General features: G+C 38.2%; 1 long non-coding RNA gene across 1 annotated transcript; it reads right to left on the reverse strand.

Annotated features, from left to right (window-relative positions):
• Positions 1 to 5,295: 5,295 nt before the first annotated feature.
• LOC129658029 (uncharacterized) lies at positions 5,296 to 45,831 on the reverse strand. Its single transcript, XR_008717233.1, has 3 exons — positions 45,555 to 45,831; positions 9,274 to 9,532; positions 5,296 to 6,033 (listed from the first exon to the last, which is right to left on the reverse strand). It is a non-coding gene; the product is annotated as an uncharacterized LOC129658029 (long non-coding RNA).
• Positions 45,832 to 72,089: the final 26,258 nt, after the last annotated feature.

A 72,089-nucleotide genomic window follows, 5' to 3' on the forward strand; every position in this document is an offset into this window, starting at 1 on the left:
AGCCACCACAATGAGAAGCCTTGGGCACCACACCTAAAGAAGTCCAGCACACAGTAAGGAATCCTCAACGTAGCTCCCCTTCCCTCCCCCCCAAAAAAATGGATATGAAGTATGATTTGGAAGAATAACTGAGAAGATGTGTGAAAGGACTGAATGTGGAAGATGAGGGGACAGAGATTACGAATGACTTCTAATCTGGGGGATGGATGAGGGTGGTATTCACTGATATGGAAAATATTGAACTAAAAAAGTATTGAATATTGAACTAAGTTTCAGTTTTGCTTTTGTTTTCTGATCTGTGCTTGAGAACAGGAGAGATTGCAGAATTCTGTTTAGGTTATGTTAAATCTGAGGTATTTGTGGATTGAAGGGGAGATGTCAAAAGGCGACCAACAAATATTGAAATTTGGAACTCAATGGTCATGGCTAGAAATACAAATTTAGTTGCCATGAGCATATACATGGATTTAAAGCCCAGTGACTGAATGGAAACACCTAGTGAGAGACTGCAGAAGAAAAATAAGGACCCACGACCTAGCTCTGGGTAAGTGACATTGAGGAGGAGCCAGCAAAGAGACCCAAAAGAATGAGAATACATCTTATTCAGTAATTTCTCAACATTTTGAATACGCAAGTAGTGAAACAGAAGCCTGTTCTTCAACCATTTATCTCAGCACTAGTGAGAACTTAAAGCAGCAAGATGTAAAAAGATATTTGTAATTCATAGAAAATATTTGAAAATATTTTCAAAGTTTGGAGAAATTTCTCATAATAATGATACTTTGGAATTGGATGCATATGTATTACTTAACCATGACAGGCCATTCTCATATATGAAGGTTTGTAGGCAGAGGTTGGGCTTCCCTGGTGGACCAGCAGTAAAGAATCCACCCACAATGCAGGAGACACAGGAGACGCCAGTTCTAGCCCTGTCCCTGGGTGGAGAAGATTCCCCTGGAGGAGGGCATGGAAACCCACTCGACTATTCTTTCCAGGAAAATCCCGTGGACAGAGGAGCCTGGTGGGTTTCAGTCCATGGGGTCACAAAAGAGTCTGACACAACTGAAGTGACTAAACAGCAGCAGTAGCAGGCAGATCTTATGAGCATAGATTTCAGACCTTCACTTTTTAGCTTTGGGATTTTGAGCAGGTTACTTCTCAGAGCCCCAGTGTATTCATCTGTGAAATGGAGATCATAGTAATAGAACCTATCTCACAGAACTAATCTAAGGGTTAAATTATTTAGCAGATGTAAACACATTGGAAAAACTCTGATGCTAGAAGGGATTGGGGGCAGGAGATGAAGGGGACGACAGAGGATGATATGGCTGGATGGCGTCACTGACTCGATGGACATGAGTCTGAGTGAACTCCAGGAGTTGGTGATGGACGGGGAGGCCTGGTGTGCTGTGATTCATGGGGTCACAAAGAGTCAGACACGACTGAGCAACTGAACTGAACTGAAATGAAACACTTGGAACAATGCCTAGAACAAAATAGCACTGAAATAAATATCAGCTATGAGCACCACATGTAGTTATCTTCAGGGAGCCATATTCTTGAGCCATCTACAGTATATCCAAATTAATGTAAAAATGAGTAACAGTTTTCTAGATTCAAACATAAATTGAGAGTTATATTTACTATGTCTTGGAGAGAACTAGTTGTGAACCAGGTAGAAAATATGTGTTTTACAATTCTGATACTTATCATAATAATTATCATAATATACCATATATGTATATATACATGTGCATGCTGCTGCTGCTGCTGCTAAGTCACTTCAGTCGTATCCGACTCTGTGCGACCCTACAGACAGCAGCCCACCAGGCTCCCTCATCCCTGGGATTTCCAGGCAAGAACACTGGAGTGGGTTGCCATTTCCTTCTCCAATGCATGAAAGTGAAAGGTGAAAGTGAAGTCATGTGCATGAGTGTGTGCTAAATCACTTTAGTAATGTCTGACTCTGTGCGACTGTATACATACATATGGTATATATGTGTATATATATATACACATATACACACACATATATACATATATACCATAATATACTATGAAAGTGAAAATTGCTCAGTGGTGTCTGACTCTTTGCGACCCCATGAACTATACAGTCCATGGAGTTCTCTGGGCCAGAATACTGGAGTGGGTAGTCGTTCCCTTCTCCAGGGGATCTTCCCAACCCAAGGATCGAACCCATATATAACAATAATTGTGGCTTTGCAAAAGTATTTTAAAATTATGGGGCCCCAGCTATCCAATTTAAAGGATGAAGAAGTGGAAGAACTAAAAGTTCCTATTGGTTTTCTCCAAATGTTATAAATTATAAGATTTCTTTATTTCTCATTTCACATGATTTTCTTTCTTTTGAGTATACAAGTGGATGGAAACCACTGTAAATGGGTTAAAATCTTCACTTAAAGTCTGTGCATAATTAGTTTTTATGGAGCTTGAGATCACAGGAAATAATAGTTACTTTCTTGGTTATTTTTATAGATTACAGATACCAAAGTGTCAATATAACTGTGACTGTAAATCTATCCAAATGTCATGCTGAGAAGCTAATGAAAGCTATTTACGAAAATTCTTACTTGAGTCTGAGATAATTTATTTTGTCTATCATTCATTTGTAAGGTGTGTTTTAAGAAAACACATAGTGATTTCAATACATTTAGTTTAAAATTGATGACTTTCAAGCTATTTATTTGAAATTGAACATTCAAGGAATACTTTTTTTTTGAGATCTTACGTTTGAATGTAAGTATTTGATTGAAGACATATACAAAGTGCAATTTAATGTGCAAATATCATGAGAATATCATGAGAGCAGAAGACTGTAAACTACTAATTCTTCTTGTCCCCTTTCCAAACAGGTCAATAGTTCTGGGGAATTTAACAATGCTCCTTGGTTATGCTCAGACCTTCGGGCACTCAGTCATCCAGCCTTCTGAAGACCTTGCTTTTTAACTAACTACAGATAGCAAAAGTGTTTCCCTCCTTCTTATTAGCAATGGGATTTTTACCTAGAGATTTCAGAACAAAAGGTAAGAAAGACAGTTAATTATAGCCCAGGCCTCACATGCAGAGTTAATGAATTTTAATGCACATCAATTAATAACTAATTGGGTTTTGCCTGACTATAGATAGAGGTATTGGGTGATAAGAAGAAAAGAGGCCCCATTTTAATTGAAATACAACAGTCATTCTGCTATGGCTTTGTGTCCCTGGTTCTCCTTGTTTTTAAGTCAAAATCAGAAATAAAAAATATGAAGCTTCTAAGGAAGTACACACAACTTTTCACATGAGGCAAATACAAAATTCTTTATAACTCTGTATGGAACAACACTCTCAAAGCGTGTTTACATCCTGTGTAAGCAAGATGGATATTGTACTTTAATTTCTAAAATAAATAAAGGGGAAAAAAAGAAAATAAAAGAAAAAAAGGGAGAGAGAGGAGGTAGAAGAGCTCAGAATGTTTAAAATCTTGGTTTCATTTCATAGCTAGTGAAATTGAAACAGATACAAGACTTATGAAACTTAACTCCGAATTTCTCCTCACCACAACATAAAACACCATCCAACTTCAGTATGCCCTCAAATAAAAACAATCAAGCTAATGACAGGCATATACATACCCAAGAGTAAAAAAGTATTTATTTCAATATCTGAACTATTCTATAGAATATGTCCAGCTTTTAACAAAAACATACAAAGCATATGAAAATGCAAAAAAGTTTGAAAAGGCAACATAATCATCAAAACCAGAGTTAAATATGACATTAATGTTGGAAATATCAGACAAGGGATTTAAAATAACTATACTTGTTAATGGCTCTTAATGAAAAGGTATACCATTGGAAAAGACTGATGCTGGGAGGGATTGGGGGCAAGAGGAGAAGGGGATGACAGAGGATGAGATGGCTGGATGGCATCACTGACTCGATGGACGTGATTCTCAGTGAACTCCGGGAGTTGGTGATGGACAGGGAGGCCTGGCGTGCTGCGATTCATGGGGTTGCAAAGAGTCGGACACGACTGAGCAACTGATCTGATCTGATCTGATCTGATACCACATGTAAGATCAGATAGATATCTTCCTGAGGGAAAGAGAAACTGCAATCAAACTAAAAAGAAAGGGAACTAAAACTAAAATCAAACAGAAATGCTAGGAATATAAAATAAAAACAGAGATGAAGACTGCCTTCAGTGGATTCATCAGTACACTTTACACAGTCAAGGAAAAGATCAGTGAACTCACAGGTAAGTCAATAAAATTACTCAATCTGAAATACAAAGAGAAAAAGTGAAAGCAGAGGGAGTATCTATGAGCTGTGGGACAATATCAACAGTCTAACATCTATAGAATCCTAGAAGGAGCAGAGAGCAAACGGGGCCAAAGTATGACTTGAAAAAAATAATGGCTGAGAATTTTCCAAAGTTAGTGGCAAGACACTAAACTATAGATATAAGAAGCTCAGAAAAGCATTTAGTTTAGGAGGGGTAAGGGAACACCTATATATCATATCCGACTCTTCGTGACCCCACAGACTGTAGCCTACCAGGCTCCATCCGTCCATGGGATATTCCAGGCAAGAGTACTGAAGTGGGTTGCCATTGCCTTCTCCAGAGGATCTTCCCGACCCAGGGATCAAACCCAGGTCTACCCACATTGTAGGCAGATGCTTTACCGTCTGAGCCATCAGGGAAGCCTATATATCATATTTAAATTGTTAAAACCCAGAGACAAAAGGAAAATCTTGCAGAGAAAAAAAAGACATATTACCTATAGAGAATCAATGATAAAAACTACAGTAGACTTCTCATCAGAAATCATGTGGGAAAATAGACAATAGTGATACCTTTCAAGTATTGGAAGAAAGAGAAACAGAAAGACTACCAATTTAGAACTCCATACCTAGTAAAGTATAATCCAAAAATTAAAGAGAAATAAATTATTTTCTCAAACAAGCAAAAAACTAGTGATGTTTTTAAAATTAATGAGTATATGACTATCTCTAAAAGAAATACTCAAAGTTATTCAGGCAGCGAGGATGTAAGAAATTTAGATTTACACAAAATATGAAGAGCATTGGAAAAGGAATAAATTAAGGAAATTATGTTTTTCTTAACTTTTACTGCTCTAGAGATGACTGTTTGGAGCAAAAGATAATAGTATATTTTCTGTTCATAGCACACGTAAATGTTAAAATCTATGCCAGCGCAACAAAGGATGACAGGAAGGGACTGGGAATACACTGTTAGAAAGAACTTACAGCGTGTGCGGTTCTCAGTCGCTCAGTCATGTCTGACTCTCAGCGACCTTTTGGACTGTAGCCCTTCAGGTTCCTCTGTCCATGGGATTTTTCAGGCAAGACTAATGCAGTGGATAGCCATTTCCTGCTCCAGGGAATCTTCAGGACTCAAGGACTGAACCGCATCTCCTGAGTCTCTTGCATCGCAAGCAGATTCTTTATACCACTGAGCTATCAGGGAAGCCCTACTAAGTGTGAGGGGAGTGTAGTATCATTAATATTTGAACATAAACTCAGTCTTCATCAAGGTAAGCAATGAAACAAACTTTCCCATATGTAAAAGAAAATAATTCACACAAAAATGTTCTAAGATCATAACGGATTTAAACTAGTAACAGAAAGAAATCTAGAAAATGCTCCAATATTTGAAAAGTATGCAACATACTTCTGAAAAGACTGAAAACACAAAATGTTGGCAAGGGTGTGGAGCAAAGAAATCCCTTTTATATACTGATGGTGGGGGTGTAAACTGACCCAAACTTGGAGAACTGCTTGGCAGTTTCTTAAATATTTTTCACATGAACCAGCATTTCAACTCCAAGTATTTGCCTAAACGGAATCAAAACATAAGTCTAGTAAAACCTGTAAAAATATTTTTATTGCAGCTTCATTAATAATAATTCCAAACCAGCATGTGTGTTCAGTGCTCAGTCACGAACGACTCTTTGTGATCGCATGGATTATAGCCCGCCAGGTTTCCCGGTTCCAAACTGGAAACAATCTAAATATGTACCAAAAGGAAGGAAGATAGATAAATAGCTACATATTATACAAAGCAACACCAGTAGGTAATAAAAAAAGAGAATTACCTACTGTTCCATGCAACTACAGAGATAAATCTCTCAAAAAAAAAAAAAAATAGCATAAGGTGGCTCAGTGGTAAAGAATCTGCCTGCAATGCAGGAGATATACAGGTTCGATCCCTGGGTCAGGAAGATCCCCTGGAGAAGGAGGTAGCAACCCACTCCAGTGTTTTTGCCTGGGAAATCCCATGGACAGAGGAGCCTGGCAGGCTACAGTCCATGGGGTTGCAAAAGAGTCTGACACGACTTAGCAATGAAAACAAGTAAACACATATTGGGTGGTTCCATTTGAAGTTCAAGAACATATTATACTCTTAGCGACAGAAACAGAGGAGTGTTTGCCTGTGGGTGATAGAGACTGATGGAATGGAGGATGAGGCAACTTTCTGGGTTAGAGGAGTGTTCTTTGATTGGGGTGTCAGTTATATATTTGTGTGAATTTGTCAGACTCCCTAAAGTACACAATTACTGGCTGTGAATCTGTGTAAACTTTACCTGAAATAATTAAAGAAGTTTTAAAATTTCTTTAGCAGATAATATTACAGTATTAGCAAATAGACAATAAATTCTTAATAATATGTACAAAAACACCTTAAAAGAAACTAAAGTTCATCATCACTTTGTTTTTCCCTCAAATAAATTAAATTTCAAAGGCAATATAATTTAAAGTTTCTTAGTACTAAAATTAGTTTAAAGTCATTATAAAGACCTGGCAAAATTTTAGATTTTAGAATGCTTAAGCAATGGACAAAAATATAATTTATCATCTTGTATATTTTCAATTTGGAGAAGGAAATGGCAACACACTCCAGTGTTCTTGCCTGGAGAATCCCAAGGAGGGAGAAGCCTGGTGGGATGCCGTCTATGGGGTCGCACAGAGTCAGACACGACTGAAGCAACAATTATCCATCTTCATTTGATGTTATGATTACCATAATTAATCAAGATTTACTTAATTGTAAATAAAAAATACCCAAAATTACAGCTTACACAAACTTACTTTTTGATTTCTATCAATTTTCAAAGAATACTCTGGGAAGAAGGTATATCTTCAGAATCTACTAAAAATCGAATATTTATTTATGACTGCCAACATTTATTTTTATAGCAGATTTTTGTCCCTTCATAGAATTGTTTTTTAATGGGGCACTGAGTGATGGATACTATCATTTTAGAATTCTTTTTTTTTTTTCTTTACTTTTGGTTATTCATCTGATCACAAGAAATCTGTTAACTTTCTTTTTGTAATACTTGATGGGGCACTGCTTCATGTATTAAAAATGGATGACTTCCCAAAGTGCAGTATGTCGTTACTTCTTGGCTAGTTTCCCATGTGGGAAAATAAGTGTTCATAATTATCTGAAGAAGAGTGTTTGCATATTACTCCTTAAGCATATAATTATCTCATATTTTGGGAAGCATTTTATGTGTAGGCCTACAGCCTACTGTATGTTTTCTTTAAAAGGCAAAGTAGCTAAAAATGAATGTGTGGAAAATGTGACAGTCATACCATGCTAGCTGTATTTGTTACTATGCCACTATATGATTTAAAAGCCACTAATGCGAAAGGAAAGTGCATGGTACTTGCTGTGTGTTTCTAATTGGCACAATTTGCTAATACAGTCCTTGACGCCAGAATTCTGTTGTTCACATATCTGATTTAATATAATTAAATGGCAGGCACTTTTTCCTTGCAATTTTGGAACACCAGAACAAACAGAAAGAAAGGCTATGCCCATGAATACTAATTAATAGCAGTTCTTGCTAAATATAAATTGCCTTCCTCAAAGGCAACTATGATAAATATACTATTAAAAATGAATGCATGGAAAAGCCATTTTCTAGAATAGAATTGTATCAAGATTTTCTCTGATTCTTTCCTTCAGCCCCCAAGTGTACAGCAGCTCGAGCTTTGGAACTTTGATTAAACAACACCTTTTCTCATCCCTCACCTAATTCAGAAGAATCAATATCCATGCTGACTTTTAACGATTGGGAAGCTGCTCAAAAAAGCAGGTGACACCTGAGTTCTGAGCTGAGACACACCCACGCCTCTCCATATATAGTCCTGTCTTTCTCCCGTTTCCTTTCTCCCCACTCGATTGTCTGACCCCAAACCCTTAATGACAAGGATTTTTCTTGATGAGGAAGACTCCTCAGTGCAACCCTAAATTCACTCGTTCATCCATTCATTCATCCACCAAGGACTTATTGAGCATCTACTAGGTGTCAGAGACCATGTTAAATAATAGGAATAAAATATTAACCAAGATATCCTATACCTTCAAGAAGTTTATAGCTTTAGTGTGTGCCAAGTCGCTTCAGTTGTCTTTGACATTTTGCAACCCTGTGAATGGCAGCCCACAAGATTCCTCTGTCCATGGGATTCTCCAGACAAGAATACTGGAGTGAGTTGCCACTGCCCTCCTCTAGGGGATCTTCCCAAAACAGGAATCGAACCCACATCTCTTACATCCCGCCAGTGGCGGGTTCTTTACCACTAGCGCCACCTGGGAGGCCCTTATAGTTTAGTGAGAGAAAGTAGATCAATTATTACAATATAGAATGAGAAGTACCACACTGGGGTGCTATGAGAAAGCTTTGCTATAAAAGGAGAGCATTTCAGGTAGAAAACTAACTACAAGTGACAAAGCTGCTGCTCGCCCCACTCTACAACACTGTTTTGTAATATTATATTTGTAAATGGATGTGAAAAGTTAAGTCATGAGAAACAGTAACACTTCCTCCTCCTGAAACATCTAGGAAATTTCTATCTAAATACTGCTGAAAGTCCATCTTTAACCTGTGTCTTGAAAATTGGCTTCTTCCTCAAAGAATTATTTACCATATTATTTGCATAGTGATACTCTTTCTTGTCAGAAGATTTGGTATGTTTTCTTTGTCATACAATGAGAAATATGCTCTTATTTGACTTGGCAATCTGCAAGCCCAGAGCTATATTTAAAGCTAAATCGTTGGACCTTGTCATATGCTCCTGTTACAAGCTTTTTTTCATCAACCACGTTTTGTTGAAGAATATGTTTCTTGACCTCTCTAACTTTATTTCCAACCATTCTGCTATGCTCTGTGTCACCTCAGATCATCTTTTTACAAGTATGTATATATTGTAAACACTTATTTCCTTAGTAAATTCCTACCAGATATTGTCACTTGGGTCTTGATACAATGTTACTGAAAATTTGTTGTTGTTCAGTCCCTCATTCCTTTCCAACTCTTTGCAACCCCATGGACTGCAGCATGCCAGGCTTCCCAGTCCTTCACCATATCCTGGAGCTTGCTCAAACTCATGTCCATCGAGTTGGTGATGCCAATCGACCATCTCATCCTCTATTGTCCCCTTCTCCTCCTGCCTTCAATCTTTCCCAGCCTTCAGTCTTTCCCAGCCTTCAGTCTTTTCTAATGAAAAGAAAAAAAAAAAAAGAGAAAGACTGAGAATTAGATTACTTAATATACTTGAAATAAAATGCACATTCTCCTAATTATTCATTCCTAGTTTTCAAAAGTCACAAAGATAGTTTGTGAGCAACAATATGGCATTCATAAAACATATAAAGTCATTATTCTTTGCTTATCAAAAAGACAGCAATACTTTACACTGATAGTCTTTATTAAAAATCAGCATTACTGCATTCATGAGGAAGCTTGCATTAGGAAAGTTTTAAAAAAATACAGTTTGCTAAAAAGCACTCTATATTTCTACAACAAAATTTGTTTCCATACACATAGTTATAGTATTAATCCATGCCATGGGTGAGTGGTCTGTAAGTGTTAGGTTATATTTCATAATATATTTTCATTTCCAAAATAAAAGAAATATTCAGTATAAATTTTGAAATGTGTCCCCGGTCCTGATCATTTTTTCCCCCACTTTTTATTATTCAAGATAATATTTTAGTTTAAAACCTGGAGAAGTTAAAGGAGCATCCTTAAAATGAAGAATCAGTCTGTGCCACAGCTTTTTGAGAATAAACTGTTCTAGGAGATCCTAGTGGAACAAAACACTCACAGCAATTACAAGACAAACAGTACTTTCATCAGCGTGCTTGCTGCCACAAATAAATTGAAGGTCCAAATGGCATACACAATCCAAAATTAGAGTAAAGCTTTTTCAAAATCATAGTCTAAGATAAGGAAGAATGATGCTTATCTTCAAAGAATAAAACTGATTTAAAAAAATACAGCTAGAAGCACGTTAAATAAACAGCATAGGACTTAGAGCCTTTTTATATTTGATTTAGTCCTCATCACACATTCACCATTAATCATTCCCCCTCCTCCTTTTTCCTTCCTTTCCTTTTTTCCCTTCATTCTTGCCTTCTTTTCTTCTTCCTCCCCGTATTCTTATATATGTTGGATTTACAGATGCATAAATAATACAAGAATAATAATTCAATAGTCAATGTCATTGTGACTTCACATTTTGAACTGATTCGAGTGTGCCTGCTTTATATTTTTCCCTCATTAGATAAGGGTCAGACCCTTTCAGGTTTTATAAATTTCTAACCACGTCCATAGCTAAGACTTAACAGGCAAATGCAAATCAATTCTACTTAATACCGGAAATAAATACAGAGACTTAAGACTTGCCAAAAAAAAGTCAGAACAGTGTCCTGTCCCCCTTATTGATTTTATTCTCATTAATTTTAACAAGAAGACATTATTTGCAATGATTTGTTGTTTTATCAGACCCTCATTAGTAAGTAAGAAATATTTACCTTTATTCCACAGCATTTACCTTACTTATTTACATCTTTTCTGATTAATTTTCAAAGTTGCAGTTTGAAATAGATTTATTTTATTTGGTTATGTTGACATGTAATTTTCTTTATCCTGATATCATAAAAAAAACACTGGAAAATATGTTCAGTTGAAATAGTTGCCTATGGTCTTTCTGGAGGTTGAAGAGAAAATTTATATGCAGACTTTCCCATATAATCCCTAAAATACATTTATCAACAATTTTACTGATCGACAGCCAAAGGTTTATAAACCCACATGCTATTAATTTTTAAGCACCGGAGGAGACAACAGTGAAAATATGAAAAAGAAAGAACTTATTAGTTTTTAATAGACCACTGGACAGCACAGATTTTGCATCCAACTATATATCCCGGGTTTCTCACCATGCTCTTCCAAACTGCTGCTCAATAAATAATAAAAGATTAAAACCTTAAACCTGGAAAACTTAGAAAAAAATATTAGAAAATTTTATTTGAGATTATAAAAATCCTCAGATGATTTACTTGAAGAGACACCTTCATTGCCTCCATGCGCGAGGACTAATGATGGCCCGGGGACTCGGATTGGCGAGGAGCTGTGCTGGGAAACATAGTCAGAGGTAGGTGATAAAGCAGACCCTCCACATGCCTCTCTCACTGTCACCCACATATCTTTTTACCATTTGTTACAATAAAGTGATGGTCCATATACATATTTATATACTTGGACCGTTACAACCCTGATTTTCTCTTTTCCAGGACAAGTCTTTTTGTTCTAAGCAACCCAGTTTCTAGGCAGGGTGACTGCAATGAGTTTTGTGTCTTGAGCTTAAACAAAATAAAATAAGATTCTAATTAAAGGACCTGCTCTGAGGCTACTGACATCTTCAGCGACAAGATTTCACAATCACTTTGGCTCTGTCTAGACCCGCTCTGGCGCTCTATGCAAGGCTCTTTTAATTAGGATGTCATGTCTTTAGTAACCTGATACTTGTTTCTTCCCTCTCCTTCTAAAGGTAATGTATCTTTGATAGTTGCTCAGATACCTATTGGAATGAGATTGGATGTATCTTTTCTGTTGAATAAGACCTGAAGGTATATTTGCCCTAGTCGCAACCAGGAGATGAAGATGAGGACTGAGTTTCAATCGGGTCACTTTTATCCACTATAATAGCAAAAGAGTAAATATGCTAAAAAAATTATTGTCTGGAAAAATCTACAAAACCAGCGGGCTGTGCATATTCCTTATGAAGCCAGGTTGTTCACTAAATATTTCCTAAATTTAACTTTGATCTTACAAAAAAGTATAAGGGAATGAGATACACAAGGTAGAGAGATGGAAAACCTCTGTCTCTCTCCCAGGACTTAGCACACTTACTCACCCCTGGACTGCACAATGTCATGTTATTTCTAAATGCCTTGAATTGCTTGCAACTATTCTTGAAATACTGTGTCCCCACAGAGTTAAGACTTGTTTCCAGGACCCATCTCGCAGTGGGGTAGGGTATACGTTCTAGTTTAGACTCAGACATCTCTGCCTTCAGGAATCGCTCATCTTTAGCTGTGACTAGCTCTGTAATCCTAATCTCTCTAAGCCTCAGTTTCCTCCTTTACAAATAGGGTAGTCATAAGATTTAGCTCATAAACTGTGATAAAAGTAAAACATAAAGTCCTTGACAATAAAGCCTGGCATACAGTGAGCATGGAATAATTTCTCTAAGATTATTACTGGCTATTGATCTTATAAAGCTTATTTTCTACTCACCAATGATATTAATTACATATCCATTATGTCAAAGATACCAAAAAATGTAAGACAGCAGTAAAGAAAAACTAAAGTAAATATGTTTTTAGGATGTTCCTAAAGATAGCAAAAGATAGCAACAGTAGTAAACCAGGGAAAAGAAAATATTTTTTCCATCAACTACTAATGAGAAGAAAAGACAAAATGAGGGAAGGGAGAGAAGTGAGAGTTAGGGAGGGAAGAAATCAGCATTTATCAACAGGAATTATTTTCAAAATAATGTTTTTCTTAGGTAGAGGAAGTTTGTACATCTTTCACTTCAATATTTTGAGATGGATGATTGGGTTAGAAGATAAGTGTCATGTAAAAGTGCTTATTCTTTTTAACAACAAGGTCATTGACACATTCAGACTTTTAAGATGATATGTGGTTTATTGCTTATGGGGAAATTCATAAAAGTATTTTGACAAAAAATATGGAATAAAATTAAATTCTAATTTTTTTGTGCCATTTAAATTGTCTATGTGCTTTGTTCACCACTCAGTCTTTTCCCATCCATTTGTGGTTGTTCAGCTACTCAGTCATTCTGACTCTTTCCCACCACATGGACTGCAGCACCAGGCCTCTCTGTCCTTCACCACTTCCCAGAGCCTGCTCAAACTCGTGTCCATTGAGTCAGTGATGCCATCCAACCATCTCATCCTCTGTCATGCCCTTCTCCTCCTGCCTTCAATCTTTCCCAACATCAGGGATCTGGGATCTTCCTGACCCAGGGATCAAAGCTGGGTCTCTTATGTCTCCTGCATTGGCAGGCGAGTTCTTTACCACTAGTGCCACCTGGGAAGCCTTCTAACTGCCTGCTGCTGCTAAGTTGCTACAGTCGTGTCCGACTCTGTGCGACCCCATAGATGGCAGCCCAGTAGGCTCCTCTGTCCTTGGGATTCTCCAGGCAAGAACACTCGAGTGGGTTGCCATTTCCTTCTCTAATGCATGAAAGTGAAAAGTGAAAGTGAAGTCGCTCAGTCGTGCCCAACTCCTAGCGATAGTTCTTTACTATTTGCTTTCTTCTGACTTTACTATCATCTGCAATTTCATTTATCACTGCTGTGGCATTTTTCCTTTTGGTGACAGTATAAAGTTAATCCAGTATATAACACAATCTCTCTAGGTTTGGGGCTTCTCTGATAATTGTTGGATGTTTTTAAAAGATGAGTTACTTCATATTGAGTATTTATATATCTAAAGATAAGGATTAACCTCTTCAGAACACAATTATCCCTGAATTTTAATTCTAATATTAATTGTAGCCCATTCCAGAATCTTTTAAAACCAATCAGTAGAAGCCTTCTGCATCTTTAGTCTATAAAACAACATCAAACAGTTGTGTCTTTTACTTGTACAAATGCAGATACCTTAGAAGACATAAGCCTTTTACCTTAGTATATGTTTTTTTAAAAATCAGTATCTAGCTGATATTAGTAGCTCAAATCAACTGGGGATTTTAATTGGAAGGTCTTGAAATTTTGGAGGAGAAAGAATTTTAGGGAAGAACAAATTTTATAGAGTACTGAATTCTCTAGTTATGGTTTAAGAGGAGAAACTAAACAAAAATTGTGAGGAATAGAGGTGAGAACTTTGACTACTTAATTTTCAACAGAGGTTCTAAAGGTGTCTTAATGAATAATAAACGTTGTGTGTGTGTGTGTGTGTGTGTTGGTCCAACTAGTGTCCAACTCTTTGTGACCCATGGACTGTAGCCCACTAGGCTCCTCTGTCCATGAAATATTCCAGGAAAGAATACTGGAGTGAGTCACCATTTCCTTCTCCAGGGCCTCTTCCCAACCCAAGGACTGAACCCACACCTTTTGCATCTCCTGCATTGGCCAGTGGATTCTTTACCACTGTACCACCTGAGAAGCCCTGGCAGACATTACTGCATAGTAACATCCCATGTAGATTGTGATGTGCCTATTTATTTCCTTTATACAGTTTACAATTGATTTATTGCTTATTCATTAGTAAAAACTCTTTGTGGTCTAGGGATAATCCATTCTCATATGTGTTGGAGATGTTTTCAATTATATTATTTATCTTTTGATGCTATTTTCTTTAAAGACATTGAAAATATTCACTGTGATAGAACCTCTCAGCTTTTTTCAATATATCTGTGTTATCTTGGATAAAATGTTCTTGCCTGCTTCATATCTATGTATAGATATAAATAGATACATGTATAGATAGATAAATAGCCTGACAGACATAGATAGGTAAGGAGAGAGAGGCAGAGAATCCTAAAGAAGAGCGGGACTTCCCTGGAAGTCCAGTGGTTAAGACTCTGCTTCCAGAACAGAGGGCAAAACAAGGTACAATCCTTGGTCAGGAAACTAAGATCCCACATGCCACATGGTGTGGCCAAAAACAAGAAAATGAAGCAAAAATAGAGATCTAGAGTTATGAGTGGAGTAGGAGCAGTGACAGGGTTAGGAATGGATACAGATAAAGAGCTAAATAGAGGTATTCAGTCCTTAGGAAATTTACTCTTTGTGTAATTTTAGTAGGAGTTTACAGCCAAAATCATTCATTTATCCACTTATTCTTATGCCTCTATCATATGGTTTTGTTTGCAGCTTTATAATATTTTATTAACTAATAGGAGAAATTCTTCCTCATATTCTTCTTTTTCAAAATTTCTTGTCAATTTGTACACTCTTATATTTCCATATATTTTCGAAAATTATTTGATCAGCTACCTTGGAAGTTTTGACTACAATTTTTTTTAATGTGTATATAGGTTGGAATTGTTTTACATCCTTCTATATAATATTGTCTTTCCAACCAGAAACGTGGTATGCCTTCCTGAATTTTAAACGTTCTTAGTTTCAAATTCTACCTTTTATTATTTAATATTAGGCTCATTAGTTTTGTTCTGTAAACATTTTCTCAGTTAAATTTGGCCTAAAAATAGCTTCTTACAGGATTACTAAAAACTCTAAGAAGAAAACATTCGATGTCATTTTAGAAGATAAATTGAATGCCTAGCACTGCAGACCTGTACCTTCCACTCTATCTTAGGCCCCTTTCAAGCAAAAGAGGGAAGTGAAGAAATAGGTATAGGAAGAGCATAATTATAGGCATTTTATAAGCCACTTTCTACACTATCAACAGCATTCATTAGTACTCTATTAATACAGTGTTCAGAAATTGTACTACTTGCAATCTTTAAAATGTGTCACTATATATTTTCAGTCCTTCTTACAAAGAAACTCTAACCTCTGCAAAAAATGAAGCAGTGACTGGGATGCTGAAAAATATTCAGTTAGTCTTAGGCATGACTGAAATTGATACACCATATAACTTGAAGAAATGGGGAGTACAAGTTCTTAAAACAAAAAAACAAACAAATGGCCACCACAACAAAACCCTCTTCTTAGCCCTTTAATCCAATTGACTGTCTCATGTCTTTATTCCAGGGTTTAGAGTTTTCTCTTCACTCGTACTTACTGTTCTTTATATCCTTATCTTCCCTCTTAAGGTGAACTCGTGGTCTTCAGCTTCTCCTTTGGGTCTGGCCAGAATAACTTACACAATTCAAGCATCAAACCTATGCTAACCCGGGGAGCAGGACCCATCTTTAGACCAGACTTGTCCTGTCCTCCAGAGATCCATCAGCTGTCTCATCCTGTGAGTTCAGCTCTCACACCTGGAACTCCTCACTACGGTCCCATCGTCAGGAGAGACTGATGCTAAATAGACCTTTGTTACTGGGGAAATTGTCATTTTCACTATCAGTCAGTAGCTAATATCAGTAAAGAAGACATATCTTTCTTATTAAAAGCCCAGCACTGTACCAGATATTACACATATTTAAGAAAACATGTAAAGAAATGGTTTACTCAATTATTCCAATTGAAATTAAAAATATTAAAGAAGGTTAAATCTTGCTTAACATCATTAAACTAGTTAAGTACTAACATCAAGATTGTGAGTCTTTGTCACTGCATTTCAATTACATTATTAAGGATCTATTCATTAATTTAGGTAAGGATATTTAATAGGACTTAAGCATACTGAGAACTGAGAGGAGAGGATGTAATCAAATGCCTGCTTTTTTAAAAAAGAATTTTTAAAATATTTTTTAATGGAGACATTTTTTAAGTCTTTATTGATATTGTTACAGTATTGTTTTGGGTTTGGGTTTTTTGGCCATGAAGCCTGTGGGATCTAGCTCCCTGGCCAAGGATGGAACCCCAACTGTCTGCATTGGAAGGCAAAGTCTTAACCACTGGACTGCCAGGGGGTCCCAATGAAATGCCCACTTCCTGATCTCTAGTTTCGACTCTCCTGTTTCTTTATACTGTATCTCCTTCTCAAGATATACCACACATATTAACAAGGTCACTGTTAGAATTATTTGCAAGTTAATTGATAGATGGAGTAAAGATTTAAAGTAACAAAAATGGATTTGTTTAGAATTGGTGAAGAGCATCTATTTTGTGGACTAATGCTATTTTATAGAACTTTTATCTGGGACACTTTAATAATTGTCCGTATACACTGTAGGGTATATTCATTTGCTCTTTAAGCAGCTCACAATTTAGAAAGAGATTTTCACTATTGCCTTTTCGCTCTGTTCCTCATATATTTAATCTCTATACACGTAGATCTGATACTGCCTCCTTAAATATATGGCTGCACTTCACTTAGAAGTGTTTATCTGTTTATGGGGATGTTTATCTGTCAGTCAGTCAGCTAGTATTTATTGAGGGCCCACAGAGTATGTGCGTGTTTGTGAACACGAAGCTTGCAGATTATTTAATTTAAAAAAATGGCACTTGTAAATCCTGGCCGACTAACTCTATAATGAGGATAATATTGTTTCCCAAGACCTCTTCTGTGTAAATATTATTGTAACTGAGTCTTTTGGCCTCCAATACATTAATCACACTCATGTGGTATGACTCCTGTGAGAGTGACCTAATGCACGATTGCGTTTTTGTTAATACTCCTAATGTTTACTCTGTAACAGGATCACTCTCCTGCCTAGATTTGTGTTGTGAGCTCATTGAATTGCTTGCTGTAGACATACTCACGCTCTGGATATCAGAATGAGAATGAGATCTAGCCTAGAAACATCTATCTGTGATTCTTTATAGCCATGTCATTGGAATAATCATTTAGCCTCACCAGACTTCAGTCTCCTTCTGACGGAAATGTTAATAGTCATCATTATATTCATATTAACAATGAATGACAGATATTTGTTAAATATTTACCATGTTCCATTCTTTGCTAAGAGTTTTAGATTGATTATTTTTAAAGAATTCTTATAATAAACCTCATTTACAACATCACCATCATCTCCATACTTCATCCTACCCACACCTAACTTAAAACATTTTAGAGGCTTCTCATCCTCCGGGATAAAAGCTAAAATCCTTTACATAGCCTCCATATTTCTATACTTCTCACTGTTTTTCACTCCTGCTTCCCTTCACTCTTTTTCTATCAGCCACGCCCAGCTTGCTTGTTAGTTTACTTTATTTTTTCATCAATTTCTTGAATACAGAGTGTTTACCTTCCTCTCATTGAAGATACACTTAGAATATTTTCAACACATACAACTAAATCTCCATGTAGACAAAGCAGCTCATAACTGGGGGAAGAATCTTACCTATGTAGAAAAATAATGGACAAATCACTACTAAGAGGCAATTCATAAACTAGGAAACGCAAATAGAAGTAAGTATTATGCTCAATTTCACTAATTTTTAAGGAAATGTCCCTGGTGGCTCAGACAGTAAAGCATCTGTCTGCAATGCAGGAGACCCCAGTTCGATTTCTGGGTCAGCAAGATCTCCTAGAGAAGGGAAAGGCCACCCACTCCAGTATTCATGAGCTTCCCTGGTAGCTCAGATGGTAAAAAATCCACTTGCAGTGTGGGAGACCTGGGTTTGATCCCTGGGTTGGGAAGATCCCCTGGAGAAGGAAATGCAGCCCACTCCAGTATTCTTGCCTGGAAAATCCCATGGACGGCGGAGCCTAGTAGGCTACTGTCCATGGGGTCACAAAGAATCAGACACGACTGAGTGACTTCACTTCACAAACTAAAACAATGAGATGGTATAGTTGCCTTTTAGGGGTTCCTAGCATTGATGACAAGGAAAGAGAATTTTAATATTCTTCTCATCCACTTTTATACATATATACTAAGATTCCAGCTATGTGTCTCACAGCATTACTCATATATTATAAGGAAGATCTATACCACTCGCCTAAGCATAATATATGTATATATGAACACAGGAAAGAATCAGCAAATAACATAATATTGATATATTGCTTCAAAGTATAACTGACATGACAGAGAAACCTATAAAATCGGTACAACTCCAGTATTTCACATTTTTTATTATACTGGTGAAATGTGTAAAACCATATATGCAATAAAGGTAGAAACCAGTAAGAGTCACAACAATGTCTGGAACCAAACACTTGAGATATTCTGCCCTCTAAAGAGAAATATCATGTTGAATACCATGCGTTTTTCACTTAACAATAAGAGTCTATGATGCAGCTGGTACATTGATATGCCACCTGCAACTGCTTGTCAAAAGCTCTAGTATGTACAGCTTGTAAATAGCATCATTCAGAGTATAATGTACAAAACTTTTATATGGAAGCAGTGAGGGAAAACAACTCACAGCTATTATACTAAGTCAAGATTAACTCAGCCCCATCATTTTTACATTTTTCACTTTGAAATAATTATAGATTCACAAAGAGTTGCAAACATAGTGAAGAGGTTCCCATCCACCCAGTTCCTTTGAATGATTACATCTTATGTAACAATAGAAAAATATGAAAAACAGAAAATTCATTTTGACACAATGTGTCTGTACCACTTTATTACAAGTGCCATTTAAAACGTGTATTACATGTGCAGAGTCTTACAGCTACCACAAGGTTCCATCACCACAACCATCTTACAAGAGATTTCTTTAGTCACACCCTTCTCCCTCTTCCAGCTCATGTCTAACCTCTGCTGCTAAATCACTTGAGTCGTGTCCGACTCTGTGTGACCCCATAGACGGCAGCCCACCAGGCTCCCCCATCCCTGGGATTCTCCAGGCAAGAACACTGGAGTGGGTTGCCATTTCCTTCTCCAATGCATGAAAGTGAAAAGTGAAAGTGAAGTCGCTCAGTCGTGTCTGACTCTTAGCGACCCCATGGATTGCAGCCTACCAGGCTCCTCCATCCATGGGATTTTCCAGGCAGGTGCCATTGCCTTCTCCATGTCTAACCCCTAGCAACCTCTAATCTCTTCTCCATCTTTACAATTTTGTCATTGTGATTTACTCAATCACTTTTAACTTTAGTTCCTTGGGCATTTGTAAATGTGCATTTCTAAAGTAATGACATTTTCAAAAGTATTTCAGAACCAAGCATCACAGCTCTCAAATCGTGACAAGGTGACAATGTTAGGTGAATTTCCCTGCAGCTTATCTAGTTTTGGTAATTTTTAAAACAATAAACTCACTCAAAATGTCAGTTGAAAATGTTGATAGTGGTAACTACTGTACTAACTAGATATACATTCTCTTATTCAGTGACCAAATCTTTTTATCAACAGATATAACTTTCATGATGAATGGATTCTATTATATCTCACTTACTAATCTATTTCCTCCAAAGACTAACCATTTATACATGCAAATCAAACATGTGTTTAGCAACTACTATGCACCTGGTGCATAATAGCTCAGACAGTAAAGAATCCACTCGTATTGTAGGATCCCTGGGTTGGGAAGATCCCCTGGAGGAGGGCATGGCTACCCACTCCATTATTCTGGCCTGGAAAATCCCATGGACAGAGGAGCCTGGCGAGCTACAGACCACGAGGTCAACAGGACTGAGTCAGCAGGACTAAGCACAGCACAAGTACCTAATGCTGCTTTAATATTGTAGGAAGAAATGTATAGTCTTGAGGAATCTAAGATACAGATAAAGGTATTTTAAAATGTCCTATCGTTATATTGTATTTCTCTAGCCTCGTTCGTCTAGTCAAGGCTATGGTTTTTCCACTGGTCATGTATGGATGTGAGAGTTGGACTGTGAGTAAGGCTGAGCGCCGAAGAATTGATGCTTTTGAACTGTGGTGTTGGAGAAGACTCTTGAGAGTCCCTTGGACTGCAAGGAGATCCAACCAGTCCATTCTAAAGGAGATCAGCCCTGGGATTTCTTTGGAAGGAATGATGCTAAAGCTGAAACTCCAGTACTTTGGCCACCTCATGCGAAGAGTTGACTCATTGGAAAAGACCCTGATGCTGGGAGGGATTGGGGGCAGGAGGAGAAGGGGACGACAGAGGATGAGATGGCTGGATGGCATCACTGACTCGATGGACGTGAGTCTGAGTGAACTCCAGGAGTTGGTGATGGACAGGGAGGCCTGGCGTGCTGCGATTCATGGGGTCGCAAAGAGTCAGACACGACTGAGCTACTGATCTGATCTGATCTGATCTGATTTATAAGCACAAAGTGACCACTTCAAAATTATTGTTATATAACTGCTCATTTTAAATATTACAATGCCATGGTTCCTGAGTGGCTGATAAAATCAAAGGATGCCATGAATGCAAGCAGAAGTCTCTATTTGCTTCTGTTCATTAACTAAAGCTTAGACTATTTGTGTCCTGATTTGGACCAAAGTTCTATTCCAATTATTACTGGATTTGTAGTTCAATTAAACCTTGATAGGCTGATCCAGGGATGCATTCAATCATCCAGCACAGAAAGCTGAACTCATTTTTGCACATTCAGTACCAGATAATCCAGATTTTCTCCATGTTAATAGATATTTGGGCATGGAGAGAAAACTGCATCAATCTGTATTGGCTATATTAGTACAAAGTAACCAGTGCCAGGACTCATTTCCTATGTAGAACTGGTGTATAAGGAAGTAAGTAACTATGAAACGAATGGGCTACTCAGAACAAAGGCAATATGTTGCTTTTGTAAGTGAAAAATTATACATAATAATGACCGTGGCATATATGTGTTTGCTTTATTTGATGAGTACATTTATGAATTAATGTACATGGTAAGGAAGTTATTGGAAATATTCAGTAAATGAAATTGTATTATAAGATATTGAGGTATGTTTTGTTGATACTGTTGTTTCTTTTGTATTTATTTCTTTGTGTTTTTTTTTCTTCCAAAGATAATCTCTACAAAATAGTAGTTGAAAATATATAATTTATGTTGATAGACAAGTTTTTGATGTCCAGCTCTCATATTTATCACTTGTGTGGCCTTGAACAAGTATTCTCATTTGTAAAATTTAACACTGTTATCTCTGTTTTAGAGTGGTTGTAAGAGTTAATTAGATTTTATTATGAATACTTAGCACAATACCTGGCATGGTGTAAGAGTTCAATACATGTTGGTGGCTCTTATTTTACTTATTATTATAAAGAGCACAGACAAATATTTTGAGAAAAGTCTTAAAATTGATTAGAATGTAGCCTCCATTAACAGTCACAATTCTCTTTTTAGAACTTCTGTAATATTAATAATACCAATGAATATCTTAGTTTACCTGAGATCTTAGTAACTCAGTCATGTCCTGCTCTTTGTGACACATTGAACTGTAGCCTATCAGGCTTCTCTGTCCAGGAGATTCTCCAGGCAAGAGTACTGGAGTGGGTTGCCATGCCCTTCTCCATTTTCTCCCAATTCCCCAGTAGTTTATCTGTAATTAAAGATAATGGCCAAAGAAAGGCATCCCATTTCACTTTCTCAACGCCAACTAAAATAAATAAAGAGGATGGAAAACAGAGGGGGAAACAACTGCAGGAAAATTTAAAAAGCACAGAGAAACCATAGACTATGACTCAGTGCAGTTCAGTTCAGTTGTTCAGCCGTATTCTACTCTTTGCGACCCCATGGACTGCAGCACGCCAGGCCTCCCTGTTCATCACCAACTCCTGGAGTTTACTAATGTCCAGTGAGTCGGTGATGCCATCCAACCATCTCATCCTCTGTTGTCTCCCTCTCCTCCCGACTTCAATCTTTCCCAGCATCAGGGTCTTTTCAAATGAATCAGTTCTTTGCATCAGGTGGCCAAAGTATTGGAGTTTCAGCTTCAACATCAGTCCTTCCAGTGAATATTCAGGACTGATTTCCTTTAGGATGGACTGGTTGAATCTCCTTGCAGTCCAAGGGACTCTCAAGAGTCTTTTCCAACACCACAGTTCAAAAGTATCAATTCTTCGGTGCTCAGCTTTCTTTACAGTCCAACTCTCACATCCATACATGACTACTGGAAAAACCATAGCTTTGACTAGACGGACCTTTGTTGGCAAAGTAATGTCTCTGCTTTTGAATATGCTATCTTGGTTGGTCATAACTTTCCTTCCAAGGAGTAAGTGTCTTTTAATTTCATGGCTGCAATCACCATCTGCAATGATTTTGGAGCCCAAAAAAATAAAGTCTGACACTGTTTCTACTGTTTCCTCATCTATTTCCCATGAAGTGATGGGACCAGATACCATGATCTTCGTTTTCTGAATGTTGAGACTTAAGCCAACTTTTTCACTCTCCACTTTCACTTTCATCAAGAGGCTTTTTAGTTCCTCTTCACTTTCTGCCATAAGGATGGTGTCATCTGCATATCTGACGTTATTGATATTTCTCCCAGCAATCTTGATTCCAGGTTGTGCTTCTTCCAGCCCAGCATTTTTCATGATGCACTCTGCATGTAAGTTAAATAAGCAGGGTGACAATATATAGCCTTGACGTACTCCTTTTCCTATTTGGAACCAGTCTGTTCCATGTCCAGTTCTAACTGTTGCTTCCTGACCTGCATATAAGTTTCTCAAGAGGCAGATCAGGTGATCTGGTATTCCCATCTCTTGAAGAATTTTCCACAGTTTGTTGTGATCCACACAGTAGGTCTTAGACTATGACTGCTGCTGCTGCTGCTAAGTCACTTGAGTCGTGTCCGACTCTGTGTGACCCCATAGACGGCAGCCCACCAGGCTCCCCCATCCCTCAGATTCTCCAGGCAAGAACACTGGAGTGGGTTTCCATTTCCTTCTCCAATGCATGAAAGTGAAAAGTGAAGGTGAAGTTGCTCAGTCGTGTCTGACCGTCAGTGACCTCATGGACCGCAGCTTTCCAGACTCCTCCATTCATGGGATTTTCCAGGCAAGAGTACTGGAGTGGGGTGCCATTGCCTTCTCTGAGACTGTGACTAAGAGATAACAAATCCAATGGAATTAATAGCAAATTTAAAAGGTTTTGAAAGGACGTTGACAGCTACTGACCTTTCATATGCAGTCTCCCTAAAATTAGCCAGGCCTGAAGAGCTCAAACCATGACCATACTTGCAGTAAGAATTAAGAGACTGAACAAGTACAAGCTTCATCATAGCCCTTTTCATACTAGAGAAACAGAAAGAAAAGGCAGAATGAAGAATCAAGGAAACACCATGGTAGTCTCAGCAGAAGCAGATTGCAAGTATAGAAGGAGAGGCTGTGGGTGGCCGCCAACGGACTACTAGGCACTTAAATAAAGGCTATTATGTATTGAATTCATACCTTGAAGTTCTAATTCCCAATCTGACTACATTTGAAGATAGAACCTTTAGTGAGGTAATTAAAGTTAAATGAGATTATAAGGGTGGCATCCTAAGACTGTTGTCCTTATAAAAAGAGGGACACAAAGGATGTTCATGCACAAACAGTAGGTATATAGTGAGAAGATGGGTATCTGCAAATCCCAAGAGAAAGGTGTTGGTAGAAATCAAACCTGCTTACACTTTGATGGATTTCTATTCCCCAGAGTTGTGAGAAATGGATTTCTGTTAAGTCACCCAATCTATGATATTCTGTTACATTCTCAATAGCCAAATTTGGAACAATTGGAGTAAAAAAATAATGACAATGTTTAATTAAAATCTGTAGAATAAAATAAATATCCATAAGTCTTATTAATATAAATAAGTAATTGAGTAAATAAATGAAGTAGAAACTCTTTTTTACAAGGAGTTTCAATTAATAAATGTAGAAGTACTGAGGGGAATGTAGAATTCTCATTAGGTAAATACCACAGTTATAATTGAATCAAGCAAAATCCACCCATGGATAAAGAAGGCCGTGGATGAAAGTTTGAGAAGAAATGGAATATTTGCATAACCTCAAATATCTCTCCCAAGATATTTATCAGTTTCCAAGGGAACATAGTAAACCTAGAACATAGTAAACATTGGAAAAACCTAGCAAACACCACATAAGCCGTGTGACTGAAGTTTATAGCACTAGCTATAATGCATACATTATAAAAATAATTTTCCCCTTGGTATACTGCAGTGAAAAGAATACTTCACTTCTGCAGTTTTCTTGCCAAAATATAAAACCTCATTCTAATCATGAGAAAACATCAGAATTACAAAATAACTAGCCATGAGATGAAAAGTACCAAGTCACGATAGAAGTGGAAAGACTCAGGAACTGTCACAGCTTAGAGAAGATGAAGGATGCAGCAACTATATGTAACGTGGGATCCTAACTGGATTATGAAAGTGAAAAGGAGTATAACGGGGAAATTAATATTTGAATGAGTCTTTAGTTCAGCTGATAAGAGCTTGCTAATGTTAATTTCCTGGTTTGATCATTGAACTATGGTTTAACATCACGGGAATCTGAAATGCACTGACATCCTCAAGGATGGTGTTGGTTTGATCACTAAGTCATGTCCGAGTCTTTTGAGACACCATGGACTGTAGCCTGCCAGGCTCCTCTGTCCATGGGATTCTCCAGGCATGAATACTGGAGTGGATTGCCATTTCCTTCTCCAGGGAGTCTTCCTGACCCAGGGATCAAACCTAAGTCTCCTGCATTGCAGGCAGATTCTTTACCAATTGAGCCACAAGAAATCTAAGTGGAGGGTGTGTATGAATTCTCTGTATTAGATTTGCAACTTTTCTGTAAGTTTAAAGTTATTTCAAAATAAAAAGGTTTTATTATAGAACAATAGGTAGATGTATTTCTAGACATTTATCTTTGAAGTTCAATAAAATAACACAGTCACTTCCTTAACAACTAATCTCTCACAATTCTACTGTAAAGACATGCTATTATTCCCAAAGTAAAATCATACATAGATATACATTATATATTCACTTGCTAGGTTTAAAGGTACTAACCAAAAGCAATGTTAAAAATACCATCTTGTTTTTCTAAAACTGAAAGAAGGTACCATACTTATCTCATGCTTTTTCCTATCAAACAGAAGATTTACTATGAAACTTGAAAAAGAGTAACTATTTTATATTACTTTAGAACAAAGAAATAATTAGCTATCTTTTAAAAGAGCAAAATTCTTGCCCAGAAATGAAAGAAAAATTGCCCCAATAAACCCTTTATTGAAAATGTATCCTATACAGCCTTATAAATGCATGTAAACTTATACCAATCAGGATTTTTCCAATGGGATACTCTGAACCTAATGAAAGAATGAAGTAGATCTGTACATTTTAAAATCAAAATCCGTTGTAAAATAAAAAACAAGTCAAAGTAGTGAGTATTTTACATTGCAATCTGTACTTTAAAACCTCTATAACTTATATCTGAATCTTATAAAATATCTATAACGTATGTTAATCTTCATAACTTATATAAGATATATATATATATATAAAATTTTGGGGGGGGTTGACAGTTTTCTCAAAGAATCCCCAAGAAAATTTTGATAGTGGCTGTTTCTAGAGAGTAGAGCTAGGGGATGGAGTCATTTTTTTATATACTGCATTGCAGGAGACCCAGGTTTGATCCCTGGATGCAGAAAGTGCCTTGGAGAGGGAAATGGCAACCCACTCCAGTATTCTTGCCTGGAAAATCCCATGAACAGAAGAGACTGTCAGGCTACAATCCATGGGGTTGCAAAGAGTCAGACACAACTAAGCATACATTAATTGAAAAGGTCTGTGTTGTTTCACAGTAGGAATGTAAAAAAAAATGATTTTGGTAACCAGAAATAAAGTTGAACAGTGTGTATCATGGGATATAAATGTATCATGGAATATAATATAATGTGGTCACCATAACTTAATTTGATTAGTTTGGGATCCTAGCTTAAAACAAAATGTGTTGGAATCAAACCTCAGTGAAGCTTAGAAGAAAGGTGAAATCTGGTTGGCAGATAGTACTCACTCATTCACGTATTCAATAAATACTTATTGAGTACCTACTGTATTACAAGCTTTTCTACACAGAGGAAACACTGCAAAACACAAGTACCTGTTGTCATGTAGATTACACTCTAGTGGAGGGAGAATGTTTTCATAGGAAAGAAACATAAAATTATTTTATATAATGTTAAGCACTCTGAAGAAAATAAAACAAGGTTCTAGGTTAAACAGTAATGGTCAGGAAAGACCTCTTGAATTGAGTAACTTTTGAATTGAGATATGAAAATATGGAGGAGTATTCCCAGGAAAGTAATCAGCTGGTGATAATGGCCCTACAAAAGAGTTAAATGGATCTCACTTGATGAAGGAATCAGAAGGCCACTGTGACTAGAATTTAGGTAGAGGAAAGCTAGGTAAAAGAGAAAAAAATAAAATGCCTTTATCCAATTGATGTCTGTGACTTGATTTTAGTTGTATTTGAATAAAAATATGTATTGTATTTAATCTTATCTATGAATCGTTATGGGCTTTCCTGATGATTCAGCAGGTAAAGAATCTGCCTTCAATGAAGGAGACACAGGAGATGCGAGTTCAATGCCTGTGTCAGGAAGATCCCTCGAAGGAGGAAATGGCAACCCACTCCAGTATTCTTGCCTGGAAAATCCCCTGGACCAAGGAGCCTGGTGGGCTACAGTCCAAAGGGTAGCAAAGAGTCAGACACAACTGAGCACAATACCATTCATTCATTCATTCATGAATGTTTGTTCTCCTTTAAAAATATAAAGCTGAAGTTACTGTGGATATTCTTAATATGCTTTGGGGAATTCACCTGTTAGTCACTGAGAAAGATGGTTTTGCATAATTGCAATACATTTCTATTCAGGTATGAAGAAAGCTATATATATGAGTGGAAAGTCATTAAGACAACCCATTAGAGGATCTGGGAAACTGATGAAACTGGGAGATCCATTGGCAAGATGAACTGCCAACAGAGTAGGGTAGGTTCTGCTTGGACTACAGTTCTCTTCTTGAAGGAGTGTTTTCTTATAAGTTGAAATTTATAAGAGATGTATGTGTCAACAAGGCTCTGGCTGCATCCCTCTAAAAGCTGAATACTTGAAAGATAGCCTAGGAATAGTATCAATGTGAATGTAGCGTTTGCCAACTTAAATCTCACCATTGAATAAACAGATGGAGAGAAAAATTATTGAACGGTATAAATGTCACCTTCACTTTTTAGATACAAGCAAAGAAATGTGTGCCTGCTTGCTTAGAAGATTTTTGCTGGACAGATGTATGCTCAGATCCAGCCTATTTATTAGAGAACAGTCTCGGCTCTCATTTTCAATTTTAATCACTGTGTCAATTTTAAAAGGGCAGTTCTCATTATATAAACATTTGGAAGTTATAAAGCTGAAAGGTCAGGGTGTAGACAAGGCAAAGATAACATGCCACCAGCTGGCATACACTTCCATGTGCAAAACTTTTCTCCCAGTAAGCTCAACCCTCAGATATGAATGTCCTAGAACATAGGAATCATTGCCTACCAGTTTCTGTTTCTCCAGCAACGTGATTTTACTTGTATATGGAGAATTACATGTATCTCTCTATCCAAGGATTATGGAAAATGGAATTCTGCAATTAAACTTTATAAAAATTTCAGTTTGATTCAGTCACACATCTTTATGTAGAATAATAATCATAATTGTCACTGTTTCAGTCATTTTGGTCTCTTAGTCATGTCCAACTCTTTGCGACCACGTGGACTGGAGCACGCCAGGCTTACCTGTCCATCACCAACTCCCAGAGCTTTCTCAAACTCGTGTCCATTGAGTTGGTGATGCCATCCAACTGTCTCATCCTCTGTCATCCCCTTCTCCTCCTGCCTTCAATCTTTCCCAGTATCAGGATATTTTCCAATGAGCCAGTTCTTCACATCAGGTGGCCAAAATATTGGAGCTTCTGCTTCAGCATCAGTCCTTCCAATAAATAGTCAGGATTGATTTCCTTTAGGATGGACTGGTTGGATCTCTTTGCAATCCAAGGGACTCTCAAGAGTCTTATCCAACACCACAGTTCAAAAGCATCAATTCTTCGGTGCTTAGCTTTCTTTATAGTCCAACTCTCACATCTATATATAACTACTGGAAAAAACATAACTTTGCCAATGGACATTTGTCAGTAGTTTATTTAGCAACAATTACGTAACAATCATTCTGTCTGTGTTATCTCATTTAATTCCTACCTCACCTGGAAAAAACATAACTTTGCCAATGGACATTTGTCAGTAGTTTATTTAGCAACAATTACATAACAATCATTCTGTCTGTGTTATCTCATTTAATTCCTACCACATCTCTGTGAGGTGGGTATTTTCATCATCAACATACAGAAATAGAAATTAAAATTTACAGAAATTAAGCAATTTTCTCAGCTATTGTACAACATGTGTGTGGTACATCTAATACTTTAGCCCAGGCTTTTGTAACTTCAACTCGATGACATTAGCCTCTGTGCTACTCCATCCCCTTTAATAAGTACCACTTAGCTGAGGGTTTTATTCAAGATGCAGTAACATTTGTATTGCAGGACTCCAGAAATTCTAAAATACCCAAAGCACGAAGGAAGCATCACAAATCTTTGACATCTCATTTACCTAAAAGGTACAATACAACCTGAGAACTTCAAAATGTACTGGCTGGACTCTTAAATATAGCAGAATGAAGGTTTTTTTTTTTTCTAATTTCTTTTTTTAATTCATGAAAAATAATAAATATTTAAAACACATAAAATCTGAAAATCAAAGCACACTTGCAAATTTCTATAATATCTGGACCAAAATGTGAAGAAAAATGAGATTTGACCAATTTTTTAATAATTTTCTTAAAGTTAAGCAGCATTATCACAAGTGACCTATACAAATATCTCTTGTTGATAGACACAAGAACCAGGGGTGTATGTGTATCACATGATGAAATGGATGAGACCCTGTTAGAGCCCTTGTGTGAGAGCAAGGAATGTAAAGGGAAGTGAAACTGGAGGAGCAGGTGTGTTGATTAAGTATTTGTATGAACATCATGCTTGCCTGGGGAGCCACTGGTGGGTAAAACAGGATCAAGGAGAAAAAGCATAAAGTGGTTGTCTGGTAGCAACACAGAGAGCTATGACCTAAAGACTTCCTCAACAACCCTCTTAAACACTAACAGCAACAATAACAGTGACAAGAAAGTTGTCCCTAGGGCAAGGAAATAGCAAATTTATTGAGTATATTTGCAATAGTAATTCTATGAAGAAGCTGACTGGTTTATTTCACTACCTCCATTTATCCCCACATGATTCTTTAACAAACAATTAGCTTCATTCAAAATAATAATAAGAAAAACTATTAAGTTTAATTAGGTCCCATTTGTTTATTTTTGCTTATGTTTCCTTTGCCTCAGAGACAGATCCAAGGAAATATTGGTATGATTTATATCAGAGTATTCTGCATAGCAAAGGAAACTATCATCAAAATGATGATGTCTAACTTACTGAAGGGAAAAAATATTTGCACATGATGTCAATATTTGATATTAAAATTAAACATTAAATATTATATTTAATATTCATATGGAGGTAATATTAAAATATATGTGGTTTCTAAAACTCAATATAAAAAATATTAACCTGATTTAAAAATAAGAAGACCTGAACAATCTTCCAAAGAAGACATACAGATGGCCAATAGGCACATGAAAAGATGCTCAACATTGCTAATCATCAGAGAGATGCAAATCAAATCCACAGTGAGATATCACCTCACACCAGTCAGAATGGCTATCATCAAACAGTCTACAAATAACAAATGTTTACAAGGATGTGGAGAAAAGGGAACTCTGGTACACTGTTGGTAGGAATGTAAATTGATCCAATCACTATGGAAGACAGTATGGCGGTTCTTCATAAAACTAAAATTAGAACTACACTGTGATCCAGCAATTCCACACCTAGGTGTATGTCTGGAGAAAATGAAAACACTAATTCAAAAGATAAATACACTCCAATTTTCACAGCAGCATTATTTACAACAGCCAAGATATGAAAGCAACTTGAGTCCACCAACAGATGAATGGATAAAAATGTTGTGGGTATGTTTGTGTGTATATATATATATATACATATATATATATGTATATATACATATATATATATGCAATGCATACATACACACACAATAGAATACTTCTCAGCCAAAAAAAGAAGGAAATTTTGCCAATTGCAACAACATTGATGGACCTGGGGGGTATTATGCCTAGTGAAATGTCAGAAAAAGGCAAATACTCTATATTATTAGGTATATGTGGAATCTAAAAAAATAAAACAACTGAATGACTATAACAAAACAGAAACTGCCTTACAGATATAGAGAACAAACTAACAATTACAAGTAGGGAAAGGGAAGGCAGGAAGGTCATCATAAAGGCAGAAAAAATATTTGAATAATAGACATCTAGAAATAGATACAGTAAAACATGTAGAAGACCTTCACACCAAAAAAGGAGTAAGAGGAATTAAAGAAGATTTAATATATGCGAGGCTATTCCATGATGAAGGTGTGGAAGATTCAGTATTGTAAAAATATCTATTTGATCCATAGATTTAATTTACTGAACTGAGTGAAAATTGACAAGATGGTGATAAAATAGTTAAGGAAAATTAAAGACCCAAGAATAGCCAAAGCAGTCTTGGAGAAGAACAAAGCTGAAAGTTGCAGTGCTATATATCAAGACACAGTACAAAGCTCTAATAATTAGGAAAATATGATAATAAGACAAGGAAGAGGAAACAGACCAATGAAACAGAATTGAAAGTAGAGAAAGCATCATTTCTTTTTATGATCTGGATGTCTATTTAATGCATTGCTGAAAAGATGCTTTTTCAATAAATGTGCTGGAAAATTGAATGTTTTTATTAAAAAGTGAATAATGACCACAACCTCATTTAATACACAAAAAATACAGTCAAAAGCTAACTGTTAAAACAATGCAGATGACTTTGGAAAACATCTTCATGACGTTATTTCCTAGAGCAGGCAAATAAACACAAAAAGTATTAACCATAAATAAAAAGTAATAAACACAACACAAGAGAAGACTCTATACATGGACGTCACCAGATACTCAACACCGAAATCAGATTGATTATATTCTTTGTAGCCAAAGATGGAGAAGCTCTATACAGTCAGCAAAAAAAAGACCAGGAGCTGACTGTGGCTCAGACCATGAACTCCTTATTGCCAAATTCAGACTGAAATTGAAGAAAGTAGGGAAAACCACTAGACCATTCAGATATGACCTAAATCAATTCCCTTATGATTATACAGTGGGAGTGAGAAATAGATTTAAGGGCCTAGATCTGATAGATAGAGTGCCTGATGAACTATGGATGGAGGTTCGTGACATTGTACAGGAGACAGGGATCAAGACCATTCCCATAGAAGAGAAATGCAAAGAAGCAAAATGGCTGTCTGGGGAGGCCTTACAAATAGCTGTGAAAAGAAGAGAAGTGAAAAGCAAAGGAGAAAAGGAAAGATATAAACATCTGAATGCAGAGTTCCAAAGAATAGCAAGAAGAGATAAGAAAGCCTTCTTCAGTGATCAATGCAAAGAAATAGAGGAAAACAACAGAATGGGAAAGACTAGGGATCTCTTCAAGAAAATCAGAGATACCAAAGGAACATTTCATGCAAAGATGAGCTCGATAAAGGACAGAAATGGTATGGACCTAACAGAAGCAGAAGATATTAAGAAGAGAGCAAGAATACACAGAAGAACTGTACAAAAAAGATCTTCATGACCCAGATAATCACAATGGTGTGATCACTGACCTAGAGCCAGACATCCCGGAATGTGAAGTCAAGTGGGCCTTAGAAAGCATCACTACGAACAAAGCTAGTGGAGGTGATGGAATTCCAGTTGAGCTATTCCAAATCCTGAAAGATGATGCTGAAAGTGAAAAGTGCTGCACTCAATATGCCAGCAAATTTGGAAAACTCAGCAGTGGCCACAGGACTGGAAAAGGTCAGTTTTCATTCCAATCCCAAAGAAAGGCAATGCCAAAGAATGCTCAAACTACCACACAATTGCACTCATCTCACATGCTAGTAAAGTAATGCTCAAAATTCTCCAAGCCAGGCTTCAGCAATATGTGAACTGTGAACTTCCTGATGTTCAAGCCGGTTTTAGAAAAGGCAGAGGAACCAGAGATCAAATTGCCAACATCCGCTGGATCATAGAAAAAGCAAGAGAGTTCCAGAAAAGCATCTATTTCTGCTTTATTGACTATGCCAAAGCCTTTGACTGTGTGGATCACAATAAACTGGAAAATTCTGAAAGAGATGGGAACACCTGATCTGTCTCTTGAGAAATTTGTATGCAGGTCAGGAAGTAACAGTTAGAACTGGACATGGAACAACAGACTGTTTCCAAATAGGAAAAGGAGTTCGTCAAGGCTGTATATTGTCACCCTGTTTATTTAACTTATATGCAGAGTACATCATGAGAAACGCTGGACTGGAAGAAACACAAGCTGGAATCAAGATTGCCGGGAGAAATATCAATAACCTCAGATATGCAGATGACACCACCCTTATGGCAGAAAGTGAAGAGGAACTCAAAAGCCTCTTGATGAAAGTGAAAGTGAAAGTGGAGAGTGAAAAAGTTGGCTTAAAGCTCAACATTCAGAAAACGAAGATCATGGCATCCGGTCCCACCACTTCATGGGAAATAGATGGGGAAACAGTGGAAACAATGTCAGACTTTATTTTTCTGGGCTCCAAAATCACTACAGATGGTGACTGCAGCCATGAAATTAAAAGACGCTTACTCCTTGGAAGGAAAGTTATGACCAACCTAGATAGCATATTCAAAAGCAGAGATATTACTTTGTCAACAAAGGTTCGTCTAGTCAAGGCTATGGTTTTTCCTGTGGTCATGTATGGATGTGAGAGTTGGACTGTGAAGAAGGCTGAGCACCGAAGAATTGATGCTTTTGAACTGTGGTGTTGGAGAAGACTCTTGAGAGTCCCTTGGACTGCAAGGAGATCCAACCAGTCCATTCTAAAGGAGATCAGCCCTGGGATATCTTTGGAAGGAATGATGCTAAAGCTGAAACTCCAGTACTTTGGCCACCTCATGAGAAGAGTTGACTCATTGGAAAAGACTCTGATGCCGGGAGGGATTGGGGGCAGGAGGAGAAGAGGACGACAGAGGATGAGATGGCTGGATGGCATCACTGACTCGATGAACATGAGTCTGAGTGAACTCCGGGAGTTGGTGATGGACAGGGAGGCCTGGCGTGCTGCGATTCATGGGGTCGCAAAGAGTCGGACATGACTGAGTGACTGATCTGATCTGATCTGAAAAAGTAATAAATTAGACTATACTGTAATTAAAAACTTCTTTCCATGAAAAGACACCATTGAAAGAGTAAAAACAGTAGAATATATTTGAAATATATATATTAAACAAATAATTACTATCCAGAATATATAAAGAACATCAAAAAATCAATATGAAAAATGTGTACAGTGGAATACAGTAGAAGGGGAAATATGCAAAATACCTGGAGGCACTTTACAAAAGAGAACATCCAAGTGGCCAATAAACATACAAACTGCCTTCAATTCTCAATGACATTCAAGTTATAAATATAATGTAATTATCTTTACATCCACTAGGATGGCTAAAATATGAAAGACTTTTTTATGGAGCAGTTGGAGCTACCATTGCTGATGAGACTGTAAATTTATATAAGAACATTGGAAATTTGTTTGATGAAATTGACTAAAACTGAGCATACGCGCACCATATGACCTAGTAATCGCAGTCCTGGGTATCAGTTCAGCTCAGTCGTGTCCAACTCTTTGCGACCCCATGAATCACAGCACACCAGGCCTCCCTGTCCATCACCAACTCTCGGAGTTCACTGAGACTCACGTCCATCGTGTCAGTGATGCCATCCAGCCATCTCATCCTCTGTCGTCCCCTTCTTCTCCTGCCCCCAATCCTTCCCAGCATCAGTCTTTTCCAATGAGTCAACTCTTCGCATGAGGTGGCCAAAGTACTGGAGTTTCAGCTTTAGTGTCATTCCTTCCAAAGAAATCCCAGGACTGATCTCCTTTAGAATGGACTGGTTGGATCTCCTTGCAGTCTAAGAGACTCTCAAGAGTCTTCTCCAACACCACAGTTCAAAAGCATCAATTCTTTGGCGCTCAGCTTTCTTCACAGTCCAACTCTCACATCCATATATGACCACTGGAAAAACCATAGCCTTGACTAGACGGACCTTTGTTGGCAAAGTAATGTCTCTGCTTTTGAATATCCTATCTAAGTTGGTCATAACTTTCCTTCCAAGGAGTAAGCGTCTTTTAATTTCATGGCTGCAGTCACCTTTTGCAGTGATTATGGAGCCCAAATAAACCCAAGCAAAAGGTATGAATCTAGTGTTTACCAAAAGACACATGCAACCATGTTTATGACAACTCTCTATATAATAACCCCATCAACTAATGTCCTCTATTGTAGAATGGGTAAATAAATCATGGTGCATTCATACAATGGAAAACTAAACAAGAATGAACAATCCGTAGCCATAAGAATGAGAAAGATGAATCCCACAAGCAAAATACTGAACAAAATAAGCCAGTTACAAAAGACTATCTAGTGTATGATTCAACTGATACTCAATTCAATCCAGGGAACTACCTAAGGTTTAAAAGTGAGGGTAGTGGTTATGCTTGACACCATGGAGGAGAGGATGGAAGGGGACAGATGTCAGTCTGAGTCCTCTAGGAAGCAGGTGCTGAGACAGATTAAGACAGCAATTAGATTTCTTGACAAGTAACAGTTGAAAAATACAAGTGGGTAAAAGCCTTATTGAGAAATGAGTGTCTCTATACCCTGTGCTGCTCTGACATCTGTGCAAGAAAACAGAATGGAGCAAAAAAATCCTCCGAGTGTAACACAGGCTAGAGAAAGTCTCAGCTAATCCAATGGGAAGTTCCACAAAATGATTGTCAAATAGAGGAGTTCTATCAATACATTGGGGCTTCCCTGCTGGCTCAGACAGTAAAGAGTCTGCCTGCAGTGCAAGAGACACAGGTTTGATCCCTGGGTCAGGAAGATTCCCTGGAAAAAGGAATGGCTACCCACACCAGTATTCTTGCCTGGAGAATTCCAGGGACGGAGAAACCTGGAGGGTTACAGTCCATGGGATTGCAAAAGAGTTGGACAAGACTGAGCAACTAACACTTTCACTTTCATCATTACATTGGCTAGAAGTGGTCAGGCTGTAACAACCCCCTGGACTTAGTTACTGGCTGAGGTTGCCCCAGAAGACCTGAGCCTCAGTGGCCACATGAAAGAGCTGCAGCTCAGGGCAGTCAGCTTGTTGACACTGCAGGCGGCTGAAAAGCAAGTCTTTTCTCAAGGACAGACATGGGCCACACCTCCACGGCTGCCAGGGCAGAAGAGTCGCTTCTGAGCTGCTAAAAATGTCTCTTTTCTTACTCCAATTCAGTCTATTCCTCAAATGAGGTCACTTTGTGAAAATGTTTTGAGCTGTGCACTTATGATTTGTGTATTTTCTTAGCATACTGTGCTTTAATAAAAGAATTTACCTAAAAAAAATCACTCTAATCTTTTAATGTTTGTCATAATATTTTATTTTTGCTTGGTCTAGTTCTGGCTTATGGCTTGTGGTTTTGTTCAGCCCCGGATCTAAGAATGGTTTTTAAATATATAAAAGGTTGTAAAATATGCCCTCCTTCCCCTATAAACACACACAAGGATATGTGTGAGAGGACACGTGTGGCTCACAGACTAAAGTACTTACTAACTGGTCTTCTTTAAGAAGTTTTCCCATTTCTGCTTCAGAGAGTTCTTCTAGAACTAACATATCATGGGATTAGTAAGTCAATTATCTAAAGTTCAGCATGCCTTTAATTTCTTTTCTCCCAAGTAAAATTTTATTTTATTTATTTTAAAATAGAATTATAGTGTATTAATCTTTGTTCTACCTTTTATCTGCAAATAAATACTCTATGTCTAGAAGAAAGCTAATTTAAAAAAAAACCAGTAAGTTTCTGTATATTGGGATTATAAGTAACTTGGAAAAAAAACTCCTTAGGACTTTTTTTTAGTTACATGATTTATATGAAATATGACCATCCCATGCCACAGTTTTAGAAATCAGAATGATATCACATAGACACACAACCCCCCACCACCCCACCCCACGCACACACAATGTTTAATGTAATAAGATATGGAGCTTACTGGGTGATCTTTTTAAATGCTGCTTTTCTTAGTCCTGGATATCCACAGAAAACATAGCAACATGTGATGAAATGGCATAATGTGATTTATAAGAAAATAGTTCATCACATGCTGGACTTGGTGTGCTGTTTTCTTAGCAAGAATCACATGAACTCTGCAAGTTTCCACAAACCACAAATGCATCTTCAACTTTAAAAAGATATTAAAGCTCACCTGACACATGCGATTCTTTCTTGCCAAATATCTTTCGATCGTACCCAAACTGCGTTCACAGAGGCTCTTTACCTTCCTCATAAAAACACCCAGAAATATCAAATGCATGGTAGAGTCACAAGTAAGGGACCTTCCCTAGGACTTTTTTGTGACCTCTCATCTATGGAGAATTTACCATGAACTTGACAGAACTCTGATTCTCACTTCTTCTTCCAAACCTCTTTCGCAAGGGCACATATATATATATATATATAAGCCACATAATCAAAAATCTTTGTGTTAAAACATTTTCTGTTTGTCCTTGAGAAAATTAGGCATTACTATCAAGTCTTCATTCCTTTTTTGTAACACGAAATGAAAAGGTTTAGATGATTTGCCTTCATTTTCTATTGCTGTAAAACCAACACTACAAACATATGGACTTAAACACAGCGTTACTTTGTCAACAAAGGTCTGTCTAGTCAAAGCTAGGGTTTTTCCTGTGGTCATGTATAGATGTGAGAGTTGGACTGTGAAGAAGACTGAGCGCCGAAGAATTGATGTTTTAGAACTGTGGTGTTGGAGAAGACTCTTGAAAGTCCCTTAGACTGCAAGGAGATCCAACCAGTCCATCCTAAAGGAGATCAGCCCTGGGATTTCTTTGGAAGGAATGATGCTAAAGCTGAAACTCCAGTACTTTGGCCACATCATGAGAAGAGCTGACTCATTGGAAAAGACTCTGATGCTGGGAGGGATTGGGGGCAGGAGGAGAAGGGGATGACAGAGGATGAGATGGCTGGATGGCATTACCGACTCGATGGACATGAGTTTGAGTGAACTCCAGGAGTTGGTGATGGACAGGGAGGCCTGGCGTGCTGTGATTCATGGGGTCGCAAAAAGTCGGACACGACTGAGTGACTGAACTGAACTGAAACACAACACAAATACTCTCACTTTCTGTGGATCCCACATGATTGGGTTCTCTGTTCAGTGCCTCACCAGATAAAACCCAGTTTTCAGCTATATCTATGATTTTCATCTGGGGTTTAGGCTCCAGCCATAAAGAATCTGCCTGCAATGCAGGAGATGTAGAAAATGAGAGTTCCATCCCTGGGTAGAGAAGATCCCCTGAAGGAGGAACTGGCAACCCACTCCAGTAATCTTGCCTGGAAAATCCCATGAGCAGAGAAGGCTGGCGGGCTACAGTCCATGGGGTCACAAAGAGTCAGACACAACCGAGTGACTAAGCACGAGTGTGCAGAAAGCTCATGAGCTGTTGGCAGAATGTATGTCCTTGCTCTTGCTGTTCTGAGTCTTTTGTTTTCCTATTACTGTAGGTGTAGGACCACCCTTTTTTTTTTAATTGGAATATAATTGCTTTCTAATATTGTATTAGTGTCTGCTGTACCATGAAGTGAATAGCTATATGTATACATGTACCACCCCCTCTCCACCGGCTTGGACCTCCATTTCTCCCATCCCACCCATCTAAGTCAACACAGAGCACCGAGCTGAGCTCCCGGTACTGGAAGCTGCTCTCTACTAGCTATCTATTTCACATGTGGTAGTGTATTTATATCAAACCTTATCTCCCAATTCATCCCACCTTCCGCTTCCCCTGCCCCATGTTCGCACATCCATTTTCTACCTCTGTATCTCTATTCCTGCCCTGCAATTAGGTTCATCTGTACCATTTTTGTCAATTCCACATATGTGTATTGATATACAACATTTGCTTTATTGTTTCTGACTTACTTCACTCTGGATGATAGACTCTAAGCCCATCCACATCTCTACAAATGACCCACTTTCATTTCTTTTTATGGCTAATATTCCATTATATATATATATATATGTCCCACATCTTCTTTATCCTTTCATCTATCAGTGGACAACCATTCAATATCTAGAAGCTGCCACATTCCCTGACATCTGGTCATCTGCAAAGCCAGCAATGGAAAAATCTCCCTCACATCAAATCTTTCTCTTGCTCCAAACCTCTGACTTCCTCTTTGCTCCATCTATGCACCCATACTGTTTAAGGGGTTTGTCTGATTAGGTCTGGCCCACCAAGATAATCTCACTTTCTTAAAGTCAACGGTGCTACATAACACAATCTAATTATATACATAAAATCTACAAGATTCACAGTCCCAGCGATAATATACAAAAATGTACACTGGGGTGGAGATCTCACAAGCCATTTTAGAATTCTGTCTACTAGGGTTGCTTTAGGGATTCCCTGGTGGCTCAGATGGTAAAGCGTCTACCTACAATGCGGGAGACCGGCGTTCGATCCCTGGCTTGACAAGATCCCCTGGAGAAGGAAATGGCAACCCACTCCAGTATTCTTGCCTAGAAAATCCCATGGATGGAGGAACCTGGTGGGCTACAGTCCTTGGGGTCGCAAAGAGTCAGATACTACTGAGTAACTTCATGGAGGTTTCATGGAGGGTTGCTTTAAGGGTTAAATAAGATAACATGGCAGAGAAGGCTATGGCATTCCACTCCAGTACTCTTGCCTGGAAAATCCCATGGATGGAGGAGCCTGGTAGGCTGCAGTCCATGGGGTCACGAAGAGTCGGACACGACTGAAGCAACTTAGCAGTAGGAACAAGATAACATGCAAAAACACTTATCTGAATATCTGGCCTTTAATAGAAGCCTAACAAACTGATTTATCCTGATTATGATACTGTGGAGAAGGAAAGACAAATGAACTACTAACTAGTCAGATGAACCACAGGAAATCACCACTTCTGTAGGTCAATAATAATATATCAGCAATTTCATATTGCCCTATTTACCATATCTACTCAATAGCATATTTCACAAAACATTGAATAAACACCTCTAGGTGATTTTTAGTCCATAATTTATTCATTCTCTTCTTTCATTCATTCATCCGTAGCAATGCAGAGCTTACAGAAAAGAACAAGGTAACCATCCCTAAACCCTTTAAAACTTTAGGATCTAGTGGATTTGAGTCCTTATAGGTTTTAACAGTGCAGTTGATATTAAACAAAGCTGCTTCTAACAGAGCTAAAAGAAGCAACACATATAGCAATTTCATGCGTCTAACCTCACATTGTTTATAATCCCATGACAAAAACAAATGGAAACGATAAATTTAGAAGAAGCTCTGTACTACACAGGCTCTGTGACAAATGGAGTTTATAGTCTTGGCAAGCAGCCCCCAAGGTTTTCCAGCGTTAGCTGGCATCTTAGTTTGGAAATACCTTTCTTAGTTTCTCAGCAACAGTTAAGATATGACAAACAATCCCAGTGTCTCCTTTTTTGGCTTCAAATAAAATAGCATGAGCATATTTAAACATCTATCTTCTGGCTTCTAAAAATCCTCTTTCTCATGAGCACTTAATTCATGGATCTGTACACCTTACAAGAGTCTCCCAAGGAGAGTTGTCCAAACTTTCCTGGAAACTTTAAAGCTTCCTTTGTAATATGTTTCAGAATTCTGTTCTTTCCCAGTCTGTTTTCCATTATTTCATTGGTCAGGATGTGGGAAATATTTGCTGCAGATAAGACTCATCTTTTACTTTGCCAATGGCAACTTGTTTGACTTATACTGTAATGTAAAGACAGCTCTCAAATTATTATTAATTTCATTGTGTTGATATCATTACAACAATAAAGCATATGATAGAAGATGTTTGAGACACAATCTCCTCTAATCCTCATCCTCATCATACTTTGAATTCTTTTCTATTGTTATAATTAACATACAATATGATATTAGTTTCAAATTTCACTTTGAATTCTTTTTGCAGTATCCTCAAGCAGTTGCCATGCAACCTCTTCTTGAACACTGAGATAAAGAAATCACTAGCAAAGAAGTATTGCTCACACTTTTTATTCTTAACTTCCAAGCTGAAAAAAAAAAAAATAGTGTATTACAGTTTTCATTGCTGAACTTACAGTCTTTTGTGTTGGGATTGTGGATAAGCAAAAATAGACCTCCCTACCCTCCCCAGATACACGCAGATTAGATTAAATCTCAAACTTAATTAGCCAAGGACACAAGTAATTAACAGAAGCAAGATTGACCAAACAAGTCAGAAACAGATGTAATTTATCTTAATGTGACTTTTTCTGGGCCTCCAGTTTTCAAAAAGACAGAAGCTAACAACAGTTTGAGCAGGGCAGAATAGTGCCTGGTCTGAGAAAATAGTCTGATTTTTCTTACCACAAGCTTTCTTAAAAATTATTTCTTTATTTATTTCCTTTCAGCTCTGGAAGTGGTTGCGCTTTTGTGGACCTTACTGTGCAATACTGTATCTAGTACAGTAGTACATTATCCTTATTTCAAGCCTAGGAAGTCTAGAAGACAGCATAAAAGCAATGGTGATGTAGCTGGTATTACACTCTGTCATTGTCTTAAAAGCATATTACAAAACTCCAAATTTCTATGAGCATACCCTGACCATCCCCACACTGCAGTTTCTCTTTATTAACTATTTACAAATAAATCACTCACATCAGTGAATTATCTGCATCACTTTTCTAATGGACATCATCTTTAAGATTATGTGTTCAAAACAGTTCTTTCTTCCTGTAGATCTGCTTCTTTTCCCAACATTTCTTTTCATATTAATGACATCGTTATTATTCTGACTTCCCAAGTGGCTCCAAAGGTAAAGAATCTGCCTGCAATGCAGGAGACCAGGGTTTGATCCTTGGGTCGGGAAGCTCCCCGGAGATGGAAATGGCTACTCACTCCAGTATTTTTGCCTGGAGAATTCCGTGGACAGAAGAGCCTGGAGGGCTACAGTCCATAGAGTTGCACAGAGTCAGATACAACTTGAGCGGCTAACACTAACATCCAAGTTAAATTCATCAAACTGACTTCTTCTTAAATCCCAAATCAAAGTTGTCATTAAGTTGAGATATCTTGGCTAGCTATTTCCTGTCCACAACTGCTGACACAGTCAAAATTTATATTTTATCTTGCTGTCATAGCCTAGTATATTGAGTCTACTCCATCACAAAAAGCAAAAAATGTCATTTTTTCCCCCATGCCACTTCCTTGGTCAAGAATCTGCAATGAATCATTTTCCATAGTATCAGGAAATATGACCAAAATATTGTTTAATACTTTTTGCATGAAGGGTCAAAAGATCTGATCTATTTCTTATTATGGAACATTTTTATGTTTAATGTCATCGTGTTTGTTTCCTTTATAGCCTTTCCACAACTTTAAATGACACATTTCTTTGTTTAATGATGTATTTATTATTTATTTAATTAAACTGTAAGCATCGCAAAGGCAAGAGCCAGGCTTTTTTATTCACTGTTTATCTTGTGCCTACTATAGGTTATTGTATGCTAAAGCTGAAGCTCCAATACTTTGCCCACCTGATTCAAAGAGCTGACTCTTTGGAAAAGACCCTGATGCTGGGAAAGATTGAAGGAAGGAGAAGGGTACAACAGAGAATGAGATGGTTTGATGGCATCACAGACTCAATAGACATGAGTTTGAGCAAGCTCCTGGAGATGGTGAAGGACAGGGAAACCTGGCATGCTGCAGTACATGAGGTTGCAAAAGAGCTGGACATGACTGAGCGATGGGACACTAGGCAAATATAATGAAATAATGCCATTAACAGCAACATGGATGGACCTAGAGATTATCATAGTGAGTGAAGTAAGTCAGACAGAGAAGGAGAAATATCATATGACATCCCTTATATGTGAACTCTGAAAAGAAACAATACAAATGAACTTATTTACAAAACAGAAACAGACTCCCAGACTTAGAGATTGAATTTCTGGTTACCAGGGGGGAAAGTTAGGGAGAAGGGTAGTTAGGGAGTTTGGGATTGACATGTATACTTCTATATTTAAAATGGATAATCAACAAAGTCCGACTATATAGCACAGGGAACTCTGCTCAATGTTATGCAGAATCCTAGATGGAAGGGGAGTCTGGGGGAGAATGGATATATGTATATGTATGGCTGAGCACCTTTGCTGTTCACCTGAATCTGTCACAACATTGTTAAATATCAGTTCAGTTCAGTCACTTATTCATGTCCAACTCTTTGCGATCCCATGGACTCCAGCACACCAGGATTCCCTGTCCATCATCAACTCCTGGAGCCTGCTCAGACTCATGTCTTTCAAGGGGGTGATGCCATCCAACCATCTCATCCTCTGTCGTCCCTTTCTCCTCCCACCTTCAGCCTTTCCCAGCATCAAGGTCTTTTCCAATGGGTTAGTTCTTCACATCAGGTGGCCAAGTATTGGGGCTTCAGCTTCAGCATCAGTCCTTCCAGTGAATAGTCAGGACTGATTTCCTTTAGGATGGACTGGTTGGATCTCCTTGCTGTCCAAGGGACTCTCAAGAGTCTTCTCCAACACCACAGTTCAAAAGCATCAATTCTTTGGCGCTCAGCTTTCTTTATTATCCAACTCTCACATCCATACATCACTACTGCAAAAACCATAGCTTTGACTAGATAGACCTTTACTGGCAAAGTAATGTCTCTGCTTTTTAATATGCTGTCTATTTAATATAATTGACTGTACTCCAATATAAAATAAAAAGTTTTTTAAAAGGCAAATAGAAGGTGCTCAATAAACACTTATTGATTTATTGGAGAAAGGAAGTAAGGACAAAAGGAAGGGAAAGAGGAGGAAGGAATTATTCTCCTGGTCTCCTCACTTGAGCACACCACCTATTTCCTTCTCCACCCTCATTTCATACATATACTTCCAGATAATTCATTGCCTTTTTTTTTTTTCACTACGTCTCTTCCCTCTATAGCTCCCTACTTTTTCTGTACATCAAATCTTGTCACAGGACAAGTCACATCTCATCTCAGCTCCTCCTGATTCTATGTACCTTCCAACCAGAGACATGTCTCATATTTAATGAAAAGTTAAGTATCCATCTAATTTTAAGCACCTGGTTACATATTTTCTTACACTGCCATATAATCATTGAATATTTGGTATTGTTTCTGCAAATAGACTGTCTCTCCAGCTGTTTGTCCTCTCCCTGTCTGCTATCAGAGTCCTTCACCACTCTTTCTCCTCTCTGCTCTGCATTATGTTAATCTGTATTTCCCAGACTCCCTGCTCTCAGCTTCCCAGTAAGTTTAGCATTGAGAGAAACTCATGGAAGTTTAGGGAGAGGAGAAGCTGGGGTGTTTCTCTTTCCAGAGACTATTCTTGCAGATACTGTATATTATCCACGGCTTATCTCCTGCTAGGCAGCCACTGCTGTGGTTCTACCTTCTTCAGATGCCCTAGTTTCTGGGTTCTAGTCATATCATCTCTCCCTTTGTTTTACTCTCCATTGGGAAAGTAAGGGCTTCCTGCTGTAGCTAATTTCTGGGTTACTCCAATCAAAATCAGTTCAGCCGTTCTTCTATTCATGTATCAGAAATTCCTTTTATTGACTTTCTTGTGTTTGAAGGACTTCAAATAATCTCTTTTTCTGGCAGGACCCTGACCGATATGCCTTCTTTAACTATTTTCTAGGATATGAAATTTTCCTATATCCTTCCATAGCGGGTCTTGTAAAGTTGTTTATGTATGTTCATTGTTTTTTTTAATGAGCTTTACATGCTTTTATTAGAAACAGTCACCTGGAAAATATTCCACTGTTTTCTATAAACAACATTCAAATAGTGTATTCCCCCAGTTCTTGAAGGAATGTCATTTAGCTTTCTTCTGGGGTAAATAAAGGTGAGATGATTTTGACTAGCTCACAAACATCAAGGAAAATAAATGTGTTCTCTGTGTTTAACGTTACACATAAAATAGGCTTTTCACTTTCCCTCATTTTGGGTACTGAGTCACATCCCAATCATCTATAGAAAAAGTGTTATTAATAGCTAAGACTCTAAAGGCAAGAATTAGACTGTGATTAAAGCTGCAGTGTGCACTCTTAAGTACAATTCAATCTATGTGTCAATTAATAAACAAGATCCATTTAAATTACTTTACCCCCTTCACTAGAAATGAAACAAAGCTATACTTCCTCAAACATCTTTTAAAGGAATCTTTTTTTTCATGCTTCATCCCACTACTGATTGAATCACATGAGACTATTTCCCACTGTCTTCTACTTTTGTAAAAGGACAGTATAGTTCATGACTGAGTATAAAATAGAGGTGTGAAATCTCAGCATAAAGTAAAACAAGGCTCCTAAAGATTGGAAAAAAAGAAAAACAGGCAAAAAACAAACAACCTTAAAAGCAAGATAAGGCTCTAAAAAGACTGGAAAGATACTCACCCACGGCTGCTCAGGACTAGAAGTGTAGTCTTAATTAAATCAGTGAAATGCTTTCCCTTCACACTCCTCATTTTCAACATTCAGGAATGGGCTGGATTAAATGATCTGTTAAGACTCCAGCTGAAAAGATAGATTTAAACAAACAAAAAGCAGAACTGGTGACACCTCTCTTTTGATTCCAATACAAAAGCAGTCACACAGCCTTTGTGAATCAAAGGAGTATTGACGTAGGAATACATAATAGGAGACGCCAACAAAATATTTTTCATTTTTGAACCAGTCCTTTCACAGACAATGAGACACTGAATAAACTGAGAAGCAATCACATTTTGCATGGCAACAGGTAAACAAAGTTAGAATATTCAAGACTGGAAAAATGCCATGCTTAGTTAATGCTATTACATAATTTTAAAGCTATAAGAGATCTTGAAACACAGTCCAGAGGGCTTTTTTTAACCTTTCTAAGGAAATCATTCTATCATTGGGAAATCATTCTATCATTGGGAAATCATTGGAAAGTTATAGAATCTCTTTCCTGATTAAAACCACCAAACAAAAACTAAACATACACTGAGAAAATTGTACATACAGTTTCTGGGTGTTCATAAACCTACTGAAATCTACCCCTGCAACTCCTGAGCAATTCATCTCCATCATTTAACAGGTTAAAGACTTGATACTCAAAGGATTTAAATAGATAATCCAAAGACACCAGGGTATTTATGACAGAAAGTGTACTAAAACACAATCTCTCACTTAACTACTCTTTGTATTTCAAACCGCCTCTTATTTGGTTAGGAAATGTTAACAATTAATATCATTAATGAAATAATAAAGATGATTATTAATTAACTTTGTTGTTGTTCAGTTGCTAAGTGGTGCCCAACTCTTTGTGACCCCACGGACTGTAGCACACCAGGCTCCTCTGTCTTCTGCTATCTACTGGAGTTTGCTCAAATTCATGTTCTTTGAGCCAATGAAGCCATCCAACTGTCTCATCCTCTGCTGCTACCTTCTCCTTTTACCCTCAATTTTGCCCAGCATCAGAGTCTTTTCCAATGAGTCAGCTGTTCCTTTTAGGAGGCCAAAGTATTGGAGTTTCAGCTTCAGCATCAGCATTAACATCACTGATGTAAAAAACAAAAAGTATCATTCGGACCAAGTGATAAAATGTCTAAAATATAAGATGGGGAAAAAAATCACTGATGGAAAACTTGAATGTGAGAAATGTGAGCAAATGTGAGAAAAGCTACTAGAGAATGTAGTAGGTACTTTTTTTCCTAAAAATAGTGTAGCTCAGAAAGCTTCCTATCCGAAGCACAGATCAGCAAACAAAAAAAAGGTAATGTCAAAATTAGTTCTCCTTTCTATGTAAATTGATTGAATATCCTGATGAAATTCCACAGCCATTCTTTAAGTTCTCTTTTCTTACACATAACTTCTCTTAACTCCCGGGGTTCAGCTCCCCTGGGAAATGCAACAGAGGGACCCCTTGTTGGTCCTTGGCTCCTGCCTCTTAATTTTCTTTCTCTTCTTTCCCTACTGCATCACAAAAGAGTACCAGCAGGGGAACTACCTAGGATTCCAGGAGAGGGTAAAAAACAGAGCACATAAAATTAGTATCACATTTAGCAAAGAGGGGTTATGGGAAATACCATGAATGGTCATCCTTTACTGCTTCTGTATGTATTGCTTTGTTTCTATGAATTTGAGTTAGCATTTGAAATTTTCCTAAGCCCAGCTAAGCTGTGTTTGCACTCACCTCCTTTGTGCTGTTAATGGCAAATATATTACATTTCTATATATCATAGGTTCAACAAGTGGCTCAGACAGTAAAATGTCTGTCTACAATGCGGGAGACCCATGTTCGAGTCCTGGGTTGGGAAGATTGCCTGGAGAAGGAAATGGCAATCCACTCCAGTACTATTGCCTGGAAAATCCCATGGACAGAGGAGCCTTGTAGGTTACAGTCTATGGGGTCGCAAAGAGTTGGACACGACTGAGCAACTTCACTTTTGCTTAATACAATTGATTTTTAAATTAGTTAAGAGACAAGAAGAGATAAGAAATATACTTTTATACTCTCTTTCACAATTATGTTATGTAATTCCACAACTGCATAATTACCTTTATAGTGTTCTTTGTTTTCTTGTGTGGATTTGAAAAAAAAGATCATTTGCTTTTAGCCTGAAAAACTTTCTTTAGATTTCTCAAAGATAGGGCTGAGATTAATGCATTCTTTCACTTTTAGCTTATCTTTTAACATCTTTTTTCTACTTTTATTTTTGAACGATAACTTTGCTGCATTTAGGGTTCTTGGTTGACAGTTATGGTTTTGAGCCCATTGGATGTGTTCTCTCCCTGATGTCTGACCTCCACTGTTTCTAATGAGAATTTGCCTGTTTATTTTAGTGGGGTTCCCTGTAAGTAATGAGTTATTTTCTTCTTGCTGCTTTCAAGATTTTTCTCCTTGCCTTTGACTTTCACCATTTTTACTCTGACTTGTCTGTCTGTGGATCTCTTTGCATTTATCCTTTGAGTTTGCTGAACTTCATGGATGTGTAATGTTTTCCAATATATTTTGTGAATTTTCAACTGCTATTTCTTCACACTTTTTTTGCTCTTATCTCTCCTCTCCTTCTGGTACTCACTTTGTGTGCATTGATGTACTTAGTACTGTCTCATATTCCTCTGAGTGTCTAGTTTTCTTCATTCTTTTTTTTTCTTTCTGCTCTTCAGGTTGCAAAATCTCCATCAATTTATTTTCAGCTTTGCTAATTATTTCTTCTGCTTTCTCGAGTCTGCTGTTGAGCTCCTCCAATGAAGTTTTCATTGAAAATTTCAACTCCAGAATTTCCATGTAGTTCCTTTTTCATCATTTATAGCTCCTTGATATTTTGTACTTGTTGCAACATTGTCATTATGGCTTTCTTTACCTCTTTAGTCAGTTTCCTTTTAGTTTCTTACGCATATTTATAATGCTACTTTGAGTCTTTCTCTATTAAACCTGACATCTAGTCACTTACAGTCTGCTTTTTTCCCCAATGTATAGGTGATATGTTCTTGTTTATTTGCATGTCTCAGAATTATCTGTTGGAAATGACATTATAGATAATACACTGAAGCAATTCTGGTACTGTTACTATTAGAGGAAGCACACTGATTGAAACTGCCCACCCTGGCCAGGCACCCTAGTAACCATATGCATGAGTTGTTTTAGGACAGGAGGTCCTGGTAAGGAACACGGAACTAATAAGCCCCCATCAACTGGAAGAGTTCAGGAAAGGTCAAAATGAGACACCACATGTCCGACCACTCCCAGAATCCTTCTCTCTAGCATTCATCTTGGCTGAACAAGGCATGCACCACCAGGAAGGACTCTTGAGTCAGAATGATTGGCTAAAGACAACCCGGAAACTAATCCCATCCCCATAAAACCCGAGACATCAAGCCATGTGACAGAGTTGTTCTCCTGGGTTCCCTTACCCTGCTGCTCTCCGCCCAGGTGCTCTTTCCCAATAAAATCTCCTGCTTTGTCAATACATATGTCTCCTCGGACAATTCATTTCCAAGTGTTAGACAAGAGCCCGGTTTCGGGGCCTGGAAGGGGTCCTCCTTCCTGCAACAGTACCTTCCCTCTGGGGCTTGTTACTGTTACTGACCATGCTATTTTTGTGAAATCTATCACCCAACCCACCCCACCCAGCACTCTGTCAAGCCTTGTATGCTGTCCAGGCACACAGCCTTGGCGAGCCCAGATCGTTCTCAGATGACAGTGGTTTGGCAGCACTTTCTTTAACTGTTTCTTTCTCTGCCTTCACCTGCCTATTAAACTGCAACAATTGCCAGCTAATTGCTTTATTGTTTTCAACAACATCCTGGGGATGAATTGTTTAACAGGCCAATGAAATTTAAGCTGCATTGAAAGGATAGCTCCTAAAATCACTGTTGGAGGTTTGTTCTGACCCAAGGAGTACTCTTTACAGCTGTCTCTTTCCCTGGTTCTCCCTGGCAAACAGTTAGCCAACGGTTTTGCCTGTATTCCCAGTGAATCTAACAATCTCATCAAATGTTTACTGCCGCAACTCCTGCTAGTTTTGAGAACACCTCAGGGTTTAAATTTTTTCACACTTTTTTGCAAATGAAGTCAGATCTCACTCGTGGTAAAGAACACACCCACCAATACAGGAGACATGATCCCTGGGTGAGGAAAATCCCCTGGAGGAGGGCTTGGCAACCTACTCCAGTATTCTTCCCTGGAGAATCCCATAGACAGAGGAGCCTGGCTGGCTATAGCCCATGGGGTTGCAGAGTCAGACACGACTGAAGCAACTTAGAACACGTGCAACACACAGCCTGATTCTCCTTCCAGAAAAAAAATATATAGGCCATGGCTCTGGAGCTGGATGTGAGGACAATGTTAAGACATACTGCTTTGGAGCTGAATGCTGAATGGAAGGTGGGGGGTGGTGAGCAAACAGTAACCTCGGGTCTTCTCAGCTTGCGTCTCTCAGTATGAAATCTCCATCTTACAGTCAAGGGAAAGGACAGGCTTCAGTGTTCTCAGTGGTGCTTTACTCAAGGTAGAGCCCCTGTCCCATGAGTGGGGGTTGAGTAGAAGAAAGGAGCCCCCACCTGTCAGTCAGACTTGCTGGTAACTTAGGTTCAACAAGAAACAACAGAACAGGATAAGAAATGCTGTTGTCCTGCCCCTCCTAAGAGAACAGCCCTCTAACTTGGAGCTTGAATGAGAGGGAGTCCTGTGTTCTTGATCACACAAGTTTGGAGTGGAGTTTCTATCTCACTAAGATGGGAGAGCAAAGAAGGGAGTGAGTCTTGGTTCAAATGGACCATTGATTCTTATGGTTCTTGCCAAATTTTAGCAGGTTTTCTTGAATGAATACTCTTCATTTGCTGTATGCCCTTAGGTCCATTTCCAGAAACTTTAAACGGTTGTATATGTGTTTACATTTTTTTTAAATTTTTGCTGGAAAGCAGGTTCACAGAGCCCCCTACACTGTCATACTGAAGGTAGAGCCTCCACATCACCTTGCTTTTTTTGGAAATTTTGAAATACTTTGAAGATAAACACTGTGAATTAAATATTATCCTTATTTTATAAAGAAAGTATTCTTATTTCATATCACAATCCATCCCTGAGCAAGAATTTGAATAGAGTTCTTACAAATGCAGACTTCAAAACCTCTACTCTTAATATATTACACTAACTAATTTAATAGCAAAGAAGGGATATAAAAGATAAATGATTACTTTGGGAAAACACAGATTTTGAAATGCAGAAACCTGTTACCTATTATAATAGGCATTGTTAGTGAGCAGTAAACTTGTATTGTTTTATATTCTGAGTACCGAGGAAGTGTCTGGTAGTACAGATTACTTAATAAGCTTGTTGCCAAATTAATACAAAAATGAATTGTGATAAAGGAAATTTTACCAGCTTTGTCCTTTTCATTTTTAATTTCACCTGGTGATAATTTTAAGCTAAGATATGACAATTTGCAGATTATGAGGAGAAATTCTACATAGAAACACTGGAGGTAAACAGTCTGAAAAACAAGAGTATACAAGTAAAGATAAATCAAGTCTAAGAACAGTTAGTAAGATCATTCATACATTTTATATCAACCTTTGATATTTCAAGACAATGGCAAGTGCATGAATAAATAAGCAGCCAGCTTGCAACCTTGGATATTTTTATTATCTTCAAATTGTCATGAAATTTTTAATTAAGCTAGAAAGTAAAATTAAATTAAACAATGATTGTTTTTCTTAACATACACTTATAACTGTTATGTTTTCTAGATAATTATGTCATAGAATATATATCTTGATGCAAGAGACCTGGATTCAATCCCTGGGTGGAGAAGATCCCATGGAGCAGGAAATGCCAACCCACTCCACTATTCTGGACTGGAAAAATCCCATGGACAGAAGAGCCTGGCAGGCTACAGTCCACGAGGCTGCAAAGAGTTGGACACAACTGAGCACTTGTTTTGTAGATAATTATGTCATAGAATATATATCTTATACATATATATATATTCTATTTTATGTAATAAAATATACAACCACATATACTTATGACCAGTTTTGTAAAGGATACATTCTGTGCTAAGTTTGTTGTATACTGTAACCCTTGCTGAATTGCATATATTTTCATTAATAATTCAAAATATATATATTTGGTTGTATTTATTTTGAGCAATATTTTTAAAGTATGAAAAATTTAAAAAGAAATGTTTAAGAACCTATATACCTTATATGGATGAGGTTGACACACTTGAAGAGTGAAAATGTTAGTTGCTCAGTCATGTCTCACTCTTTGTGACCCCATGGACTACAGCCCGCCAGGCTCCTCTCTCCATGGGATTCTCCAGGCAAGTTTACTGGAGTGTGTAGCCATACCCTTCTCCAGGGGATGGTCTCGACCCAGGGATCAAATCTGGATCTCCTGCATTGCAGGCAGGTTCTTTAGCATCTGAGTCACCAGGGAAGCCTGACACACTTAGTAAATTACAATAAATGGCACCCTACAATCTGATAGAAGTTACTGAAATTACTGGCATTACAGTCAGGACAGCATTTATCCAAATAGGATACTCAGGCCATCTGCAAAAGATCTTATCAGTGTAGATCTCTAAGCCCCACTCTGCATCCTTCACATTAGAATCTCTGGGGACATGACCCAGGAATCTATAGTGTCAATCATATACACCCTGGGTGACACTTCCACGTATGAATACTCAAGAACCATGGATTTAAACAACCAAATCCTAGTAAAGATAACCTAAACATTCAACTTATTCCCTGAATATCAACTGTCATACAGGGATAAGACCTCAGAAGGAGACTTGAGAGCAATCACAGAGGTGAAGGGGTAATCGCTGATGAAGATTTATTTACCAGTATTCAGAGTTAATATGTAAAAAACTACATAAGAAAAGCAGAATATAGAAATAGAAAAGAGCTTTTATTTGGTATAAATAAATTAAAAACCACATACATAATCAGAACAAATGAAAAATATGTTTAGTGTGTGAACAAGAATAATTACAGTCCCTCAACCAGTCTTGGCATATGATACAGTAGTTTAAGGTTGATATTTCTGTTTTGACAGTAGATTATAAAGGAGATGAAAGACGAAAAAAAAAACCTGATTTCTCCTTTCTTAGGTTAGGTTAAATGGATAATGGCATACTGAAGAACTAACATTTCATCAAAGGTCATTTAAATCAAAGCACTATAATTATTCACTTTTTATAGATACTAATTATAATTTCACTCATGCTTTTCAGTATTTCAAAATAAAATTGCTCTTCATTTTTATGCCAAAACATCTTTACAAAAGTTGTTACAGATTATTTCCAATACCTTTTGCTCAGCCATTTGGCATCATCACTATTCAGGCAACAATGTTCATATGGTAATAGTTAAATTTGTTTCACTAGGGCCCTCTCATCCAAATTTTTCATTTCCATCCTGCACATGCTGAACTCCAGAAAGTGTTTTAATTGTTTTATTTAAATGTGGATATTTCTAATTCAATTAATATCAGATATGTTCCCCACCCTCCCCCTACCCTGGAAACCACCACTTAAAGAATAGGCCTTACTCTACAAATAGAAGACTCGATCGTATTTTTTAGCTTACAGTTAGGCAGACTTGGGTTTGACTTTCAACACTGCCTCTTCTTAGCTGGATGCCGTTAGAAGAGTGCAAACCTCTTTGAAACTCACTTTTGTCATCTCAGTTTGTAACCTCCAGAGTTGTTCAGGCATGATTTGAAACTGTCCCCTGTCCAGGGAGGGCAGGGAGGGACCAAAGAAGGGAGCCTATATTGATAGGTGGTCAGTTTAAGAAGCAAGGGAACTTATGTGAAAGATTTGTCTTGTGTGGCCACAGCAAGAGTAAATGTCCACAACCACATGCCAAAATCTTAAAAACTTATATAGAGGTCTTACCAGGGTTCAGCCATGTGTTCTGTCCAGATAATCTTACAAACACAGTGCTCTCTCAAGGGTCCAACCTTGAAAATGGCTCCCATTTAGGGTGTGATGTACAGAACATACATTCTGAGGATGGGGAAGGGGTGGGGAGCCTCCAACTGCAGCTTGTGGGTCAACCTACAGTCATGTTTTTCTCAATGACCATTTCCAACACTGCCACTTTTAAAATGAAATAACACTCACTTTGCCTTCGTGTCAAGATTAAAGGAATTAATTGAGTATGCAAAACAGAGTAGTAGTACAGATAATATCAATCAGTTAGTATTGGGTGCATGCTCAGTCGTGTCTGACTCTTTGCAACCCCATGGACTGTATGTAGCCCACCAGCCTCCTCTGTCCATGAAAATTTTCAGGCAAGAACACTGGAGTGGGTTGCCATTTCCTACTCCAGGGGATCTTCTCCATTTAGGGATTGAACCTGCATCTCCTGCATTTGCAGGTGGATTCTTTACCACTGAGCCACCTGGTAAGCCCCAGTTAGTTATTACTGCTGTCTAACAAATAATCTCAAAACTAGAAATCAGGAGTTGCTTGTATATTTTTGAGATTAGTTGTTTGTCAGTTGCTTCATTTGCTATTATTTTCTCCTGTTCTGAAGGTTGTCTTTTCACCTTGCTTATAGTTTCTTTTGTTGTGCAGAAGCTTTTAATTTTAATTAGATCCCATTTGTTTATTTTTGCTTTTATTTCCAATATTCTGGGAGGTGGGTTGACCAGTTTTCCCAGCACCACTTGTTAAAGAGACTGTCTTTTCTCCATTGTATATTCTTGTTTCCTTTGTCAAAGATAAGGTGTCCATAGGTGTGTGGGTTTATCTCTGGGCTTTCTATTTTGTTCCATTGATCTACATTTCTGTCTTTGTGCCAATACCATACTGTCCTGATGACTGTGGCTTTGTAGTAGAGCCTGAAGTCAGGCAGGTTGATTCCTCCAGTTCCATTCTTCTTTCTCAAGATTGCTTTGGCTATTTGAGGTTTTTTGTATTTCCATACAAATTGTGAAATTATTTGTTCTAGCTCTGTGAAAAATACCATTGGTAGCTTGATAGGGATTGCATTGAATCTATAGATTGCTTTGGGTAGTTACTCATTTTCACTATATTGATTCTTCTGATCCATGAACATGGTATATTTCTCCATTTATTAGTATCCTCTTTGATTTCTTTCACCAGTGTTTTATAGTCTTCTATATAAGTCTTTAGTTTCTTTAGGTAGATATATTCCTAAGTATTTTATTCTTTTCGTTGCAATGGTGAATGGAATTGTTTCCTAAATTTCTCTTTCTATTTTCTCATTATTAGTGTATAGGAATGCAAGGGATTTCTGTGTGTTGATTTTATATCCTGAAACTTTACTATATTCATTGATTAGCTCTAGTAATTAAGGTCAATTCCAGAAAAATAAACAACCCAATCAAAAAATGGGCCAAAGAACTAAATAGACATTTCTCCAAAGAAGACATACACATGGCTAACAAACACATGAAAAGATGCTCAACATCACTCATTATCAGAGAAATGCAAATCAAAATCACAATGAGGTACCATTTCATGCCAGTCAGAATGGCTGTGATCCAAAAGTCTACAAGAAATAAATGCTGGAAAGGATGTGGAGAAAAGGGAACCCTCTTACACTGTTGGTGAGAATGCAAACAAGTACAGTCACTATGGAGAACAGTGTGGAGATTCCTTAAAAAACTGGAAATAGAACTGCCATATGACCCAGCAATCCTACTGCTGGGCATACACTCCGAGGAAACCAGAATTGAAAGAGACACGTGTACCCCAATGTTCATCACATCACTGTTTATAATAGCCAGGATATGAAAGCAACCTAGATATCCATCAGCAGATGAATGGATAAGAAAGCTGTGGTACATATACACAATGGAGTATTACTCAGCCATTAAAAAGAATACATTTGAATCAGTTCTAATGAGGTGGATGAAACTGGAGCCTATTATACAGAGTGAAGTAAGCCAGAAAGAAAAACACCAATACAGTGTACTAACGCATATATATGGAATTTAGAAAGATGGTAATGACAACCCTGTATGGGAGACAGCAAAAGAGACACAGATGTATAAAACAGTCTTTTGGACTCTGTGGGAGAGGGAGGTGGGGGATGATTTGGGAGAATGGCATTAAAACATGTATAATATCATATAAGAAATGAATCACCAGTCCAGGTTTGATGCAGGATACAGGAAGCTTGGGGATGGTACACTGGGATGACCCAGAGGGATGGTATGGGGAGGTGAGAGGGGGGTTCAGGATGGGGAACATGTGTACACCCGTGGCAGATGCATGTTGATGTATGGCAAAACCAATACAATATTGTAAAGTAAAAAATAATAATAATAATAATAAAATTTTTTAAATTAATGCATGCATACAATGGAATGCTTCTTAAAAAAAACTATAGAAATCAAAATTTCACTCTTCTTTTCATTTTATAGATTAGGAATTTTGAGGAATGCTTAGCTGAGACATTCATCCTAAGGGTCTCTGATATGGATGCTCTCAGATGTTGGCTGGGAGACTCAGTCAAAAAAACCTCTGAAAAGGTTGGCTGTGAAAGAAGATTCTCAAATGCTGACCCTTGGGGGTGATTATAGGCTGGAGGCCTAGCTCTTGACTAAAATGTGTACTTCTGTCTTCTCCAGCATTGAGGTATCAGCATAACCATATTTACACGGTTTCTAAATACTCTCGGAGTGAGTTTTCTAAGAGAGCCAGGTGGAAGCTTCATAGTCTTTTCTGATCTGAACTTGAAGTTACAGAGCGCACATCTACTAAATTCTACCCGATTGTAAGAGAATCGCTAAAGCTGGTCCAGTTTCAAAGGGAGAGAAATTTAGACCCCAAATTTTGATGGGAGGAAGTTCAAACAATTTCTCTTAAAATCACCACGTAGTCCTGCAGACTTGAGTTATACATAGTCCATGCTTTTTAGGTTAATTTTCTCTTAAGTTTTCATATTTTTTTTTTTTTTTTTTTTGATCTGATCTATCTTTATTTATTTTTTTTTTTTAATTTTATTTTTAAACTTTACATAACTGTATTAGTTTTGCCAAATATCAAAATGAATCCGCCACAGGTATATATGTGTTCCCCATCCTGAACCCTCCTCCCTCCTCCCTCCCCATTCCATCCCTCTGGGTCGTCCCAGTGCACCAGCCCCAAGCATCCAGTATCGTGCATCGAACCTGGACTGGCAACTCATTTCATACATGATATTTTACATGTTTCAATGCCATTCTCCCAAATCTTCCCACCCTCTCCCTCTCCCACAGAGTCCATAAGACTGTTCTATACATCAGTGTCTCTTTTGCTGTCTCGTACACAGGGTTATTGTTACCATCTTTCTAAATTCCATATATATGCGTTAGTATACTGTATTGGTGTTTTTCTTTCTGGCTTACTTCACTCTGTATAATAGGCTCCAGTTTCATCCATCTCATTAGAACTGATTCAAATGTATTCTTTTTAATGGCTGAATAATACTCCATTGTGTATATGTACTACAGCTTTCTTATCCATTCATCTGCTGATGGACATCTAGGTTGCTTCCATGTCCTGGCTATTATAAACAGTGCTGCGATGAACATTGGGGTACTCGTGTCTCTTTCCCTTCTGGTTTTCTCAGTGTGTATGCCCAGCAGTGGGATTGCTGGATCATAAGGCATGTCTATTTCCAGTTTTTTAAGGAATCTCCACACTGTTCTCCATAGTGGCTGTACAAGTTTGCATTCCCACCAACAGTGCAAGAGGGTTCCCTTTTCTCCACACCCTCTCCAGCATTTATTACTTGTAGACTTTTGGATCGCAGCCATTCTGACTGGTGTGAAATGGTACCTCATAGTGGTTTTGATTTGCATTTCTCTGATAATGAGTGATGTTGAGCATCTTTTCATGTGTTTGTTAGCCATCTGTATGTCTTCTTTGGAGAAATGTCTATTTAGTTCTTTGGCCCATTTTTTGATTGGGTCATTGATTTTTCTGGAGTTGAGCTGTAGGAGTTGCTTGTATATTCTGGAGATTAGTTGTTTGTCAGTTGCTTCATTTGCTATTATCTTCTCCCATTCTGAAGGCTGTCTTTTCACCTTGCTAATAGTTTCCTTTGATGTGCAGAAGCTTTTAAGGTTAATTAGGTCCCATTTGTTTATTTTTGCTTTTATTTCCAATATTCTGGGAGGTGGGTCATAGAGGATCCTGCTGTGATGTATGTCAGAGAGTGTTTTGCCTATGTTCTCCCCTAGGAGTTTTATAGTTTCTGGTCTTACGTTTAGATCTTTAATCCATTTTGAGTTTATTTTTGTGTATGGTGTTAGAAAGTGTTCTAGTTTCATTCTTTTACAAGTGGTTGACCAGAGTTCCCAGCACCACTTGTTAAAGAGATTGTCTTTAATCCATTGTATATTCTTGCCTCCTTTGTCAAAGATTAGGTGTCCATATGTGCGTGGATTTATCTCTGGGCTTTCTATTTTGTTCCATTGATCTATATTTCTGTCTTTGTGCCAGTACCATACTGTCTTGATAACTGTGGCTTTGTAGTAGAGCCTGAAGTCAGGTAGGTTGATTCCTCCAGTTCCATTCTTCTTTCTCAAGATCGCTTTGGCTATTCGAGGTTTTTTGTTTTTCCATACAAATTGTGAAATTATTTGTTCTAGCTCTGTGAAGAATGCTGTTGGTAGCTTGATAGGGATTGCATTGAATCTATAGATTGCTTTGGGTAGTATACTCATTTTCACTATATTGATTCTTCCAATCCATGAACATGGTATATTTCTCCATCTGTTAGTGTCCTCTTTGATTTCTTTCACCAGTGTTTTATAGTTTTCTATATATAGGTCTTTAGATTCTTTAGGTAGATATATTCCTAAGTATTTTATTCTTTCTGTTGCAATGGTGAATGGAATTGTTTCCTTAATTTCTCTTTCTGTTTTCTCATTATTAGTGTATAGGAATGCAAGGGATTTCTGTGTGTTGATTTTATATCCTGCAACTTTACTATAGTCATTGATTAGTTCTAGTAATTTTCTGGTGGAGTCTTTAGGGTTTTCTATGTAGAGGATCATGTCATCTGCAAACAGTGAGAGCTTGACTTCTTCTTTTCCAATTTTGATTCCTTTTATTTCTTTTTCTGCTCTGATTGCTGTGGCCAAAACTTCCAAAACTATGTTGAATAGTAATGGTGAAAGTGGGCACCCTTGTCTTGTTCCTGACTTTAGAGGAAATGCTTTCAATTTTTCACCATTGAGGATAATGTTTGCTGTGGGTTTGTCATATATAGCTTTGATTATGTTGAGGTATGTTCCTTCTATTCCTGCTTTCTGGAGAGTTTTTATCATAAATGGATGTTGAATTTTGTCAAAGGCTTTCTCTGCATCTATTGAGATAATCATATGGTTTTTATTTTTCAATTTGTTAATGTGGTGTATTACATTGATTGATTTGCGGATATTGAAGAATCCTTGCATCCCTGGGATAAAGCCCACTTGGTCATGGTGTATGATCTTTTTAATGTGTTGTTGGATTCTGATTGCTAGAATTTTGTTAAGGATTTTTGCATCTATGTTCATCAGTGATATTGGCCTGTAGTTTTCTTTTTTTGTGGGATCTTTGTCAGGTTTTGGTATTAGGGTGATGGTGGCCTCATAGAATGAGTTTGGAAGTTTACCATCCTCTGCAATTTTCTGGAAGAGTTTGAGCAGGATAGGTGTTAGCTCTTCTCTAAATTTTTGGTAGAATTCAGCTGTGAAGCCGTCTGGACCTGGGCTTTTGTTTGCTGGAAGATTTTTTATTACAGTTTCAATTTCCGTGCTTGTGATGGGTCTGTTAAGATTGTCTATTTCTTCCTGATCGAGTTTTGGAAAGTTGTACTTTTCTAAGAATTTGTCCATTTCTTCCTCGTTGTCCATTTTATTGGCATATAGTTGTTGATAGTAGTCTCTTATGATCCTTTGTATTTCTGTGTTGTCTGTTGTGATCTCTCCATTTTCATTTCTAATTTTATTGATTTGATTTTTCTCCCTTTGTTTCTTGATGAGACTGGCTAATGGTTTGTCAATTTTATTTATCCTTTCAAAGAACCAGCTTTTGGTTTTGTTGATTTTTGCTATGGTCTCTTTTGTTTCTTTTGCATTTATTTCTGCTCTAATTTTTAAGATTTCTTTCCTTCTACTAACCCTGGGGTTTTTCATTTCTTCCTTTTCTAGTTGCTTTAGGTGTAGAGTTAGGTGATTTATTTGACTTTTTTCTTGTTTCTTGAGGTGTGCCTGTATTTCTATGAACTTTCCCCTTAGGACTGCTTTTACCGTGTCCCACAGGTTTTGGGTTGTTGTGTTTTCATTTTCATTCGTTTCTATGCAAATTTTGATTTCTTTTTTGATTTCTTCTGTGATTTGTTGGTTATTCAGCAGCGTGTTGTTCAGCCTCCATATGTTGGATTTTTTAATAGTTTTTCTCCTGTAATTGAGATCTAATCTTACTGCATTGTGGTCAGAAAAGATGCTTGGAATGATTTCTATGTTTTTGAATTTACCAAGGCTAGCTTTATGGCCCAGGATGTGATCTATCCTGGAGAAGGTTCCATGTGCGCTTGAGAAGAAGGTGAAATTCATTGTTTTGGGATGAAATGTCCTATAGATATCAATTAGGTCTAACTGGTCTATTGTATCATTTAAAGTTTGTGTTTCCTTGTTGATTTTCTGTTTAGTTGATCTATCCATAGGTGTGAGTGGGGTATTAAAGTCTCCCACTATTATTGTGTTATTGTTAATTTCTTCTTTCATACTTGTTAGCATTTGTCTTACATACTGCGGTGCTCCCGTGTTGGGTGCATATATATTTATAATTGTTATATCTTCTTCTTGGATTGATCCTTTGATCATTATGTAGTGACCATCTTTGTCTCTTTTCACAGTCTTTGTTTTAAAGTCTATTTTATCTGATATGAGTATTGCTACTCCTGCTTTCTTTTGGTCCCTATTTGCATGGAAAATCTTTTTCCAGCCCTTCACTTTCAGTCTGTATGTGTCCCCTGTTTTGAGGTGGGTCTCTTGTAGACAACATATGCAGGGGTCTTGTTTTTGTATCCATTCAGCCAGTCTTTGTCTTTTGGTTGGGGCATTCAACCCATTTACGTTTAAGGTAATTACTGATAAGTATGACCCCGTTGCCATTTACTTTATTGTTTTGGGTTCGAATTTATACACCATTTTTGTGTTTCCTGTCTAGAGAATATCCTTTAGTATTTGTTGGAGAGCTGGTTTGGTGGTGCAGAATTCTCTCAGCTTTTGCTTGTCTGAAAAGCTTTTGATTTCTCCTTCATACTTGAATGAGATCCTTGCTGGGTACAATAATCTGGGCTGTAGGTTATTTTCTTTCATCATTTTAAGTATGTCTTGCCATTCCCTCCTGGCTTGAAGAGTTTCTATTGAAAGATCAGCTGTTATCCTTATGGGAATTCCCTTGTGTGTTATTTGTTGTTTTTCCCTTGCTGCTTTTAATATTTGTTCTTTGTGTTTGATCTTTGTTAATTTGATTACTATGTGTCTTGGGGTGTTTCGCCTTGGGTTTATCCTGTTTGGGACTCTCTGGGTTTCTTGGACTTGGGTGATTATTTCCTTCCCCATTTTAGGGAAGTTTTCAACTATTATCTCCTCAAGTATTTTCTCATGGTCTTTCTTTCTGTCTTCTTCTTCTGGGACCCCTATGATTCGAATGTTGTAGCGTTTAATATTGTCCTGGAGGTCTCTGAGATTGTCCTCATTTCTTTTAATTCGTTTTTCTTTTATCCTCTCTGATTCATTTATTTCTACCATTCTATCTTCTAATTCACTAATCCTATCTTCTGCCTCTGTTATTCTACTATTTGTTGCCTCCAGAGTGTTTTTAATTTCACTTATTGCATTATTCATTATATATTGACTCTTTTTTATTTCTTCTAAGTCCTTGTTAAACCTTTCTTGCATCTTCTCAATCCTTGCCTCCAGGCTATTTATCTGTGATTCCATTTTAATTTCAAGATTTTGGATCAATTTCACTATCATTATTCGGAATTCTTTATCAGGTAGATTCCCTATCTTTTCCTCTTTGGTTTGGTTTGGTGGGCATTTATCCTGTTCCTTTATCTGCTGGGTATTCCTCTGTCTCTTCATCTTGTTTAAATTGCTGAGTTTGGGGTGTCCTTTCTGTATTCTGGCAGTTTGTGGAGTTCTCTTTATTGTGGCGTTTCCTCGCTGTGTGTGGGTTTGTACAGGTGGCTTGTCAAGGTTTCCTGGTTAGGGAAGCTTGTGTCGATGTTCTGGTGGATGGAGCTGTATTTCTTCTCTCTGGAGTGTAATGAAATGTCCAGTAATGAGTTATGAGATGTCTATGGTTTTGGGGTGACTTTGGGCAGCCTGTATCTTGAAGCTCAGGGCTGTGTTCCTTTGTTGCTGGAGAATTTGCTTATTATGTCTTTCCCTGGAACTTGTTGGCCCTTGTGTGGTGCTTGGTTTCAGTGTCGGTATGGAGGCGTTTGATGAGCTCCTGTCAATTAATGTTCCTTGGAGTCAGGAGTTCCCTGGAGTCAGGGTTTGGACTTAAGCCTCCTACTTCCAGTTATCGGTCTTAATTTTACAGTAGTTTCAAAACTTCTCCTTCTATACAGCACCACTGATAAAACATCTACGTTAAAGATGAAAAGTTTCTCTACTGTGAGGGTCACTCAGAGAGGTTCACAGCGTTACATGGAGAAGAGAAGAGGGAGGAGGGAGTTATAGGTGACCCAAATGAGATGAGGTGGAATCAATAGTGGAGAGAGTGGGCTAGCCAGTAGTCACTTCCTTATGTGCACTCCACAACTGGACCGCTCAGAGATGTTCACGGAGTTATACAGGGAAGAGAAGAAGGAGGCAGGAGACAGAGGTGGCCAGAAGGATAAAAGGGGGAAATGAAAAGGAGGGAGACAGATCCAGCCAGTAATCAGTTCCTTAAGTGTTCTCCACCGTCTGGAACACACAGAAATTCACAGAGTTGGGTAGAGTAGAGAGGGGTTAGGGAGGAGATACAGGTGACCTGGTGGAGAAAATGGAGAGTCCAAAGGGAGAGAGAGCAGTCAAGCCAGTAATCTCGTACACTAGTGAAAAATGGGTCCTGAAGATTGGGTTCTTAAAGGTACAAAATTGGTAACAAATACATAAAAACAAAAATTAGAAATCTAGAGTAGAGTTTGGAATTTCAAAAATGCGATGTTAATGAAAAGAAGAAGGAAAAGAAAGAGAGAAAAAACGAACAAAGAAAAACAAACAAGGTCGTGAAAATTATAAAGAAACTACAGGTACAAAATTGATAACTAATACCAAACAGCAAAAATTAAAAATCCAGAGTAGAGTTTGGAGTTTCAAAAATACAACGTTAAAAAAAAAAAAAGAAGAAGAAGAAGAAAAATAAAGAGAGAAAACAAACAAACCAACAAAAACAATGTCACAAAAATTATAAAGAAAATACAGGTACAAAATTGATATCAAATACCAAAAAGCATAAATTAAAAATCTTGAGTAGAGTTTGGAATTGCAGATATACGATGTTATATAAAAGAAGAAGAGAAAGAAACAGAGGGGAAAAAAAAAGTCACAGAAATAATGAAAAAAACTATAGGTACAAAATTGATAACATATATCAAAAGGCTAAAATTAAAAATCTAGAGTAGAGTTTGGAATTTCAAAAATACAATGTTAAAGAAAATAAGAAAAAGAAAAAAGAAAAAAAAAAACACGGTCAAAAAATTATAAAATATATATATGAAGTTTGCTGAAGAAGAAAAAAAAATAGGGTCTTTTTTTCTTTTTTTTTTTTTTTTGCAAAGTAATAGTTATAAAAGTGAAAATTAAAGGACAATAGAGGACTTAAAAAAATTTTTTTTAATTAAAAAAAGAAAAAAAAGAAAGAAAGATTGATCGTAAAAATAGTAAAAATATATCTAGGTCTTTCTCTGGTTTTGTTGTGAGTATTGTGGGTTCAGTTCATTTTTGGCAGTTCCTTAGTCCGACTTATATTTCTCAAGATCTATAGGCCCCTTCCTATGTAATCCGTAGTAACCACAGGGTTTTAATCTATGGCCTGTAGCTTCCAAGGCGTTTCCCTCTGTTATAGCTTCTTCTGTTTGCTGGTCTCTTCAGTGTCTGGTTCCCGCCCTGACACAAAGGGGATGGTTGAGGACACTATTTTTTTTTTTTTTTTTTTTTTAGGCTCACTTGTTCAGCCGCGCTGTGGGGAGGGAGGGAGGGATGCTGCAAACAGATATCACTGGCGTGCGCTCGCAGTGCCTCAGCCACACTGGGTCTGCCCCCGCTCACGGCGCGTGTAGCCTCCCTGCCCTCACTGCTCGGGCTCTAGGTTGTTCCGCCGGGAACAATCAGAGGCCGGCCCTGGGCTGAGCTCCCAGGTCCAAGCCGCTCAGGTTCAGGCACTCGGGTAGTCCTCAGAGGCGCAGACTCGGTTGGGCCTGCATTTTGTGTTCTTCCCAGATCTGAGCAGCTCAGGTGATGTGTTTGGCGGGCGCCAATGCTGCGACTTATCGCCTCCCCGCCACTCGGTTATCTTGGTGTAAAACCGGCGCACCTTCTCAGGCAGATGTTGACCGTCCAGACCCCCAAGAAGTTTTAGTTAGCAAAGAAGCCTGCTTACAGTTTTATAGATAGGGTCTCTCTGGGGCTGCGATTGCCCCCTTCCGGCTCTGGCTGCCTGTCACTGGAGGGGGAAGGTCTGCAGCCGGCTATCTCTGTTCAGTCCTTTGTTCTGTGCGCGGGCCTGGCGGTGTCTTAGGTTAGGGCTGGCTTTTCGCGTGGTAGATATCCCACAGTCTGGTTTGCTAGCCCAAATTATTTCGCTCAGATAGCGCTCAGGACATTCGGCCCGATTCTTACTCTAAGGGACACAGCCCGCGCCGCACTTCCCTGCCCAGCCCCCACTTGCTAATGCCGTGTGCAGGCGTCTGCGCTGCTTCTCCGCTGGGGGAGTTCCCGTAGGGCTCGCAATCCGCGATTTTTAATTGTTTATTTTTTTTTTCCCCTCCCTTTTATGTTGCCCTCTGTGCTTCCAAAGCTCGGCACAGATTCGGCAGTGAGAGGGTTTCCTGGTGTTTGGAAACTTCTCTCTTTTTAAGACTCCCTTCCCGGGACGGAACTCCGTCCCTCCCTCTTTTGTCTCTTTTTTTGTCTTTTATATTTTTTCCTACCTCCTTTCGAAGAGTTGGGCTGCTTTTCTGGGTGCCTGATGTCCTCTGCCGGCATTCAGAAGTTGTTTTGTGGAATTTACTCGACGTTTAAATGCTCTTTTGATGAATTTGTGGGGGAGAAAGTGTTCTCCCCGTCCTACTCCTCCGCCATCTTGGCTCCTCTCCCTTAAGTTTTCATATTTATATATCAGGTGTATATAATATATTAGATATATGTATATCCTTCTTATTTTATATATATAACTTTTATATAAATTCTCCTAATATTTGCATCTATTGGTCAGATGTAGATATTAAGAGTTTCCACTTACAGGTGTCAAGTATTAAAATAGATAATTAAAAGATTGGTATATCTTTTAGAGGATTAATATTTTTAAACATAGATGTTTAATTATAGATAAAGGCATTAACTAGACCTTGAGATATTTATATATTAAGATACTAAGATCTGTAGTAACCTCAGGGTTATATGAAACTACATCCTGAGAAGAAAACTTTATAAACAAGGAAGATTCAATTGTGACTATATTTAGATATTGGTTTCCAAAAGAACAAAGATATTTTGTAAGGATATCTTATATCTTATATCATGTATGTCATTTTTTCCTCCACCATATGGTATCTTTCAACTTTAATGTGTACCCTAGTGTTCTAATAACCCAGTGCTCCATGGGTTTGCTACCAGATCAGATCAGTCCCTCAGTCGTGTCCGATTCTTTGCAACCCCATGAATCGCAGCACGCCAGGCCTCCCTGTCCATCACCAACTCCCAGAGTTCACTCAGACTCACGTCCATCGAGTCAGTGATGCCATCCAGCCATCTCATCCTCTGCCGTCCCCTTCTCCTCCTGCCCCCAATGCCTCCCAGCATCAGGGTCTTTTCCAATGAATCAACTCTTCGCATGAGGTGGCCAAAGTACTGGAGTTTCAGCTTTAGCATCATTCCTTCCAAAGAAATCCCAGGGCTGATCTCCTTCAGAATGGACTGGTTGGATCTCCTTGCAGTCCAAGGGACTCTCAAGAGTCTTCTCCAACACTACAGTTCAAAAGCATCAATTCTTTGGTGCTCAGCCTTCTTCACAGTCCAAATCTCACATCCATACATGACCACAGGAAAAGCCATAGCCTTGACTAGACGGACCTTTGTTGGCAAAGTAATGTCTCTGCTTTTGAATATGCTATCTAGGTTGGTCATAACTTTCCTTCCAAGGAGTAAACGGCTTTTAATTTCATGGCTGCAGTCACCATCTGTAGTGATTTTGGAGCCCAGAAAAATTAAGTCTGACACTGTTTCCACCGTTTCCCCATCGATTTCCCATGAAGTGATGGGACCGGATGCAATGATCTTCATTTTCTGAATGTTGAGCTTTAAGCCAACTTTTTCACTCTCCATTTTCACTTTCATCAAGAGGCTTTTGAGTTCCTCTTCACTTTCTGTCATAAGGGTGGTGTCATCTGCATATCTGAGGTTATTGATATTTCTCCTGGCAATCTTGATTCCAGCTTGTGTTTCTTCCAGTCCAGCGTTTCTCATGATGTACTCTGCATATAAGTTAAATAAACAGGGTGACAATATACAGCCTTGACGAACTCCTTTTCCTATTTGGAACCAGTCTGCTGTTCCATGTCCAGTTCTAACTGTTGCTTCCTGACCTGCATACAAATTTCTCAAGAGGCAGATCAGGTGGTCTGGTATTCCCATCTCTTTCAGAATTTTCCAGTTTATTGTGATCCACACAGTCAAAGGCTTTGGCATAGTCAATAAAGCAGAAATAGATGTTTTTCTGGAACGCTCTTGCTTTTTCGATGATCCAGTGGATGTTGGCAATTTGATCTCTGGTTCCTCTGCCTTTTCTAAAACCAGCTTGAACATCAGGAAGTTCACAGTTCACATATTGCTGAAGCCTGGCTTGGAGAATTTTTAGCATTATTTTACTAGCGTGTGAGATGAATGCAATTGTGCGGTAGTTTGAGCATTCCTTGGCATTGCCTTTCTTTGGGATTGGAATGAAAACTGACCTTTTCCAGTCCTGTGGCCACTGCTGAGTTTTCCAAATTTGCTGGCATATTGAGTGCAGCACTTTCACAGCATCATCTTTCAGGATTTGGAATAGCTCAACTGGAATTCCATCACCTCCACTAGCTTTGTTCGTAGTGATGCTTTCTAAGGCCCACTTGACTTCACATTCCAGGATGTCTGGCTCTAGGTCAGTGATCACACCATCGTGATTATCTTGGTCATGAAGATCTTCTTTTGTACAGTTCTTCTGTGTATTCTTGCCATCTCTTCTTAATATCTTCTGCTTCTGTTAGGTCCATACCATTTCTGTCCTTTATCAAGCTCATCTTTGCATGAAATGTTCCTTTGGTATCTCTGATTTTCTTGAAGAGATCCCTAGTCTTTCCCATTCTGTTGTTTTCTTCTATTTCTTTGCATTGATCGCTGAAGAAGGCTTTCTTATCTCTTCTTGCTATTCTTTGGAACTCTGCATTCAGATGTTTATATCTTTCCTTTTCTCCTTTGCTTTTCGCTTCTCTCCTTTGCTTGTCTCCTGTAAATTAAAATGTGAATATTCAATTCTGGAGCCTTCCCTAGGACATCAGATGACTATCGGGCCACAGCCACCCACCGTGAGCTGGGTATTATATAATCAACCAAGCCATAACGTCCACTAGGCACAGCAGCCATCCTGTGTATGAATGGGGACAATGTTTTACTTGGGTTCAGACTTGAGCAGGTTCAGAAAGAACAAGCAAATAACGAGAACAGACTCCCTTGAAAATTGTCTTTCCTGTATCAATGCCTTTCCTCAGATCATACCTTCTAGAGGTTCACTGCTGTGGTGTATGTTGATATTCACCACCCAGGTCACCCTTCAGGAATAAAGGATTCATTATATTACACACTGTAATAGCTAGCCTTCAGCTGTCAGCCCTTTGGGAGTTTGCCTTAGCTGGACAGAGCTTCTTTTCCTAAGATCACTCCCTTCCTTGAGCACCTACTTTCAGTGACCACTGAAAAAGCATATAAAGACCTGGTTCTCGGGGCTTCCTTGGTGGTTTAGTGGTAAAGAATCCACCTGCCAATGCTGGAGAAACAGGTTCCATCCCTGATCCCACATGCCGCAGAGCAACTAAGCCCATGCACCACAACTATTGAGACTGTGCTTTGGAGCCTGGGAGCTGCAGCTACTGAATCCCATGCACCCAGAACACATGCTCCACAATAAGGAAAGCCACTCCAATGAGAAGCTTACTCAGTGCAATGAAGAGTAGCCCCCGCTCACCACAACTTAGAGAAAAGCCCTCACAGCAATGAAGATCCAGCACAGCCAAAAATAAATTTATTTTTAAAGACCTGGTTCTCCGGTCTCAGTCAGGACAGCTCTCAAGAGTCTCCTGGTCTTCAGTCTTCTTGCAAGGCTGGTGGAGACACTCCAGAGAGAGAGAGGGCATCACAGTTCCCTTCTCTCTCTGCCCAATCCTGCCTCCCACCTTCTCCTTCCACAGGTATTATTCTTAAAAAAAAAAAAAAAACCCTCCACATTAAATCCCTTTAACAAAGTCCGCATCCTGAGAAATTCACCCTGAAACAATTATGATCAACTGACAGAGGAGGCTCAAACTACTGTACAATTGCACTCATCTCACATGCTAGTAAAGTAATGCTCAAAATTCTCCAAGCCATGTGTCAACAATATGTGAACCATGAACTTCCAGATATTCAAGCTGGTTTTAGAACAGGCAGAGGAACCAGAGATCAAATTGCCAACATCTGGTGGATAACCAAAAAAGCAAGAGAATATCAGAAAAACATGTATTTCTGCTTTATTGACTATGCCAAAGCCTTTGACTGTGTGGATCACAATAAACCATGGAAAATTCTGAAAGATATGGGAATACCAGACCACCTGACCTGCCTCTTGAGAAATCTGTATGCAGGTCATGAAGCAACAGAACTGGACATGGAACAACAGACTGGTTCCAAATAGGAAAAGAAGTACATCAAGGCTGTATATTGTCACCTTCTTATTTAACTTATATGCAGATAACATCAAGTGAAATGCCAGGCTGGATGAAGCACAAGCTGGAATCAAGTTTTCCAGGAGAAATACCAATAACCTCAGATATGCAGATGACACCACCCTTATGGCAGAAAGTGAAGAAGAACTAAAGAGCCTCTTGATAAAAGTGAAAGAGGAGAGTGAAAAAGTTGGCTTAAAGCTCAACATTCAGAAAACTAAGATCATGGCATCTTATCCCACTACTTCATGGCAAATAGATAGGAAACAGTGGTAAACTTTCTATTTTGGGGCTCCAAAATCACTGCAGGTGGTGACTGCAGCCATGGAATTAAAAGATGCTTATTCCTTGGAAGAAAAGTTATGACCAACCTAGACAGTACATCAGAAAGCAGAGACATTGCATTGCTGACAAAAGTCCATCTAGTCAAAGATATGGTTTTTTCAGTAGTCATGTATGGATGTGAGAGTTGGACTATAAAGAAAGTTGAGTGCTGAAGAGTTGATGCTTTTGAACTGTGGTGTTGGAGAAGACTCTTGAGAATCCCTTGGACTGGAAGGAGATCCAACCAGTCCATCCTAAAGGAGATCAGTCCTGAGTGTTCACTGGAAAGACTGATGTTGAATCTGAAACTCCAATACTTTGGCCACCTGATGCGAATAACTGACTCATTTGAAAAGACCCTGATGTTGGGAAAGATTGAAGACAGGAAGAGAAGGAGAAGACAGAGAATGAGATTGTTGGATGACATCACTGACTCAATGGAGAGGAGTTTGACTGAACTCAAATTGCCAACATCCGGGAGTTGGTGATGGACACGGAAGCCTGATGTGCTGCAGTCCATGGGGTCACAAATAGTCTGACATAACTGAATGACTGAACTGAACTGAACTGACAGAGGAGGAAGTACATGGGTCCAGTCCACAGATGGGAAGATGTAATACATCTTAATGTATTACATCAAGACTAGCAAGACATGGGCTGCTGTCACCCTGCAGCCTTCCTCAGAGGTGGCCCCCAAAAAACCGGGGTGAAGTAATTCTCTCTGTTGAAAATTGTGACCAGTACAGCTTATTGCTTATCATGTATGGAGAGGATAGTGGTTTGAGTTTGAATATACAATGATTCCTGTGCCTGAGGGCACAGCAATCAATGTTCAGACACGAGGAAGTCTGGAGAAGAGATGGAACATGGAAGTGGCCTTAGAGTATCCAAATATTTATGCCCCATATAAATGCCCTCTGATGTGCGTTCATCACCAAAAAGATACTCAGTAACCAACTGGACCAGATGATCCATCGCATCCCATGAGTGTCAATCACTTTATTGACTCAGCCCAGTGGTACTGATGCAATGAATTATGAATGACGTGGTCACTGTGTCAGGGACAGAGGCTATCCATGGACTACCTAGCACAAACTTTCTCTCATCAAGAATGATATAGCCTCTGTTTCGGCTACTTCATGATTATTGTAGACCAGCTGTTGCTTTGGATTCTTGATGAATAACTACAGCACTCAATGTCTGAGCTCCAGTAGCAGCACAGACTCACTTCTTTTGTTTCCTAGACCTGCTGCGCAGTGCCTGCCCCAGGGCCTGTATACATACTTTGCTCATGCTCTCTCTCTCTCTTACACAATTCAAGTAGGTAAGTTGCAAAATGTACCATACTGCATTCTTGCCCATTTTTTTCTGGTACAAAACACTTTGCAGCTGGTGAGAAATCCATAAAAATATTGCTTTTTAAACTCATGACTTTACATAATTGTATTAGTTTAAAAATAAATAAAATTTTAAAAAAAAGAAAAAATATTCATGTTTAAAAATAAATATAATAAAACTTCAAAAAAAAAATAAACTCATGACTATTCTTAACAGAACTTTGCAAACTCAGAATTTCAACCTTCAATTTCTTTTTCTAAATGGCCCACAGTACTTGAGCTTCCTGAAGCTAAGACAGCTGTTCCAGGGGGAAAGAAGGGGAGGAGAAGGTAGCAAACATCTAAGGATTTCTATTTCTCTTTCAATGCCCACATACTTGGCAACATCAACCAGGTTCTTCCCATAACCAAAAGGCAGCTCCTCGCCAGTCTAGATGGCTCTCTTACCAGAAATCCCTAACCTTTGATCACCATTAACCATCACAACATGTGCACATGAGCTTGGATTTACTGAATGATTTGCAAAAGGAATCCTGTTACCCTTGTGGGTTGGATTCACCATAAAATCATTATTTAAATTACATAGAAAGCTGCACATATATTTAACATATTCCCTGGTGGCTCAGATGGTAAAGAATCTGCCTGCAATGCAGGAGACCTGGGTTTGATCCCTGGGTTAGGAAGATCCCCTGCAGAAGAGAATGGCAACCCACTCCAGTATTCTTGTCTGGAGAATCCACAAGGACAGAGGAGCCTGGTAGGCTACAGTCCATGGGGTTGCAAAGAGTTGGACATGACTGATTGACTAAACACAGCACAGCTGCCCTCTTTTGCTGTCTTCATCTTGCAAAGAAGAATCTTTTTTACAGACCAATTTTACAGCTAAAGAGATAGAAGAATGATTCCATATTCACAGAATCCAGTAGACTTATTATACACCTCATCACTCAGAAGTACTTGGCATGAGTAGAATTGCTGACTTAGAATAGAATAGTATTAATTGGCATAGCATCTTGTGAGGATGTCACATAGGCCTCCTAAATGTGGTTGTTTTTCTGAACCCTGAGGATAAAGGTCAAGGGTCACTCCACCTGGCAGACGACTAGACTGTCTTGCCAAATTTAAGGGAAATTCACAATGGATCATAGAGGAGAAAGAAGTACCATTATGGCTTTAGAACTAGTTATAGAAGTAAAACCTGCAGCTCGCTCAGCTAATCCTCTTTTTTAAAATTAACTTTTATTGGAATATAGTTGTCCTACAATACTGAGTTAGTTTCTGCCATACAGCAAAATGAATCAGCTATATGTGTATACATACCCCTTCTTTATTGGATTTCCTTCCCATTTAAGTCAACACAGAGCACTGAGTAGGGTTCCTTGAGCTATATAGTAGATTCTCATTAGTTATATATTTTATACATAATATCAATAGTGTATATATGTCAATCTCAATCTCCCAATTCATCTCACTCCCTCTTCCCCTCTTGATGTCCATATGTTTGTCCTCTACATCTGTTTCTCTATTTCTGTTTTGCAAATAAGATCATCTATACCACTTTTCTAGATTCCACATATATGTGTTTCTATCCCATACTTGG

Source organism: Bubalus kerabau, chromosome 7 (assembly GCF_029407905.1).
Source record: "Bubalus kerabau isolate K-KA32 ecotype Philippines breed swamp buffalo chromosome 7, PCC_UOA_SB_1v2, whole genome shotgun sequence".
Classification (NCBI taxonomy): domain Eukaryota; kingdom Metazoa; phylum Chordata; class Mammalia; order Artiodactyla; family Bovidae; genus Bubalus; species Bubalus kerabau.